Source organism: Anabrus simplex, chromosome 1, assembly GCF_040414725.1.
Source record: "Anabrus simplex isolate iqAnaSimp1 chromosome 1, ASM4041472v1, whole genome shotgun sequence".
Taxonomy (NCBI): Eukaryota; Metazoa; Arthropoda; class Insecta; order Orthoptera; family Tettigoniidae; genus Anabrus; species Anabrus simplex.
Genome location: NC_090265.1, coordinates 35,049,958 through 35,122,046, shown reverse-complemented (window position 1 = coordinate 35,122,046; position 72,089 = coordinate 35,049,958). Strand labels below are relative to the sequence as shown.

The window sequence follows — 72,089 nt, the reverse complement described above, 5'->3', positions numbered from 1 at the left end:
ATTTGTCAATTTGTGTGCTGACCATTTACCTACCTCTGTGCAATATTTTCTCTCTTGTCCAATTTTCGCGGTGAAGTCTCCAAGCATAATTTTAACATGGTTGTCAGGGATATTCGAAATCAGTTGGTCAAGCTCCTCCCAAAACATTTCAGTTTCCTCTTTATTTGTCCTGTTTTTTTTTTTTTTTTTTTTTTTTGTTGGGGCATGGACATTAATCATTGTATATATTTTGTTCTCTACTCTAATCGTTAAGGTTGCAGTTCTTGACGAGTTCGATGAGAAGTCCTCCACTAAATCTAATATGCTAGTGTGAACCAGGAATCCCATTCCAAATTGGGGAACATTTTTTATTACTCTCTTTCCAGGAGGTCCTTTGTAAAGACGATATCCCCCAGATTCAGATGGGTCGTGATCTGTGTTCCGAAGTTCTTGTAGGGCTGTGATTAGAATCCTGTGTTAATCCATGACATCAGTTAAGTGTTTCAACTTCCCAACTTTCATTATTGGATTGATGTTTAATGTTGCAAAGAAAGAGAATTTTCCTGGTTTACTGAATTTAAGTCTGTGTCTGTATCCGTGGTTCGTCTGTTGGGCTTTCAGGCACTCCGACTCGCCATGATCTTCTATGTGACACCCCACCGTATCCAAATGGTGTCTTTGCTTGGGTCTAGAATGTTGGATGTCCAAGTCGGTGGATTCTTTCATTAGAAGACTCTCCATAATAAGTTGATTGTCTGATCATTGATCAGTGTTCTGACCGTGGTCAGGAGTTACAATCCCAGATGTGATCTGGGAAGGTGATTCATCCTAATTGTTCAGGACTGGGAGTAGGCATTTCCTCCATACCCCTCAAACGTTATGGTTTTCCCGCCAATACTCGGGTGGCTGATAGCAGTGGTTTCCCACTGGGCGGTGGGGTCGCCACATCCCTACGCCACCACACACCATTATTATTATTATTATTATTATTATTATTATTATTATTATTATTATTATTATTATTATTATTATCATCAGCATCGTTATTATTCAGAAGCTTTTGTCTCAAGTTCATCACATAAGTTCAAAATGTCTGCAGTATGTAATTTAGATGATTTTTGTATGTCTACCCCTCAGTCATGGAGTCGGGGATTAGTGAAATGAAATTATATAGCATATTTTTATAGCCAGGTGCCCTTGTTGATGCCAACCTCAGTTGAGGAGCTAATGAAGATGAAATTAATGATTATGAATTAAATTGGGTAAGGTGGAGGGAATTAGCTGTGGCCTATGAATAGGAACTGCCCCAGCATTTGCCTGTAAGTGAAAATGGGAAACCACAGAAAACCATTGTCAGGACAGCTGACTGTAGAGCTGGAACTGACTTGTCTCCCGAATGCTGAGCTGGTGCCATAGCCCTAGTGTGTTTTCATTCGTGGCCACTCCGCTCGGTATAGTCAGATGAATTACCATTTGCAGAATGCTTGGATGCATAAATTACTTACAGAATTCAGATATACAAAAAACGTATTTATATTTAAAAGATATATTAAATATACTATACAGAAAATTGGTTCAACTCATTTGCAGTTATCGTCGTTCAGTGTAACATTGCGGCATATTCTTCTGAACAGTGAAATAGTGTAGGCCCATTTAGTGTAACATTGCCCCTGAACAGTGAAATAGTGTAGGCCCTACATCAGGCAAGGTGAACACTTGAACTACGGACACTGGAAAATATTCTTCTTGTTATGAGCTATAATATGACATGAAACGAAATAACTATGAATTAATTAAAGTACCAGTCACATAAGTAATATTGCTCGAATATTAATTCTTGAAAGAATTTGTAATTACAGGTCCACCTTTTTTCAATACACATTAGAATAAACACCCTTTTTTTTTTTTTTTTACATCGCACCGACACAGATATGACGGGAAATGCTTAGGAGTAGGAAGGAATCGGCCGTGGCCTTAATTAAGGTACATCCCCAGCATTTGCCTGGTGTGAAAATGGGAAACCACGGAAAACCATCTTCAGGGCTGTCGACAGTGGGGTTCAAACCTATCTCCCGAATACTGTATACTGGCTGCACTTAAGCGACTGCAGCTATCGAGCTCGGTAGACTAAACACCAAAATTGAGCATTGAATTTAGTCATACAAGAAATTACAGAACATGTTTCAACCCTTATTGGGCCATCTTCAGCTAATCACAAACATTAAAAAGACATCTCAGAAAGTACACAAATATATATAAAATACAATAGAAATGTTGATTGATAAGAAACCATGGATATGTAAAAAAAAAAATTTAAAACACAACTTATTCGTACTGTCTTAAAAGTATAGTCCTTATTCAGCTGATTAAAAGTTTGCAATGTGGTTTTGGAACATTCTCGTCTAATGCTAGTTTGAATGTTTATCAAGCTGGGTTGGGGGAACTCCTCTTGTTCATATGTGATGGATAGATCTTAATAGTGGAACAGAGTGCTTCTGATAATAAAAATGTCAATGCAAAACTCTGAATGTATCAAACATCAATATTAATGGTATTGTAGTGCTTTCTATGTGATGCATAACACCATACAATTGTTGTGCATTCCTTGCACATTATTCAGCCATTTATTTTCCAAATCCTTTCTGCTTCATGACTCTCCTACCTATGTTCTGGGGATGCTTTGGTGTGCCTTTTCTAAATTTCAGAATGTCATCACCATTTCTCTTCCACATATCCATTGCTTTTCCATTATGTATTGCAGTATTAATATTTAACCAAACTATTGCTATTGCATACAACAGCATTCTCCAAATAAATTTTAAGAAAAACTTCTGACCCAAGGGTTGTCCTGTGAAATTCAAAATCTGTGATTGGTCTCTCACTGGCTGTGGCTTTGCAGACAAAAGTACAAAATATTCTCAGAATTAAATTTACTTTTGTCTGCAAGTGAACACTTCTTCCAAGTTGGTTATTCATCAGTTGAACCAACAAACTGTACCTGAAACTTTGCATGTTATATTTTATGGTGTTAATTGACCTTTATTGAATTTTTATAAACATTGTTCTGAACTCTGCCTACTTTGAAACTTTATATTTTTGTAAAAGTGAACTGATGTAAGATTCCAGTATATGTCATTGAATTCCTGAAATTTTTCTAGATTACAACACTGCTGGATTGTTACATAGTTCAAAATTGAAGCTACAGATAATACGTATCTGGAGTTGAGCACATTTGGGTACAAGGCAATGTAGTTTGCATACAAGAGGAAAATGTAGGCAGAGTGATTTGCAGAGACAAGGAACATTATGAAACATAAAACAGCAGTGTATCATAAGGAATTATTGTGATGTAGTGTACCATTCTAGTGCTCCAGAAGGCATAGGGAAAAATAGGGTGGTGGAAAAGTGTGGTTCTTTTCTGAATTCAAAACAGGGATAAGGTTTTGATTACAATAGAGTAAATTAATATATTATTTTAGGTCCACCTTTTCAATACAAAATGTAAATAGTTTAAATTACATAGGGACTAGTTTCGACCTAGTAATAGGTCATCATCAGCCTGAAGTAAATTAAAGCGTAAATATTGAAGAAAAAATAAACAATGTAAACACAAGTACAGTCTTTTTAAAAGTACATACCATGTGGGATATTGAGAAGCAATATATTAAAAATAATAACTCTTCCAATTGACGAAGCACTGAGCGGAAGTTATGTTGTTTATTTATGAATAAAGTAAATAGTAAATAGACTCGGTTTCTAACGATTTAAGGATAAGAGGTATAGAACTAAATGAGGCCACAACACTAGTTGCAAATCGAGGATTGTGGCGACGTTTAGTAAATTCTCAGAGGCTTGCAGACTGAACGCTGAAAGGCATAACAGTCTATAATGATAATGTAATGTAATGTAATGTATGTTCTCAAGATATTTAAAGTACATATTTCTCCAGCATTTTCAAGAAAGAAGATCCCTTACATGCGGATTTTATCTCAAGCTAAACTATTTACATTTTGTATTGAAAAGGTGGACCCAAAATAATATATTAATTTACTCTATTGTAATCACAGTTCAATACGGATCTATCATTATGAAACTTATTTCTTTTAATTTAAGGTTTTGATTCCCATAGGGAACTTGAAATATTTTTCCTGAATGTGTAAATTCATAATTCCAATACAGTTGATTCATTATTAGAAATTATAAATTGTCCTGTTAACTTATTTTTACAACTTATAAATCTCATTTTCGTTCTGTATTGGCATCAACTCAACTAAGGTTAGGTTGAAGGAAGAATCCCACCTTCCAATACTTTTTTTTTTTTTTTCTGCTAGTCTATGTAATTATAAAAGGTATTCAAGCTTAAAATCTAGTTACATTATTTAAACAAGTACATGTTTCGTTCCTGATGTGGAACATCTTCAGCTAAAAAAGGTACAAAAATTGGCACAAATGAAATAAAAACACACAACAAGTCAATGTTCAAGCTTGAGATAAAATCCGCATGTAAGGGATCTTCTTTCTTGAAAATGCTGGAGAAATATGTACTTTAAATATCTTGAGGACATACATTACATTACATTACATTATCATTATAGACTGTTATGCCTTTCAGCGTTCAGTCTGCAAGCCTCTGAGAATTTACTAAACGTCGCCACAATCCTCGATTTGCAACTAGTGTTGTGGCCTCATTTAGTTCTATACCTCTTATCCTTAAATCGTTAGAAACCGAGTCTAACCATCGTCGTCTTGGTCTCCCTCTACTTCTCTTACCCTCCATAAACGAGAGTCCATTATTCTCCTAGGTAACCTATCCTCCTCCATTCGCCTCACATGACCCCACCACCGAAGCCGGTTTATGCGAACAGCTTTATCCATCGAGTTCGTTCCTAAATTAGCCTTATTCTCCTCATTCTGAATACCCTCCTGCCACTGTTCCCACCTGTTTGTACCAACAATCATTCTTGCTACTTTCATGTCTGTTACTTCTAACTTATGAATAAGATATCCTGAGTCCACCCAGCTTTCGCTCCCGTAAAGCAAAGTTAGTCTGAAAACAGACCGATGTAAAGATAGTTTCGTCTGGGAGCTGACTTCCTTCTTACAGAATACTGCTGATCGCAACTGTGAGCTCACTGCATTAGCTCTACTACACCTTGATTCAATCTCACTTACTATATTACCATCCTAGGAGAACACACAACCTAAATACTTGAACTTATCGACCTGTTCTAGCTTTGTATCACCAATCTGACATTCAGTTCTGTTGAATTTCTTACCTACTGACATCAATTTAGTGTTCGAGAGGCTAATTTTCATACCATACTCATTGCACCTATTTTCAAGTTCCAAGATATTAGACTGCAGGCTTTCGGCACAGTCTGCCATTAAGACCAAGTCGTCAGCATAGGCCAACCTGCTTACTACATTTCCACCTAACTGAATCCCTCCCTGCCATTTTATACCTTTCAGCAGATGATTATGTAAACTACGAACAGCAAAGGTGAAAGATTACAGCCTTGTCTAACCCCTGTAAGTACCCTGAACCAAGAACTCATTCTACCATCAATTCTCACTGAATGCTTTTGATTGATTTTAATAATCTACATTTAATTCCATAGTCCCCCAGTATGACAAACATCTTTTCCCTCAGTACCCTGTCATATGCTTTCTCCAGATCTACAAAACATAAACACAACTGCCTATTCCTCTCGTAGCATTTTTCAATTACCTGGTGCATACTGAAAATCTGATCCTGACAGCCTCTCTGTGGTCTGAAACCACACTGGTTTTCATCCAGCTTCCTCTCAACGACTGATCGCACCCTCCCTTCCAAGATGCCAGTGAATACTTTGCCTGGTATACTAATCAATGAGATACCTCGATAGTTGTTGCAATCCTTCCTGTTCCCTTGCTTATAGATAGGTGCAATTACTGCTTTTGTCCAATCTGAAGGTACCTTACCAACACTCCACGCTAATTTTACTCCTCTATGAAGCCATTTCACCCCTGCCTTCCCACTATACTTCACCATTTCAGGTCTAATTTCATATATTCCTGCTGCCTTATGACAATGGAGTTTATTTACTATCTTTTCCACTTACTCAAGCATAATTTCACCAACATCATTTTCCTCCTCCCCATGAGCTTGGCTGTTTGCAACACCACCAGGATGATTTCCTTTTACATTGAGAAGATGTTCAAAATATTCCCTCCACCTCTCCTGTGATTCCCTGGGATTTATTATGAGTTCACCTGAATTACTCAAAACACTGTTCATTTCCTTTTTCCCTCCCTTCCTAAGATTCTTTATTACTGTCCAGAAAGGTTTCCCTGCTGCTTGACCTAGCCTTTCCAGGTTATTACCAAAATCTTCCCAGGACTTCTTTTTGGATTCAACAACTATTTGTTTTGCTCTGTTTTTTTCATCTACGTACAAATCCCTGTCTGCCTCGGCCCTTGTTTGGAGCCATTTCTGATAAGCCTTCTTTTTACATTTACAGGCTGCTCTCACTTCATCATTCCACCAAGATGTTCGCCTTTTCCCATCTTTACACACAGTAGTTCTTAGGCATTCCCTTGCTGTTTCTATTACAGCATCCCTGTATGCCACCCATTCACTTTCTATATCCTGAACCTGCTTACTGTCTACTGTTCGAAACTTCTCACTAATCATATCCATGTACTTCTGGCTAATTTCCTCGTCCTGGAGATTTTCTACCCTTATTCGTTTGCAGACAGATTTCACTTTCTCTACCCTAGGCCTAGAGATACTTAGTTCACTACAGATCAGTTTCCCCGAAAAACTCGTACATTCCTAACTGATCTCCTGAATTCAAAATCTGTTAAGATATAGTCTATTATGGATCTGGTACCCCTAGCCTCCCATGTGTAGCGGTGAATAGCCTTATGCTTGAAGAATGTATTCGTAACAGCTAAACCCATACTAGCACAGAAGTCCAGCAAACGCTTCCCATTCCCTTTAGCTTCCATATCTTCCCCACATTTACCAATCACCCTTTCGTATCCTTCAGTTCTATTCCCAACTCTCGCATTGAAATCGCCCATTAGCACTATTCTATCCTTGCTGTTGACCCTGACCACGATGTCACTCAATGCTTCATAAAACTTGTCAACTTCATCCTCATCTGCACCCTCACATGGTGAATACACGGACACAATTCTTGTCCTAATTCCTCCCACTGACAAATCTACCCACATCATTCGCTCATTTACGTGCCTAACAGAAACACTGTTGCGTGCAGTGGTATTCCTGATAAAGAGCCCTACCCCAGACTCTGCCCTTCCCTTTCTAACACCCGTCAAGTACACTTTATAATCTCCTATCTCTTCCTCATTATCTCCCCTTACCCGAATATCACTTATTCCTAGCACATCCAGGTGCATCCTCTTTGCTGACTCAGCCAGTTCTACCTTCTTTCTTCCATAAGCCCCATTAATATTGATAGCTCCCCATCGAATTCCATTTCGTTCGCGAAGTTGTTTCCAAGGACTCCCTCGCCTGTCAAATGGGAGTGGGACTCCATTACTCCCATAGGTCCGAGGCTTGCTTAAAGTGTTCTGAGCTCGGTAAATTCATGAAGCAGGATGCTGCCCTACTTGCACATAGTCCAAGTGAGGATCTCTCCTCTAACGTGTTATGGAGCACCGGTGAATTGTATAGTCCTAGCCGCCTGAGCACAAGGAGGGCCACGACTCAGAATATGTCCGAGATGCCCACTCCCATTCCATAGCAACTGGTATCCCAACTCTCAGGACCACTTACTAGGCCACTCAGCCGTTGCCCATGGTTCACGAACTAGGACGTGACTACAGTAACCCACAAACATGAACAGAGGACAGACTTAACATTTTTAAAATGTAAAGTTTAAAATACGATGACCAGGGGTAAATTCTCAAGAATAACCGAAGTCACTTGATGACGTAAGGGAAGAAGTAAACATAGCGGGACCGGCCAGGAGACTCCCTTCAACATCTTAAAACTTTATAACAAAAAACTTAAACTCAACTTTGGTTATTTTAAGCTGGAATATGTTTTATAATTACATAGAGTAGCAAAATAACAAAAACAAATAAGTATTAGAAGGTGGGATTCTTCTTTCAACCTAACCTTAGTTAACTTATTATTGACCGGATGAGTTGGCCGTGCGGTTAGAGGTGCGCAGCTGTGAGCTTGCATCCAGGAGATAGTGGGTTCGAACCCTACTGTCGGCAGTCACGTGTTTTCCCATTTTCACACCAGGAAAGTGCTGGGGCTGTACCTTAATGAAGGCCACTACCGCTTCCTTCCCACTCCTAGGCCTTTTCTATCCCATCGTCGCCATAAGACCTATCTGTGTCGGTGCAACGTAAAGCAAATAGCAAAAAGAAAAAACTTGGATGCCAGCATTTTGCCCCAGTGTGCCAGTTTGGGTTCATCAGTTGGTAAGTAGCACACCTACCAAGACACATGGCTAGTGTATGTTAGAGTCGGCTTCTGCACAGGCTACTTGGAGCCTCATCTGATGGTCTAGCAGGCATAAAGTTTTGTAAAAGAGACCAAGTCTATCATAGTGCATTGGCATTGCCTGAGGCTCCAAGTAGCCTGTGCAGTGGCCTCCTCTACATGTACTAGCAATGCATCTTGATAGGTATGCTAGTTACCAGCTGACATGCCCAAATTGGCATACTGAGATGAAATGCTGGTAACCAAGAATGAGTTAGCTGTAAAATTTATAATTTTCAATAATGGACCAGTTATATTGGAATTAGAGATTAGGTTTCTTTATCAGTAATGCCATATTCCCGTTGCCAGAGATAAAGATATAAGATTTACATAAAAATTTGTTCAATTAATAGCTACCCATCCATACCATATAACAAAGCTCAGAAGGAATGAGCATCAGACTTGGATTTTCTTTCACTCCAGGCAGTCGTTTAGAAATATTCTGTACCAGCTGTGCGTACTTGTCATTGACAAGTTAATTTTCTTAACTGACACAAAAAATGCCATCTAACAGAGATGAGTGACAACAGAAGAGACAAAGCACATCTCAGTTAACAGTAGTCAGTCAGTGAAATATTATTATTCATAAGTTTTAGGCGCTTAGGATATTGTAGGTTATCACATTTTGTTTTCTTCCGGCTCAGCAATATCAAGACTTGTAACCTTCCCCCAATTTTGTGATTCCTTTCTCCCTAATTCTTCAAGTGATCAGTCCTCCATGTTCTGGTTTTTTCCTTCTCATTTTGATAAGTTATTTTCATCATCTTCTTAAGGAATAGAGACTAAAGACCAAGCAGTTTTGCAGCTTATGAAAACAATCCTGACAACCATCGCCAGCTAAACATTATTTTTAAGTCGGCATTGCTCACCATTGACAACTTGGTAGTAAAAAATCTAAAATTGTGATAATCTACATCATTTTAGCTTGTACAGTAAAAATGTATCACATATAGTTTATTGGAAATTAGACTTTTTCTGTAGTTATTGTTATGAGTTTTTTTTAAATAGGACTAACATTTATGGAGATATTTGTAAGTTTACTGAGAGTGAGTTGGTCACATGGTTAGGGTTGCATAGCCGTCAACCCACCAACCTAACTAACAAACCCTCGTGGACCGGTCAAAACTGGCTAGAGACTGCCAGGCACTGAATTCGGGCCTCTTAAACTAAAGAATAACTGTAAAAAAGGCATGTACCCAACACAGAATGATTAGGAGGATAAAATAAGGTTTATTGACATAATTTGGTAAATAGAAGAAAATGAGAATACACAAAAAATAGCAATTAGGGGAATACAACGGGAGGAAGGATACTCACATTCATAATCCTTTAGGGTATTGTGAACACAGTCGAGTCATTTGAATCATAAAATCCAATCTTATGAATTTCAGTATACGCGTCACAGGAGCGTAGGGATAAGTGATTACAATAATGTTCAGTTCTTTCCTTTCTTGACAGAAATAACTAAGATTTGATGCCAAGCATTTCTTTCCTCAGAACAAAACGTTAATTATACGTGAAAGAAACGTTTCACATCAAAAGAATACGATCATAGCATTGGAATGGACAAACTAGAAATCAATTCGTACCTTTTGAAAAAGATTGAAGAAAAGTAAACATGGCAGAAAAGGATTAAACAAGGAACACAAAGAGCTGCCATCTGTCAAATAGAGATGAATTACATGCCAAGTTCCAGAATAATAAAGCAGTCAGATTAATCTATGGCATCGATAAAGAACATAATGTCAAGAAGTATAACATAAGGGTAACTTGGTATGAAGGTAAATAAACATGTCTTAAATGAAATAAATAGAACTAAGAGAAAAATCCCAAAAACGGGCAAATAAACAGGCAGATACAGCCGAGAACAAGTGTAAGATTTTATTTATTTATTTAATCGTATCAGAAACATACATTATACTTACAATAATAATAATAATAATAATAATAGGACAATAAAAAATCCGGTTCTATAATCATTAATCACTTCTGATGATGGCAGGTAATGATGTGATTTTAGCTCTCCATATACACAAAATTAATTAAATGTGATGTGACCAGTAAGCGGATAATTTACAAGTAATAGAAATAAAGCAACATCCATAAGACACAAAAAATAACATGGATCCAGCAATCACGACAAAACACACACACACACACACACACATACCAAAATAAGCAAGGTAGAATAAATGAATAGTGTCAAGACACATTACGATAAAACTCATAACAGCATGACAAAAGCGATCATAGGCTTGTGAGCTTGATCCAAATGCATATATCAGAATCCTGGATTGCCAAAATATAGGCAAGGCTCACCCAGTCGTCAGTATAACAAAATCTCAGCACACATGCTATGTAAAACATTCATATCGCCCAAAAAGTTGAACATGAAATGCACAGCATTAGCGTTTTACCATATAGACAGAATATAAGCACCAGCCAGTCATAGAAACTGAAGAGAGTGATAAAAGTTCTCTAACAAAATCACACACAAACACAACATCCACACGGATCACATGGACCAGTGTTGTCTCCCGCCCCTATGTAGGGGTAAATACACAACAATCAGACAAAAAGCAGATGAAAGGCATAAAAGGTCTGCAGCAAGTGAAATAAAATCAATCTACAGAACAAAAATCTCTCAGTATGTAATATCAGGATAACTATGGCAAGCCAAGAAAGGCAAAAGAGATAAATACCTGAAGTCTTGAGAAATAGAATCTGTAGATTCTATTTAATCATAAACATTGATTCAGAATGGAGAATCATATAGGACTAATAAGGAATATTTTTAAAATACCAGTAGAAATCTATTGAAATCATCTCATAGCCCAGCGCCTCCATCTTTTCAATCCAAGTCATTCTTGCCTTCCTCTCAGAGAGTAAAAAAAGCAAAGAATAGTAAGAAAGAAATGCTCCATCAATCTTTCATAACAAGAGCTACCACCTGTCAAATAGAGGTGAATTACATGCCAAGTTTGAGAATACTAAAGCAGTCAGATTAATCTATGGCATCGATAAAGAACACAATGTCAAGAGGTATAACATAAGGGTAACTTGGTGTGGCATAACATCCCCACCTACTGAGCTTGATAGCTGGAGTCGCTTAGGTGCGGCCAGTATTCGGGAGATAGTGTGTTCGAACCCCACTGTCGGCAGCCCTGAAGATGGCTTTCCATGGTTTCCCAGTTTCACACCAGGCAAATGCTGGGGCTGTACCTTAATTAAGGCCACGGCCGCTTCCTTCCCACTCCTAGCCCTTTCCTATCCCATCGTCGCCACAAGACCCATCTGCGTCAGTGCGACGTAAAACAACTTGTAAAACAAAAAAACATTCCCACCACCCCTCGGAAAATGAGTCCTTTCCTTGGTGATCAAGCAAGGAGGGCTCATTTTATATAAGGGTCGAAGCTTAAATCTAAATGCGCGCGAGCGACTATAACTAAGCGTATAGTAAAGAGTAACTTAAACATATGGAAGTCAAAATATACATGTAACATAGCAAATATGCATGGGTCCTGAAGGAATATGTAGGTGTAAGTGTTTGTTCACTAAGGCCAACATAATGCCTCAAAGACTGGTGATATATCCAGATAAACATATAGTCGTAATCCAACAAAACATGAATAAGTCCCAATTGGTCTACTCCGACTTTCATTTTCACCCTTTTTCATCTTCATTTTGCCGATTTGGAATAGAACTATATATACTGTCATAGCCCTTCTTTGAAGAAAGGATTTATACACCTGAAACAGAAAATGTCTGAGCGTATTGTTCTCTACTACAGACCTGTTCTATTTTAATTCAATAAAATCAAAATGATATAATGTTTTGGAAGAAATAGACTAATGAAACGTTACGGATTCCTTGAATGATATGGTTTCAGCATGGACACCTGCGCCTTGGACAAAACATGACTAGTGACGTCTTTTAATTTAACCATGACAGGTCCCAGAAATTCAATAATCTTCTTAGGCTCAGACCATTTTTGGCATAGCTTTCCGCTGACATGGTCCGTAGCAGATAGGGAATCTGCCACCTGTGCGACTGCCCTAAATGCATATCAGGATTGATTGATTGATTGATTGATTGATTGATTGATTGATTGATTGATTGATTGATTGAGCAGAACTGACCGGAAACCTTTTAGTTAGGACCAGGTCTCCGACTTGGAAATGTACAGGTTGTTGTATCTTTGTTTTTGGCTTTGATCAGGTGTTTGGAAGCCATTTTCCATTTTTCTTTGACATCCATGTGACAGGAAGGTCCAGAAAGATATCTCATATTCCATAGAGCGAGTGGATTGTTGAGAACTCTGCCCAAAAACACTTCAGCAGGAGTGAACCGGCTGGACTCGTGGATGGCTGTGTTGAACCCTAGACTAAAAGAAGACAGATAGGAATCCCAACGGGATTGATTATTATGGTGAAAGGCAGACAAACATGTTTTGAGATTACGGTGAAAACTCTCGACCAGGTTCGGTTGGGGATGATGAGGGCTGAGACAGGCGTGTTTTAATTCCCCCAAAAAAAAACATATTTTAGAAATTGACACTAGGAAAAATAGAAGAGTTGTCTGATATTAAAATCTTGGGTGGGCCAAAGATGCCGAACACATGTTTACTTAACATATTTATGGTGACATTGGAATTAATCTTGCAAACAGGAAACAACCAAATGAACTTGGAGAAGCCATCAATGACAGATAATATACCTAAGTTACCATTTTGAGATTTTATTAATGGCCCAAATTAATTGATTATCCAGGAGAATTAGCAACATCAGTGGAGTGAAAGCCAATCTGACCATTTTGAATAGGTTTACATTTTTGACAAACGTCACAGGTTGTAATGTATTCAAGAACATCCTTCTTTAAATTTGACCAATAGTAGACCCGAGCGATCTTATGGAAGGTTTTAAGTTGTCCAAGATGAGCACCCAAGTGAGAATCATGATAATAATTTAAAATCATGGGCCTTAAGGCATGGGAAATGCATATTTTTGAAGCTTTGGTATGAGGACTCTTATGACATAACAGACCTTTCTTCATCTCAAAAGATTCCCAATCTTGTTCGTTCCTAGAGATTCTATCCATTAAACAAATATATTCATCATCCTTCCTTTGGAATACAGACAGATCAGTAAAGCCAAAAGGGTAATTTTGAAAAATACAGACCAGAAGATGAGTGTCTGTACTACATCCGACGTCACAATCAGGTGTTTCTATGCCTTCAAACATACGTGATGAACAATCGGCAACAATATTGTCTTTACCCCTTATAAGCACCACAGTAAAGTTGTAGGATGATAGTCGAAGTATCCAGCAAGCTGTCCTCCCTAATTTTTTACATTAGCACTCACCCAGGATAGTGCTTGATTATTGGTGTGAATCCAAAAATGCCAATGCTCTAGATATGAGGGGAATTTTTCAATGCGTAGGACAACAGCTAAATATTCCTTTTCGTATGTAGAATATTTGACTTCAGAGTCGAGCAAACTCTTGCTGAAGTATGCGATAGGGACCAGACTGTTATTTTTAGCTTCTGATTTAACACGGCAGAGACAGCAATGTCACTGGCATCGCATTGAAGAACAAAGTCACTGTTGATTTCAGGACTGTGCAACACGGGAGCTTGACAGAGAGCATTTTTAAGTCTACAGAAGGCACATTCTTGATTGTCACACCAGAAGAAACGAAAGGTTTTTTTTTTTTTTTTTTCAACAGGTTCAAAGGAGCTGAAATATCGGAAATATTGGCGATGAACCAACTGTAGAATCCTACCATGCCAAGAAATCTGCGGACACCTCGGAGATTTTTTGGCCTGGGAAATTCGCGAATACATTTTACCCTCTCAGGATTTACGGAGATGCCAGAGCTGGAGACAATGTGCCCCAAAAACTTGATCCGCCTAGAGCATAAGGATACTTTCTCTGGGTTGACAGTGAACCCATGTTTCTTCAACCTAGTGAAAAACTCACAAAGATGTGTGATGTGTTACTCAAACGTATCTGAAAAAATTAAGTCGTCCAAATAGGCGAATAAACAGGGGAACTTTAGATCTCCAAAAACCGGATCAAGTATGCGACTCAGCGCCTGACTACCTGCAGAAATGCCCATGGGTACCTTGTTAAATTGATACAAGCCGAAAGGCGTGGCAAAGGCCGTAAATTCGCGGCAACTAGGATCAAGAGGTATCTGAAAATATGCCAAATTGAGAATAGAACTGGGATTTCCCGAAAGACTGTAAAGCAGATTCGATAGTAGGAAGAGAAAAACTATTGAATACAACATGGTGATTTGGAAATCTACAGTCTACCACAAGATGAGGCTGGCCATCTTTCTTGGGGATTAGGAAAGCGGGGCTACTAAAAGAAGACTTTTGATGGACTTATAACACCCTTTTCTGACAGCTCATTGATACATTTTCTCATGGTAGCGAGTTTGGGAGGGGAACAACTGAAGGGAGAATGTCTAAGTGGCGTACGGTCTTTCAATTCGATGCAATAAGAGAACTCTTTAGCACATCCAAGTTTTGAAGTAAGCACATCAGGAAATTTCCGAAGAAGATCGTTCAGCACAAGGTCTTGGTTGTCAGGTAGATCAGATTGATCGATAAGGGGACTGCAGTTCGATAGAAGGCGTAAAGATTTGTTTCCAGAAGGATTTTCAGAAGGGAAATTTTCATTGAATCTGAAACGAATGGCAAAGGATCGACTAATGAAATCGATAGATAATCCGGTGGCTAACATGAAATCAGAACCTAGAATGAGAGGAAGAGTCAACTCTGGGACAATGTTGAAAGTCCAGTCCCAGGAGAAATTATGGATTTTCATATGGATTCTGACATGCTTTATAGGGTGTAGGCAATGACCAGCAGCAGACAAGTAAGTTGTGGAGCAGTTGCAATCTCGAAGATACTTTAAGACCATCCCCTCTACTAAAGACTGATTTACGAAAGAACTACAAGACCCAGTGTTAAGTAGGGCATATACCGAGCCTGAACCAGAAAGAACCTTGGCCCAGGGAGAGGCAGAAGGAAGTCCACAAATTCTATGATTTGAAAAGCTTCTGGGCACCAACGGCGGGCCGTTTCTTTGGTGCGAAGTCAGTTTCCCTGATTTCCATTACACTGTGGACAGACGTTGCAGAATACACCAGTCAAACCACATTGACTGCATTTTATAGACGACTTTAAGTTGCAATGCCTAAAAACATGTCCATCCTTCCCATAGTTCCAACACCTGGCCGAATTCGTCATCTTACGACGAGATACGTTCTGATTTAGAAGGGCACCTGCTACATGATCAGAGGAATGAGGTGATTCGAAGCAATTAACACATGTCATGGGTGGGTGACTTGGCGAACAAGACAGATTTTGACATGACACGGCAAGTGGTGTCAGGAAAAGAGCAATCGGTAGGAGGAGGAGGAGGAGGTTGGTATAGATGGTTCGATTGAAGGACTCGAATTCATGGCCTAGGTTGATTATGTCATTCACACAGTTTACTTTGGACTTTTTATGAAGAATTTGTACTGAGGGGCTAAATTACGATAGAAAATGTCAAAGACTTCCATCTCGTGGACGCTAACATCTAGGCGATTGAATAGTGTTAGAATACCAGTAGCGTATTCGTCGATAGATTCTTCTTGATCTTGCGTTCTCCTAAGTATTTCTTGTTTAAGGATGAAATCCATACCCGATAGGCCAAACCTAACCTTAAGTTCTTTAGCAAAATCAGTCCAGCAATGAATTTTATATCTGTTTAACCGAAACCATTTACTAGCACGTCCTTCTAACATTTCAGGAATGACAGGGACAAATAGATCTAGGGACATAGAGGTACATGCTGCTATATCTTCAACCCTTTCCAAGAATTCTACAACAGAAAGTCCCTTTTCCTCTCCAGAGAATTTTAAATTCCACTTACAAATAATGTCCAAAGCAGGACTAAACTGGGATGACCTACTTGTAACGGAATGGGAAACCTGGTCTACAACATTCATATTCGTATCAGAGATAAGTTCACTACGGCAATCATTAACTACGACATCAGTATTGATGCGATTTGCACTGGAAGGAGGAGAGGAGCAATCTTTCGACATATCCACATTCTTATGGGGATCAACACTGGGAGGACTGTTGAGTATAGTATCACTTTCATTCTCCATAATTTACCAATAAAGTGGGCAGGACAATACAAGGAATATCACAAAACAATAGTGAAAAAAATAAAGGTACGAAGGCTATGTGTAGGCTGCAACAGAATACAGTGAGACTATACAGATTAGAGTTACAATGATGACGATATAAAAACGCCAAGTAAAAAGGGGCGGGGTCTGAGTCACGAACTAATTCAGCTCTGCTTCACTGAAAATCAATTTCTCGATGAAACATTCCGACCGACAACCGCCTTCTGCATACCACATCAACCTACCAACCTAACTAACAAACCCTCGTGGACTGGTCGAAACTGGCTAGAGACTGCCAGGAACTCAATTCGGGCCTCTTAAACTAAAGAATAGCTGTAAAAAAGAAAGGCATGTACCCAACACAGAACGATTAGGAGGATAAAATAAGGTTTATTGACCAAACCAAACCCCATGGCACTACAGCCCTTGAAGGGCCTTGGCCTACCAAGCGACCGCTGCTCAGCCCAAAGGCCTGCAGATTACGAGGTGTCATGTGGTCAGCACGACAAAACCTCTCGGCCATTATTCTTGGCTTTCTAGACCGGGGCAACTATCTCACCATCAGATAGCTCCTCAATTCTAATCACGTAGGCTGAGTGGACCTCGTACCAGCCCTCAGGTCCAGGTAAAAATCCCTGACCTGGCTGGGAATCGAACGCGGGGCCTCCGGGTAAGAGGCAGGCACGCTACCCCTGCACCACGGGGCCGGAAAGGTTTATTGACATAACTTGGTAAATAGAAGAAAATGAGAACACAAAAAAATAAACAATTAGGGGAATACAAAGGGAGGAAGGATACTCACATTCATTATCCTTTAAGGTATTGTGAACACAGTAGAGTAATTTGAATCATAAAATCCAATTTTATGAATTTCAGTATATGCATCACAGGAGCATAGGGAAAAGTGATTACAATAATATTCAGTTCTTTCCTTTCTTGGCATAAATAACTAAGATTTGATGCCAAGCATTTCTTTCACCAGAACAAAACATTAATGATCCGTGAATGAAATGACGTTTCACATCAAAAGAATACTATCATAGTATCGCAATGGACAAGACTAGAAATAAATTCATTCCGTTTGAAAAAGATTGCAACAATCTCCAAGGAGACTGTATCCCCCCCCCCCCCCCCAAAAAAAAGTCAGAGAAGTAAACATGACAGAAAAGGAATAAACAAGGAATGCAAAGAGATTAAGCGAGTTGCCATAGTTACGAAGGTAAATAAACATGTCTTAAATTAAATAAATAGAACTGAGAGAAAAATCCCAAAAACGGGCAAATAAACAGGCAGATACAGCCAAGAACAAGTGTAAGATAAATTAACAAGTAATAGAAATAAAGCAACATCCGTAAGACACGAAAAATAACATGGATCCAGCAATCATACGACATTAACACACACACACGCAGAGACCAAAATAAGCAAGGTAGAATAAATGGTACAGTGTCAAGACACGTTACAATGAGACTCTTAACAGCTTGACAAAAGTGATCATAGGCTCGTGAGCTTGATCCAGTTGCATAGATCAGAATCCTGGGTTGCTGAAATATAGGCAGGGCTCACCCAGTCGTCAACATAACCAAATCTTAGCACACGCTATGTAACACATTCATATCGCCCAAAGAGACGAACATGAAATGCACAGCATTAGCGTTAAACCATATAGACAGAATATAAGCTCCAGCCAGACATAGAAACCGAAGAGAATGATAAAAGGTATGTAACAAAATCACACACAAACACATCATCCACACGGATCACATGGACCAGTGTTATCTCCTGCCCCTGCGTAGGAATAAATACACAACAAGCAGATGAGAAGATGATGAAAGACATAAAAGGTCTGCAGCAAATAAAATAAAATCAATCTACAGAACAAAAATCTCTCAGCATTGAAGATCAGCATAACTATGGCAAGCCAAAAAAGGCAAGAGATAAATACCTGAAGTCTTGAGAAATAGAATCTGTAGATTCGGTTGATGGTGGGTTTTAATCTCACCATCAGCTGCCCTGAAGTTGGTTTTCCAATTTTCACACCAGGCAAATGCTGGGGCTGCACCTTAAGTAAGGTCATGGCTGCTACCTTCCCAATCCTACCACTTTCCCTTACTTGTGTTTCCAAAAACCTTTGATGTGTTAGTGCAACACTCAACAAAGCTAGAAAAGCAATATGGTACTGTGTGTACAGAGAAAGTCAGGTTTTGTGATTTTCCACTGAGTTGGATCATCCATGTTTTTCGATTTTCGTTCATGTCGTTCCTTTAATTAGCCCAAATAACCAATTATCTGTGTAGGGACTTCTAGTCTTTAAAGTAAAGCACCAAGCCAACATCTCACCTCTATGCCCTCTGATGAGCCAATATTCAAGCAGAAAACTTTAGGTGCTTCCTCATCTTCTGTTCATTAGTACCTGAAACTACTGATGTATTGTATATTAAGATGTTAATTACCCTTTGTTGAATTTTTATAAACACTCTGCATGTTATGAAACTTGTTTTGTATATCAGTATACGATTCTAGGTACACAAGTGTATTTTTCAGTTTTGCAGTACACGTTGAGTTCCTGTGATCTCATTCAGGTTATAGCAGTTCTGTATGAAAGAGAGCAAACTGTGCATATTTGATTGACTGGCGCAAAAGGTGCACGTATGCATCCGAGATCAGAAGATACTAGGTAAGATTCCGTGCTGAACAGAATTATTAGAGAAATGATTCAAGAATATGATGGAAATACTCACAAAGGAACCCTCACCTGGGACATAGCTATTGCGATAAAAGAATAATACAAACTAATTTTTGTATGGTAAGCAATGTGTTATATTTATACTGCATTTTATCATCAATGATGTATCAAATCATGAAATTACAGTGCATAGATTTTGCCCTTGCAGATGAAAGAACTCCTCTGGGAAAAAATTTCCTACGCCTAAGTGTCTCCAGAAACCGTAAAAGTATTTATAATAATAATAATAGTCTGTAGACTGGCTTGATACAGCTCTTTATGTGGACCATGGTTTCCAAAATGTTTTTCAAATTCTACTTCAAATCAACCATAGCAAATATGAAATCGAAAATTATAATAATTTCGTGTGGCTATTTCTAGCCGAGTGCAGCCCTTGTAAGGCAGACCCTCCGATGAGGGTGGGCGGCATCTGCCATGTGTAGGTAACTGCGTGTTATTGTGATGGAGGATAGTGTTAGGTGTGGTGTGTGAGTTGCAGGGATGTTGGGGACAGCACAAACACCCAGTCCCCGGGCCATTGGAATGAACCAATGAAGGTTAAAATCCCCGACCCGGCCGGGAATCGAACCCGGGACCCTCTGAACCGAAGGCCAGTACGCTGACCATTCAGCCAACGAGTTGGACATCGAAAATTATGAAGAAGCAACATTGATTAAATTTCTGTACTGTCCCATGGTCCTCCATTTTCAGTCCACACTACCAGCAATAAGGTAAGGTCCTGTAGCTGTGAGCTTGTATTCAGGAGATTATGGATTCGAATCCCTCTGTTGGCAGCCCTGAAGATTGTTTTCTGTGGTTTCCCATTTGCACACCAGGCAAATGCTAGGGCTGTACCGTAATAAAGGCCACAGCCATTGCATTTCTGGTCCTAACCTTTTCCCATCCTTGCATTGTCAAAAACCTTCACTGTGTTAGTATGACATTAAACCTCTAAAAAAAAAAATTTTTTTTAAAGTAAGGGTAATTGAAAATTTGAATAAATATATTTAGTCTGTAATATGTTAAATTTGTATGAAGATATTAACTGAAAATGGGGTGAAGAACTTGCCAGTTGCTGTATTGTTTGCAGTTAACGCATGAGTGGCATACGTTCATTCTTGTAAGTTTTTGTATATCATTAACAAGAGAAAAGCTACAAACGACTATTACCATGGTACAAAAATTAGCTTGTATAATTCTTATTGCAATAGCTGTGGCCCAGATAAAATGGTCCCCTTCTCAGTGAACATCACAAGAAGTGATTGAGATTTATGTTATTCATTTTTGAGTCTGTATAAATACTGTTCTGAACTTTTTCATGAACAAATTTAAATCACAGATATACTGTATATGTATGCACTTTTACTTTTCAACTTCACACCAACTAATTCAGGCAGTCTCTTTCCGATTACAGCTGCACATTATGAAATATAAAAGTACAGAATAATATATTATTGCAGTTTGCAACAAAACCTGATATTATATTAGTGAAGAATTGTTCACCTCTTAGGATGCTTCTCAGAATTTCCACAATGACTGGGAGAGTTGGACTTTAATGACAAACTCAAGCTGTATTCACCGATACTGAAATGTTCAAGTTTGATTTATGATCTGACCACAGTGGTTATTCTCTGACATTGCCTAATAGTTGAACTATTCTTTAGATTTTTATTACGATACATCATTTTTCTCTGTAACACAGATCTGAAAGAGCATGGTGATGAGGTGCACCACAGTTCCTTTTTGATGGTTCTTAATGGCGAGCTGAATAAATTTTTGTTTTCAACATAACATTTATTTGTGTTTGGATGTTTGTTGTATACAACATTTTTTCTATGGCAATATTGATATGTACTATAGTTTTAAATTTACATATAAATGTTGTGAATATTGATGATATCATTTGTATGTATTATACACGTTATGTGGAATATAACTGTTAATTGTACTTCTGTTACTTCCTGCCCTCACTTTTCCATTTCCTTTCGAATTTATGGAGCCAGGCTGAGTAGCTCAGATGGTAGAGTGCTGGCCTTCTGAGCTCAAGTTGGCAGGTTCGATTCTAGCTTAGTCCAGTGGTATTCGAAGGTGCTCAAATACACCAAGCCTCATGTTTGTAGATTTACCTAGCACATAAAAGAACTCCTGTCGGACAAAATTCTGGTACCTCAGCATCTCCACACACCATAAAAGTAGTAATTATTATGAATTTATAAAGGGAATAAATGAAAGCAAAATACTGGGCGAGTTGGCCGTGTGGTTAGGGGCATGCAGCTGTGAGCTAGCATCTGGTAGATAGTGGGTTTGAACCCTGCTGTCAGCAGCCGTGAAGATGGCTTTCCGTGGTTTCCCATTTTCACACCAGGCAAATGCTGGGGCTGTACCTCCATTAAGGTCACAGCTGCTTCCTTCCCATTCCTAAGCCTTTCCTGTCCCATTGTTGCCATAAGACCTATCTGTGTCGGTGCGACGTAAAGCAAATAGCAACAAATAAATAAAATGAAAACAAATTAACTTACTTAAAGTTATATATAGAGCTCTATTACATCACTGATATTGGTCTAGCTCAAGGTTGGTAGTATACAGTATATAAGAGGTTGCCCTCAACAGGCGTTTCTGCATTAAGAAGGCTCAGTTTATGCGCGAAGATGTCCGCCTCGTTGAGGTATCCCACCCACCGCCAGTCTTGCTAATAGTCTGTACAGTACTATGCGAGTTTTTTTAAATTATATACAAGTGAGTTGTAGTTTGGCTTTTATAGTTTCATGGTGCTTTCTATAAGTTAACAATTAGTCCTGTGGTGAATAGCTGCTTTCTTATTCCAGTGTTATTCTTATTTCCACTTCACTTCAGTTTTGGGTAGTATATAAATATGCCTGGTATGAGATGTACAGTTGCTGTGTTCAAATAATAGCTGGGTGAAAACCAGGAAAATCCCTACAGAAATCACGTCAAATACTTCAGTTTCCCAAAAAATGAGCTAAGAAAGCAATGGAACCAAAGTTGTAACCATAATGGAAAGTGGAACGTGCGTTTGTGCTAGGTGTGTTCCGAACATTTTTCTGATATTGATTTTGAATGGGATCTAAGGGGTCAACTGTTAGGGCTTTTAAAAGGAATGTATGCTGAACAAAGCTGCTGGTCCCTCTATAAATTTGGGTCTTTTGCATAATATACAGCAAGGTTTGAATTACATTGCAGATAGGATGGCTAAAAAACACAAAAACACTTCTATGTCTCCAACCAAAGGAACAGATCACACAGTACGTATTGATCGGGGTTCTGGATTCGAAGTTTGTCATACAGTGGTTGTACACCCCTGACCCCTCATTGATCACAAACTACAATACAATATATGGAAAAACGTTTCTATGATACAGAACCCGATTTCCTTAATACTGTGTGTGCAAGTGACCCTAAATTAAGTAGTGATCTGGTAGCCATGTGTATGAAAATGAAAACATATGCTTGTATAAAAATTTTAAATAAATGTGAAGAAATCAGAAAAAGTGGAAGCAAATGGGTCTACATTATGAAGAATAAAGTGAAGAAGATGAAGGCAAGATTCATTTTATCATAATAGCACTGTTTGTTTGTTTGTTTGTTTGTTCTTTCATTCACTTACTCGGAATGCCTTATTGAGTTTCAGTAGCACAGTGGTGTCCACTAAAATTCTACTAGCAATAACAACGGTCTTGTGACACGATTAGTTGTATTATGCACTACAGTATGTTCATTAGCGATAATGTACAAAATGTATTCTGCACCCCTATTGATGTATGTGGCTGAGACCTGGACTATGCCAAGTAGGAAGGAGAGTAGAATTCAGGCCAGTGAAATGAAATACCTAAAAAGTATGATATGAAAAACAAGGAAAGGCATTGAGAAACGAAGATGTAAAAAAAGAAGTTAGAATGGTAGGAAAAACAAGGAAAGACATTGAGAAACAAAGATGTGAGAAAAGAAGTTGGAATGGAAAACCTCAATGAGAGAATTGATAGGAGTAACCTAAGATGATTTGGACATGTAAAGAGGATGAAGGAGAAAAGAATAGCAAAACAGATGATGGAGTTGAGGGGAAAAAGAGCGATAGGTGGATAGATTCAATAAAGAAGAGTGCAAGAAAAAACCTGGACTGGGATAAAATGGTGGAAGAAAAGAGGAAGGTGGAGAAATGCCATAAATGCCCTGACCTGGCAGGAGCTGGATAAAGGGAAAGGAGGATGATGATGACCACTATTTCCAAAGCCAGTTTGAGCAGGTGGGAATTTCTCATGTGATGAGAAGCAGACAATATTTAGGAAGCAGGTATCTCTTTGACATCACGCTTGAACAGCCAATGACCACAAGTTAGCTGTTGTGGGTAACCTAAATGTAAGAATATAGCCAACAAACTAGGGCATGACTGAGAGGGTAGGTTTCTCAGTCAGCTCCCCACAGAGGCAAATATCATTAGTCACCATTATATGAATGTGTAACATGATAACCGAGTAATCTTGTATCAGGTCTTTAGTATATAATGAATGAAATAAGTGGGCTATTATTTTAAAAAAACTTTGTGGAGAGTCTGTTATAAAACTTACCAGGCGAGTTGGCCATGCACTTAGGAGCGCGCAGTGCTGAGCTTGCATCCTGGAAATAGTGGGTTCGAACCCCACTGTCGGGAGCTCTGAAGATGGTTTTCCGTAGTTTCCCATTTTCACACCAGGCAAATGCTGGGGCTATACCTCAATTAAGGCCACGGCCGCTTCCTCCCACTCTCAGGCCTTTCCTATCCCATCGTCAACATAAAACAAACATCAATAATGTTACAAACAGAACCCGGAATTATTGATAAACTAAAAAAATATTGCCGAAGAAATTGCTCCTATGAAAAGGAGAAAGAAACATGCCTGGTGGAATGAGGAATGTGATATGGCAATACAGAAAAGATACAAAGCATGGCTAAATGACCAACAAAAGAAAACGCCACAATCTTGAGATAAACTAACTGTTGCTAGAAGGCAAACGGCCAAAGGACTTAGAAGAATCAAATGAGACCATCAAAAAGAAAACCTAGCTAACATAGATGAATCATTCAAACAACATAAGACACGAGACTATTACAGGACATTTAAACAATATCAATCAGGTTATACTACACCTACACTCATGATGAGAAATAAACAAGGACAACTAGCACACAATAATCAGGAGAATGCCAAAATTCTAGCTAATCACTTCAAAGAATTACTAAATGCTGAACACACAAAAGAATACCTAGAATTTTCACCTGATCCAAAAAATAAAACACGCTTAGGCAAGGTTATTCCACCAGATTTCCATGAGGTATTTCAAGCGATTAATTGGCTCAAGAATTATAAAGCTGCAGGAGAAAATCAAGTGGTTGCAGAGCTGTGGAAGAATGCAAATAACCAAACACTTCAAAACCTACACAAACACATCATAGACATATGGAACTCTGAAAAGCTGCCCGCAGAATGGAATACAGCTATAATTCATCCAATACACAAAAAGAGGGATAGACTGGATCCAAATAATTACTGAGGGATCTCTCTACTTGATATCACATATAAGATCCTGTCTAGAATTATCCTCACGAGAATTCAAGAACAGCTCGACCAAGAACTTGGAGAGTATCAGGGGGGATTACGACCTGGAAGAAGTTGTCCTGACCAAATCATTGAACCATCAAAGAACGAGAAACAAAAATCTAGTTATCACTTTTGTTGACTTCAAGAAAGCATATGATATTATTCATCGTGAGTCATTACTTAAAATCCTTAAAGAATTTGGGTTACACCAGAAACTCATTAATCTTGTTGGTGTTACCCTCAAGAACTCTAGAGCAAAAGTTAAATTCCGAGGAGAGTTGTCTGAATCATTTGAAATCCGGACTGGACTTCGACAGGGGGATGGTCTCTCACCAATACTGTTTAACTGTGCATTGGAGAAAGTCATGCGAGAATGGTCTAAAAAATGACAGCCAAACATCAAGATTGGCAAAAATATCAAACTCAATTGCCTTTTGATTTTGAAGTAAAGGAACTTGGTGCCTTCAATACTTTATTGCATTTGATATGTCTTAATGATGCGATATCACAACTTGATGACGGACATGACTGTTGCATGCGTAACCATTTTCAACAATACAAAATCATCTGACCAATCGGTAATACGCTTGGAAAGTGCCAACTTCAATTAATGAAATACATTTGCAAAAATTAAAAGTCTCTTCATAACAAATGGGATTGCATGGGATAGAGTGGAATCGATAGGGTGTGTGCGGGAGTGTTTGGCCGTGTGGGATTGAGTATGGGAAAAAGTGGGATTGTGTGGTGGGACAACGTGTAATTGATAGGACGAGTGTGTGAGAGTATCTACAAGAGATTACAAGTGTGGGGAAGTGGAACTGAGTGGAATTGTCGGAGTGAGTGCGAGAGTGTGCCGGTTAGTGATTTTACACATGTAATAATGTAACTCTGGGTGCTGAGAATGCAAGTAGCCACGAGGTGCCACAAGTAGTGTACTGTTTATTTATCCTGTGTGGCTGAGTGGTCAGTGTGGGTGTGTGACAGATCGTATAAGTGGACAGCTAACATGGACAGAGTGAGCGGTGGTAGGACGAGTACTAATTCCGGCTCGAGAGTGGCCGGTGCGGAGGCGTCTCGCAACCTGTCTGGCATGCTCAGCCACCTGGATTCTACCCTGCTCGCCTCCCGAGTCTGAACGCCGATGCTGCTGTGTTCTTGTTGTTGCAGGTGCGGAGCTGTTCATCAGCACACGGCTACACGTCCTGCTGCCGTACACCACGGGGAAGTGGCCATGTCCGTCCTGCACTGTGCTGCAGAAATCCTTCAAATGCTATGAAGATCTCATTAAGCATGTGAAGAAGTTTCATGTGGTTCAAGGAGGGACCTTGGACGTGGTATTCGAGTGCTGCGACCTGATGTTCCAAACATCTAAGAACAGATATGCAAAGGAACTGGTCAACAAGCACTGGGAGGTGAAGCATCCAGAGGAGCCCATTACATCAGATGCTCCAGCAAGGTGCCGTCTCACCATGCATGGCGCCACCATGCTGTGCCGGGTACCCCTCCCCAGAGAACTGTCCCACTCCGGCAAGGATTCTTAAACCCCCACGTCCTACCCCGATAATCCCTACCACGTCTGAACCACCACTCCCAGGCTCTCTATCGACAGATGAAGTTACGGCCAACCTCCCAGAGCAATCAGCTTCCAGCGACCACCTACAGGAAACGCCAGCAACCAACGCCGATGCAACCCGTGAGCAAGAAAGATGCCACCCCACCATCTCCAGCGACATTGAGAACCAGACCATGATGCCTGGACCCCCTTCCCCGGGGGAGCCATGGGAGTCCCTTGTGACGGAGACCCCTACCAACACCTTGGGGTGCCCACTGGACTACACATCGACCAGACATCGAATGACGCCATTCTGCAGATTGAGAAGGAAGTCGACGCGCTTCTTGAAAGCCTGTTGGCGCCTTGGCAAAAGCTTGAGGCCTTGCGAACATTCACCACCCACAGCTCGAGTTCACACTAAGGACGTCAAGAGTGAAGAAAACCCTGTTCTACCAGCTGGACAGAAAAATCAGGGATGGAGCCAAGACCATATTCAACCTCCCGCAGCGTGCAAGCCCAGAGGTGGTGTACCTCCCGACACGCCAAGGTGGCGCAGGTCTACCTCCACTGTCAGACATCGCTGACTTAGCAGCCATCAACCATGTCTTCTGGCTGCTAAGCTCCCCAGATGATAACATAGCCAGACTGGCGTTGGAGGGACTCCAAATCGCCGTGAAGAAGAGGATCGGAAGGGATCCTACGCCGAGGGATATGGCAACCTACCTCTCCGGGTCCATGGAGGAACCTTTCAACAGGGACTCAGGAGATGTGGGGACACTATGGTCCCACACTAGATCTACGACACGCCAACTCCAAGCACGGATTCCAGGACTTCAGTGGGGATGGGCGGAAACCTTGAAGAGATGGGAGCTCTATCTTCCCCATCCCGACAAGAACCCAACATAGCCAATCAGCAATTGCGTCATGATATGACGGCAATCCTGCGCAACTGTCTAACGGAGCACTACCGCATCAAGCTAGCTCGAAAACCTGACCAGGGCAAAGTCATCCGAACCTCGTCCCTAAGCATGCCATCAAACCATTTCATGCAGAATGGGAAATACATGAGTTTTCCTGATTGGAACTTTATACATCGTGCCCGGCTGGGAGTGCTCCCACTCAACAGATGTCGTACGTTCGACAACGGTAAGAACGATCGCCGATGCCGGAAGTGTGGCAATCCTGCTGAGACCACGGCACTTGTTCTTAACCACTGCCACCCTCATCTCGTGGCATTCCAGAGAAGACATGACACGATCCTGGAAAGATTTGCCAAGGCCGTTCCCCCTAGAACTGGAACATGCAGGAAGAACCAACAAGTCCCTTTCCAGGAGCTGATTGGTCAGTTCCAGGTGATATCCCACAAGACATCCAGACATTGAGGCCTGACCTAGTTGTCCTCTACAAAAACACCAAGACACCAAAACACCAACGTCGACGTGACTATACCATTCGAAGATGGTTACCAGTCACTACAGAAGGCTCGTGATCTTAAAATCACAAAATACAAGCCAACTGTCAGACTGCTACGTGACGCTGGCTACAGCGTCAAACTGGAAGCTTGCGTTGTGGGCTCACTCGGCACCTGGGACGGGGCCAACACCAGGGCCATACACTGTTTGGGCATCTCGAGAAACTACGCCAAGATGATGGCCAACATCTGCGTCTCCGACACTATTAGATGTTACAAGTCATTAATCTCATATTTGGTCCGTATTGACGACAGTGATTACATATAATTTTAAATTTCTACTTGCTGATGAATACAGTTTAATATGGACCTTCACCAAATGTTAAAGAAAATGGATCCATTTCAATTTCAGACGAATGCCGTTTGACAATCTTCCTACCAACATTAACATATATATTTTTTAGACTAGATTATGAGATTGACTTACAATTGTTTTAACTTGTTGTTTATAAGATTTACTTATATTACAAGATATTAGAATCATTCCGTATTGACGGTTTTCACTTTACAATGGCGAAAAATGAAAGTATCCTCCTATTCAATACATCATATATTCCGTCATTAGACGGAGTAAACAAGTTCAGACATGTTTCGGCTCGTTTGAGCCATCTTCAGTGAAAAAATTAGGGGGGTTGGAATAATTATTTACATAATATGAGTTGAAAAAATGCTAAAAAACATAATGAAAGCGTAAATGAAAAAACAAACAAAAGAGAGCCTAGACGGAAACAAAATAGCACAAATATACAATATTTACATCAATATGCAGAGCAAAACAACTTATTGCGACAAAATTCAGTGAAACAGGTGTTAATTTGAAATAATAATTGATACTAAAAACTGCGTTAACCTAAGAAACAAGGGAATGAGAAAACAAATGATGCAGATGGAAATGAATAATAGTAGCACATGGTGGGGTTGTGGACCTCATAGTTTACAAATTATTAGTTTATAAAAACGACAAAACAGTTTGAAATCGCTGTCAAAATCCTAGTGGAAACCCATCACATCAAAATGGTCAGGAGGAGAGCGGGAGCAAACATTTTGAGAGAAACCAAGCCTGAATTAACCTGCAGGCGAAAAGCCTGTGATAAGGAGAAAAAACACCTTAAATTTAAGGCTTCAGAAATAGCAGCATTCTTAATATCTTCTCAATCTAGCGGTCCCTTTCTTCATTATTGTTTCATAATGTTGGCTGGTGTTTTGCCTTATTATAGAGGGGTCGGAAGGGCCGCATATAAAAATATGAGAAGCTGTGTTAGGTAGAAGACAGATGCATAGTAAATTGCAGTAATCTAGTGGAAACCGTCAATGAAGTTCTAATGGTGTGCAGTAGGTGGTTGTCCTCTCTAGTGGCCTGGCTTTCTCAAAGTAACGGTCTCGTTCGCGTGATCGAACCAACAATAGATGATGATTTTGTTGGTGATTTTGGTTGGAGACCTTTTATTATTCTCTTCGGCTTTGACGTCTGGCTTGAGCTTATGTTCTGTTAAAATGGTGTAAAGCTATGCTGTGCATTTCATGTTCGTCTTTTTTGGGCGATATGAATATGTTTTGTAGCATGTGTGTTGTGGTTTGGTTATGATGTTGCCTCACCTATATTGCGGCAACCCAAATTTCTGATCTGTGTTTTCGGATCAAACTCACGGGCCTTTGATTTACCTTATCATGCTATTAAATCCTACACTGTTTTCCTAGGACTTCATTCACGTCACCTTTTGCTCTTCGGCCGGAGAAACAAATGCCTACAAGACCTGCCTAGCAACGACTTTACATAAGCGAATATTTGACCTGCTTATGAACTTCAGCTATATTTGTTTTCGGCGCAAGATAGTGATGTTCTGTTTACTCTCTTGACTGTGATTATTGTGTTTTGAACATTTACTGAATTGCTACGTTATGATACAATGTTAATTTTTTGCCTGTATTCAATGTGCTAGTTGTTTTAAGATCTTCGCAAATTGGCTGATGATGACACTTAAAATGTGTTGAAACCGGTCCCATTAAACAGGTTGTAACTACTTTTTACCATCTTATTACGGAGTATTGAAAGGTGGATCCTAACCTATAATATTGTACATCTTATTTCTCTATTCAATACGGAACAATAATGAAGTTTTTAACTTTAAATTATCTTAATGTATCGTGATACTACATTATTTATTCTACCTTGCATATTTGGTCTCGGCGTGCATTTGTTGGTGTTGCGTGATTGCTGGATCTGTGTTATTTTTCAGTATCTTACTAAATTTACTCATTTTATCTTACTTACTGTTATTCTCGGCTGTATCTGCCTATTTGCCTATTTTCGGGATTTTACTCTCAATTCTATTTTATTTCATTTGAGAAATGTTTATTTACTTTTGTAACTATGGCAAGTCCTTTAATCTCATTGTGTTCCTTTTATTTATTTATGTTTATTTATTCAGGATCAGCAACAGCATAACGCCGAATTACAAAGATCCGAGCTATGTACAATAGATATGAATCAAAATGAAAGATATATAAATATTTACAAAGGACACAAATATACACAATAAAAACTGTACAATCATATATAATACATATTTATATAAAAAACGATATTAACAAAGAAAAATACATTTACAGTAAAAGCAGGAGCAGAACGGGAAAGAACAAGAAGGAAAGTTAAGTTATATTAGAAACTAGCTGATGTACCCGTGCTTCGCAACGTAATTCTAAATTTTATACAGAATTCTAGGTTAGGTAGTGTAAACGTTGTGAGCAAGGTTGTATTAAGTTGCATAGCTCTTACAGTTGCCCTAGAAGCATGACTGGCAAGTCACCGACGTCTTTTCTCATATGAAGACTGGGTTAAGGAATTTTCATTGTAATGGTAGGCCAGCTTGCCTTCCGTCAGTCACAATCAGGTTGGGGAGTTTTCATTATAATGGCAGACACTCACTCTCTGCCTGACTTTATAGATTCTCAGAACGACTCTCTTAGTGGTTTTCCCAACTGAAATGAACATGGGTCATTACAATGACGTCAGTAGGAATGGCGCTCACTCTCCGCCTGACTTTATAGATTCTCAGAACGACTCTCTTAGTGGTTTTCCCAACTGAAATGAACATGGGTCATTACAATGACGTCAGTAGGAATGGCGCGATTAAAAGCAATGCCTTCATATGAAATAATCAAATGAAAAACTTTTTCTCACTTTTAACGAACAGTACTATGCTGCCGAACTAACAGTCCAAAGCTACAGAGCTGGAATGACCAAGACGCAGACATCCGTGAACAATCTTCGTCCTTTTTTCGGCGGGGGAGGGGGTTTCAAATAATGAATAGTCCCAGGGCAAAACTATGGCCGTTTACTTACCTGTTTCCTGGGAGTACCCGATGAGTCGGAAAATCTCAATTCACTACACTGGCGGGGGAAAGAACTATCTGACGTGGAGGCAATTTTTCCTCCAAGCCAGAGAAGAAACCACATCTTCGCTGCTAATTTGGAATTAAATTAATGTAGATTTAATGAAAGTGAAGAGGAAGAAGCTTTTCCTAAGAAACGGCTCTTTTCAGGGTTGAATTTTGAGTTATTTATTGAATTGTGGTACTATAATTTGGAACAGGGCTAAATTGTAATTCCAGACCAGTTCATACTACTACTCGTACTACTAACTGAGCCTCTGACTTAAGTGCGCACACTGCTCATTCAAAACAGCGCGTCAGAGTAGGTATCGAATAGCTGGCATACTATGATGAACCAGTGTGTTACCTACCAGCAGTATCAGAAAATGTATGAACCAGAGGAATAGCATGCTAAAGAAGAAAGATATCTAACACCTCAGCTATTTCCCGCCAATATTCAGTTAGGCTGTTATACTCGGTACGCAGCAGTAATCCCATCCATCGGAGTTGAATGTCAGCATAAGAGACAAAGAACATTACAACAAACAATGGTCAGTGTAATGTTATTGTTGATCTATGTTACGCGCTTTCGATATTGTAGGCCTTCACATTATTAATTGTCTTCCGGTTCTGACATACCACTCTTATCATAGTCGGTATGGTAAAACTAAATAAAACATAAATTATCGGAAATTATATTCTCTATAACTTTTGTTATGTAGTACTTTTCCATCGGACCAAGAACATAGGTATTTAAAAGTTAAATTTTAGGTGCCTTCCCCTAAACTACCATTTCACCCAGGGTGAATAACATTGTTTATAGCTTAAACTGTAGTTACTTATTCCCCGACTCTATATACCGATTTTCATTAAATTCTGTTCACCCATTTTGTCGGTGCTCGGCGTTGATATGGACTTAGGAACAAAAATCCAAATTCATGAATATCTGTGTTATCATAGCCGGTACGGTAAAAATGCATAAGACGTAAATGATCGGAAATGTAATTCTGTATAACTTTAGTTATGTAGTATTTATCAAAAGGACTACTAATAATATAAATATTTGAGAATTGAATTTTAGGCCTTCCCCTAAACTACCATTTCACTCAGCGTGAATGAAATAATTTATAGCCTAGATTATAGAGGCTCACACCCCGACTCTACATACCGATTTTTAATAAATTCTCTTCAGCCGTTTTCTCGTGATGCGTGTACATACATACATACAGACAGACAGACAGACATTACGGAAAAGTAAAAACTGCATTTTCTTGTTACTGTGGACATGATCGATGCAGAAATACCATTCTTTTCAAATTCTGAGCAATGTACAGACAAAACTCTTATTTTATATATATAGATATCATGACAGAAGGAAGGAAACATTAAGATGTCTAGGTTCTTGTTGATAGATAATGTATTAAACATTGCTGGACTACGTATAGAAAGGGACCTTTGGGTGAGAGAAAGCCGGGAGTAAGGAATATGGAATAGGGTCTTCATTCTGGTACTACGGGATGGGACGTGGAGGGAGAATAAGGAAGCTAAATCTGGAGACCTAAATAGACCATTAGCTGCTTTGTATAGCAGCTTTAGATCGGCTACTTTCCTCCGAGCAGAAAGAGTCTTGAGGTTCAGTTTCCCAAGCACTTGGATAGTGTTTAGGTTCTGACATGCAGGGACCCTGGCTCTGACGATAGCACAGAAAAAAGATTGTACACGGTCAAGGTGGCAGAGGTTTGAAGAAGCAGAAATGGACCAGACTGGAGAGGCGTATTCAACAATAGGTAAGATACAGGAAATGTAGAATGCTCGGAGGGCATTCACATCTGTGATGTCAGAAAACCTGTAGAGTAAACCGAGGAGTGACATAGCACGTGAAGTAACCCTGTTTATGTGCGAGACAAACAATTTACTGTCAAAATGCACTCCTAAGTCTTTTTGATTGTCAACAAGAGCAATCGGTTGGTTCAGTAGGTGATATTCTTGTAGAACAGGGGATTTACGAAGTGTGAACGAAATGGTGGAACACTTGGAGGAATGAGGTTTAAGACGCCATGTAGTACACCAACCTGACAGTGAAACAAGAGTATTTTGCAATTGGATTGTATCTGTAGGAGAATCGATCTGCTTGAAGATTTTACAATCATGTGCAAAGAGAAGGATTTCACATGAATGTTGGGAAACAGTATCGATAAGGTCATCAATAAACAGGGCAAAAAGAAGTGGACCTAGGAAACTACCCTGCGCGACACCAGAAAGGGTGGTGGTGGGAGAAGACCTACATCCATCAAGGACCACGTGCTGTAGTCTTTCGCTCAGAAAGTTATTAATTAGAGCTAGGAGTCTCCCATGCATGTTAAACCGTTCAGAAAGTTTGTGTGCAAGAAGCGTGTGATCCACGGTATCAAAGGCCTTCGCGATGTCGATATAGCATACATCAAGTCGAGAGCCCGCGTGGATGGCAGACGTGGCATGATGGAGGTGGATAGCCAAGTTAGTTACGCAGGAGCTTCCAGGAGGGAAACCATGCTGTTGAGGGGATATACAGTAGAGTCTCGTTAATCCGAACTAATTGGGACCGGAGTCTGTTCGGATTATGAAATTTTCGGATTAACTGGAAAATATTTTCTAATAATAATGTTATTGTTTTTATATCCCGCTAACTACTTTTACAGTTTCCAGAGACGGTGAGGTTCCAGGATTTTCTCCCGCAGGAGTTCTTTTACGTGCCAATAAATCTACTTACACGAGGCTGATGTATTTGAGCACCTTCAAATACCACCAGACTGAGCCAGGATCGAACCTGCCAAGTTGGGGTCAGAAGGCCAGCGCCTCAACCATGTGAGGAAAATAGTTTCTACAATACAGTACAGTACATACTGTAATTTGAAATGTCCATAGAACTTGCCGTACGCTACGTCGAACAACACTCCGCTGCTACGCCCACTGATGTGATGTTTATGAGACGCTGGTTTAACACTGCATCTTCGAGTAGGTTCCAATCACAACGGCAAAAGAAACTAACAGGATTTGTAAAGACAAACGACCAGTGATTGATGGTTTATGATGTGTAATTGTTTACATTATGTTATTCTAGTAAAATGTCTGTCTGTGTCTGTTAGGTCATCAGCCCAGAGGCTGGTTGGATTCTCAAATAGCATCGCGAAAGGCTATGCAGTTATAGGGAAACCACAAAAACCAAAGGCAGAGCCCAAATGAGGCGTACTAGGCAAGATGAGGAGTGAGGTAGTTTGCCATTGCTTTCCTCACTGGGCCAGACAGTGCTATTGTAGCACAACTAACCCTATGATCAACACCTTCCAGGACACTCAGACACACTGGTTGTGCTCTGAATGTCATTAATCAGCACCACCCATACCCCAGCAGCTTCCATATTGTCACAGCCATGGATGAGACTGGGACTTCATTGGAAGCTACACTTTGCTCTGGCCTGTGCCAAGAGATGGATGCAAAAGTACTGTATCCATCAAGAAATGAAAGCAGGCAGTCTAGTAAAATATGACTAATAAAATGCCAGTAAATCTTAATTCTATACGTTCTTTCATTTCAATAAGGAGATTTTTTTTTAAATTAAATATTTCAGTTCGGATTAACGGGACTCTAGTGTATATGGAATTGTAAACGCAAACAAATGCTGATGGATGATCCTTTCACGATTGATAAAGCAGGTAATATAGAGACCGGGCGATAATTTGCGATATCCGACCTCTGTCCACCTTTAAGAACGGGTGTGATATACGCAAGTTTCCAGGAGCTCGGAAAGTAGCCGACTGAGAAGCTCCGATTGAATATCACACTAATAAGGTATGAAAGACTTACTGCTGTATTCCTAAGGAAGATAGGACTGAGACCTTGAGGACCAGTGGGTTTATCTTCTGACAAAGACGAAAGTAGGGAGTACACTACAGATTCAGTGGTAGAAATATTACTGAGGCTATGGCAAGTAACAGGTTTGATTTTAGGAAAATCAGCATACTACACAGGTTTAACAAAATTAGAGGTAAAATATTCATTGAATAATTCAGGTCTATCTGCTCCACTGGCTACAGAATGGTCCCAGGTTTAATTCTCTGGCGTTTCATTTCTGGGGGATACAGTCTCCTTGGAGATTGTTGGGATCAGTGTTTTTTTTTTAAACTGAATTTATTTTAAGTCTTGTCTTATCTAATGCGAAGATTGTATTCTTTTTGTGTGAAGGCTGCTTGTTTCACCCGTTACTAATGTCTTGACCTTGGGAAAGAAATGCTTGGCATCGAATCTTAATTATCTCCGTTAAAAAAAAGGAAAGGAATTGAATACAATTGGATCACTTTTCACTTTGCTTCTGTTGCATCTGTATACAATTCCACCAGATTGAATTTTAAGACTCAAAAGACTGGATTGCGATTACAATACCCTCAACGACTATGTGAGTACCCGTTCCCCTTTGTTGTCTTCCTATTTTGCTTTATTGTCCACATTTTCATCTATTTGCCTAGTTTAGGTTAATAAACGTTATTTTATAGACATGATACTGTATAGGCTTTTGGGCTTATGCTGTGTCAAGAAAATAAGGTGAAATTATTTACATTTCGCAGAGAACTGTGCTGTGCGTCATCAGAAGAAAATCTCGACTGTTCGCAAGAAAGTCTTCTTAAACAATGACTTTTTGAAATTTAGACATTATAATTGAAGTGGAAATGGTACCTTCACTTGTCACCAGGTGGCTCCCCGGACGTGGCACAGCGCTAGCGTTCGAAGCGGATGCTGACCGAACCATCTGAATCCGTCTAAGAGGGTCACATAACGTGTACGTAACATACGTCATTGACACAAGCCTCGAATTAAACATCTGGCGATAACATACCTGCCAACTTTACAAAACCAAAAATCAGGAGATTTAGATTCGAAAATCAGGAAAAATCGGGGGGAATCAGGAGATACAACTGGTCAAAAATGATTATTCTACATGTCTTGCGCAATACAAGAGTACTGTGGTAGACTCTATTATAACACTTATTGTCTCAAAACACGACTGTATCTATACGAGGTTATAAGGCTTAAAAATTACACTTCTCTATTCCCTCACAGAAAGTACATAAGTGAGATAATCGGTGTCTGATAAGTCGTCTGAAAATAGTATGAACTCATGCTCCACACGTGTGAATCAGACATGCACACAGATGCCATTACTTAGAAAATTCATACATTAATATATTGCATCACGCGCCCGCACGATTATGCGAACGCAATGTTATTTTTATCAAGTAATAAATTAAAATTCGCCAGAATTGTCTCCAAATGGCTCCTAAAATCTCTAGAATCGACTAGACTGATGTGAATGAACACAAACATAGCACACGAGAACGAGAGATGACAATCGATATACGCGTCGCGATATACAGGTTTCAATAAACATCGCACATTCGCGCGCATTTCTCGAATTTATAAACATCGATATTTTATTTCAATCAATCAATCAATCAATCAATCAATACTGATCTGCATTTAGAGCAGTCGCCCAGGTGGCAGATTCCCTATCTGTTGCTTTCCTAGCCTTTTCCGAAATGATTTCAAAGAAATTGGAAATTTATTGAACATCTCCCTTGGTAAGTTATTCCAATCCCTAACTCCCCTTCCTATAAATGAATATTTGCCCCAGTTTGTCCTCTTGAATTCCAACTTTATCTTCATATCGTGACCTTTCCTACTTTTATAAACGCCATTCAAACCTATTCGTCTACTAATGTCATTCCACGCCATCTCTCCGCTGACAGCTCGGAACATACCACTTAGTCGAGCAGCTCTTCTTCTTTCTCTCAATTCTTCCCAACCCAAACATTGCAACATTTTTGTAACGCTACTCTTTTGTCGGAAATCACCCAGAACAAATCGAGCTGCTTTTCTTTGGATTTTTTCCAGTTCTCTAATCAGGTAATCCTGGTGAGGGTCCCATACACTGGAACCATACTAGTGTTGGGGTCTTACCAGAGACTTATATGCACTCTCCTTTACATCCTTACTACAACCCCTAAACACCCTCATAACCATGTGTAGAGATCGGTACCCTTTATTTACAATCCCATTTATGTGATTACCCCAGTGAAGATCTTTCCTTATATTAACACCTAGATACTTACAATGATCCCCAAAAGGAACTTTCACCCCATCAATGCAGTAATTAAAACTGAGAGGACTTTTTCTATTTGTGAAACTCACAACCTGACTTTTAACCCCATTTATCAACATACCATTGCCTGCTGTCCATCTCACAACATTTTCGAGGTCATGTTGCAGTTGCTCACAATCTTGTAACTTATTTATCACTCTATAGAGAATAACATCATCCGCAAACAGCCTTACCTCCGATTCCACTCCTTTACTCATATCATTTATATATATAAGAAAACATAAAGGTCCGATAACACTGCCCTGAGGAACTCCCCTCTCAACTATTACAGGGTCAGACAAAGCTTCACCTACTCTAACTCTCTGAGATCTATTTTCTAGAAATATAGCAACCCATTCAGTCACTCTTTTGTCTAGTCCAATTGCACTCATTTTTGCCAGTAGTCTCCCATGATCCACCCTATCAAATGCTTTAGACATGTCAATCGCGATACAGTCCATATGACCTCCAGAATCCAAGATATCTGCTATATCTTGCTGGAATCCTACAAGTTGAGCTTCAGTGGAATAACCTTTCCTAAAACCGAATTGCCTTCTATCGAACCAGTTATTAATTTCACAAACATGTCTAATATAATCAGAAAGAATGCCTTCCCAAAGCTTACATACAATGCATGTCAAACTTACTGGCCTGTAATTTTCAGCTTTATGTCTATCACCCTTTCCTTTATACACAGGGGCTACTATAGCAACTCTCCATTCATCTGGTATAGCTCCTTCGACCAAACAATAATCAAATAAGTACTTCAGATATGGTACTACATTCCAACCCATTGTCTTTAGTATATCCCCAGAAATCTGATCAATTCCAGCCGCTTTTCTAGTTTTCAACTTTTGTATCTTATTGTAAATGTCATTGTTATCATATGTAAATTTTATTACTTCTTTGGCCTTAGTCTCTTCCTCTATCTCGACATTATCCTTGTAACCGACTGAATACTTCTGCCTCTTGAAGATCCTCACATACACACTCCCCTTGTTCATTAATTATTCCTGGAATGTCCTTCTTGGAACCTGTTTCTGCCTTAAAATACCTATACATACCCTTCCATTTTTCACTAAAATTTGTATGACTGCCAATTATGCTTGCCATCATGTTATCCTTAGCTGCCTTCTTTGCTAGATTCAATTTTCTAGTAAGTTCCTTCAATTTCTCCTTACTTCCACAGCCATTTCTAACTCTATTTCTTTCCAGTCTGCACCTCCTTCTTAGTCTCTTTATTTCTCTATTATAATAAGGTGGGTCTTTACCATTCCTTACCACCCTTAAAGGTACAAACCTGTTTTTGCATTCCTCAACAATTTCTTTAAACCCATCCCAGAGTCTGTTTACATTTTTATTTACCGTTTTCCACCGATCATAGTTACTTTTTAGAAACTGCCTCATACCTGCTTTATCAGCCATATGGTACTGCCTAACAGTCCTACTTTTAAGACCTTCCTTTCTATCGCATTTATTTTTAACTACCACAAAAACAGCTTCATGATCACTAATACCATCTATTACTTCAGTTTCCCTATAGAGCTCATCTGGTTTTATCAGCACCACATCCAGGATATTTTTCCCTCTGGTTGGTTCCATCACTTTCTGAATCAGCTGTCCTTCCCATATTAACTTATTTGCCATTTGTTGGTCATGCTTCCTGTCGTTCGCATTTCCTTCCCAATTTACATCTGGCAAATTCAGATCTCCCGCTACAATCACATTTCTTTCCATGTCGTTTCCCACATAGCTGACTATCCTATCAAATAATTCCAAATCCGCAGCAGTGCTACCCTTTCCCGATCTGTACACTCCAAATATATCAAGTTGCCTATTATCTTTAGAAATGAGCCTTACACCTAGAATTTCATGTGTCTCATCTTTAACTTTTTCGTAGCTTACAAATTCTTCTTTCACCAGAATGAAAACTCCCCCTCCCACCTTTCCTATCCTATCTCTACGATACACACTCCAGTGACGTGAGAAAATTTCTGCATCCATTATATCATTTCTCAGCCATGATTCAACTCCTATTACAATATCTGGTAAACATATATCTATTAAATTACTTAATTCTATTCCTTTCTTTACAATACTTCTACAGTTCAGCACTAACAATTTTATGTCATCCCTACTTGATTTCCAGTTCCCTGTTCCCTTATCACCGCTCCCTAGGCCATCTCGTTTCCCTGAATGTACCTCCCTATTACCCTTCCAAACAAATTTGAAAGCGGCCAATGAACCGAAGACTTCCGGTCACTTGCGTAAAAAGCTGAAATGGCGGGATTTGAAAACAAATGTTTAAATTTCACAATAAAAAGCTAAAATCGGGAGAAATAATCGAATAATCAGGAGGCGGGAAAAACTGTCGAAAATCGGGAGTCTCCCGTCTAAATCGGGAAAGTTGGCAGGTATGCGATAAGGAACGTACGAATTTGGAAAACACCCAAGACAAAATAACAATGGTGAAGGGCAAGGAAGGGAACTACCTACGTAAATCCTTAATGGCTGGCAACCAGGTATTACTTAATTGATAGCCAGTGCCCCTGTTGAAATTGTTATGATTTCTACGTATTTCCACAGCTTCCCGTATAATCCTGGACCTGTAGTGTCTAGTGTGGGTAAGAGCTCAAGCATCTTGGAGCCGGCTATATTGTCAGAGCCTGTTTACAGACTGAGCTCATATGACCCCACCACTCTTGTGCAACGCCACCATGAAGCTCTTAAGGCAATCTTCACTTCCAAAAGAGGAGGCTAAACATCTATCCCCGGGGGATGCAGTGCCACCTAGATTGTATGGACTGCCTAAGATCCATAAAAATGACATTCCCCTCAGACCTATTGTTAGTGTGATAGGTTCTCTTACGTATGCTCTGGCTAAATACCTAAGCAAATTGCTTCAGCCAATCATAGGACGTACTGAATCATACGTCAGGGACTGCCAGTATTTCATCAACAAGCTGTCAACCATAACCCTTCAACCTAATGCACTTTTGGTGAGTCGACCTGGAGTCCTTGATCACTAAAGTGCCAATTAACTCGGTCATTTCTCTCATTGAACACTTGTTCCTTGAGGACATTACTATTTTACCACTGCATGACTTCCAGCTATTTCTTGAGGGGTGGGAATTTTTATGAAAAGACGGACGACGTGGCTATGGGAAGTCCACTTTCACGCGTAGTGGCTAATTTTTTTATGGGGCATTTTGAGGAGGCTATTGCTTCGGTGCCCATCAAACCTATAATATGGTGGAGGTATGTTGATGATGCATTTGTGGTCTGGACAGAACGTCCTGAAAAACTTCATCTATTTCTAAACCACCCAAATCAGCAACATCCTTAAATTAAATTCACTATGGAGATTGAGTCGGACGAATGTCTTCCTTTCTTGGATGTTCTAGAAAGAAAGAAACCGGACGGCTCCTTAGGAAATACCGTCTATCGTAAGCCTACCCACACAAATCGCTATCTTCGTGCAGATTCTCACCACCATCCAGCACAAAAACAAGGCATTCTCACGACACTCACCGAGAGGACGAGACGCATTTGTGAGCCATCAAATATCCAGGTGGAGATGGACACGCTCACAGTCACGTTCAAGGGTAATGATTACAGCAGATTCCTAGAACCCTGCATCCCAGAGAAACGACCAAGCAAAGCTCACAGTAGGAAGAAGTGAAAGAAACTGCCTACTTGTCTTACATTCACAACACCACAGATCGAATTGCCAAGGTCCTCCGCAAACACAATATAAAAACCATGTTTGGCACCGCCACCAAAACTGCTCACAGTCTGAGTAAAACCAAGGACAAATTGTCCCCAATTTTACATCCTGGGGTATACGAAATTCCCCGTACTTGTGGTAAGGTATACATTGGCCAAACATGCCGGTCCATTGGTACCCATATCAAAGAACATGAACGTAATATTCGTCTCAACCAGCCAGACAAATTGGCAATAGCTGAGCACGCTCTATCATCGGGTCGTGATGTCATGTTCCACGATGCTCGAGCTCTTACCCACACTAGACACTACAGGTCCGGGATTATATAGGAAGCTGTGGAAATACGTAGAAATCCTAACAATTTCAACAGGGACACTGGCTATCAATTAAGTAATACCTGGTTGCCAGCCATTAAGGATTTAAGTAGGTAGTTCCCTTCCCTATTATTTCGTTTCGGTGTTTTCCAAATTCGTACATTCCTCATCGCCAGATGTTTCATTCCAGGCTTCTGTCAATGTCATATGTTACATACACATGTTATGTGACCCTCTTAGACTGATTCTGATGGTTTGGTCAGCTTCTGCTTCGAACGCTAGCGCTGTGTCATGTCCGGGGAGCCATCTGGTGACGAATGAACGTACCATTTCCACTTGAACTATAACGTCTAAATTTCAAAAAGTCATTGTTTAAGAAGCCTTTCTCATGAACAGTCGAGATTTTCCTCTGATGATGCAGAGCACAGTTCTCTGTGAAATGTAAAGAATTTCACCTTATTTTCTTGACACAGCACAAGCCCAAAAGCCTATACAGTATTATGTCTGTAAGTACGGGCCGTGAAAGCATCAGTGGCAACAGAACTATTTTATCTTTCTAATCAATCTGCTTTGGGTACATGCCTTTTTTACTCCATTTCTCTAGTTTCAGGCCCAAATTCAATTCCTGGCAGTTTCTAGCCAGTTTCGACCAGTCCACGAAAGTTAGGTAGCTGGGTGGGTAGGTAGCAGTTGTGGTAGAAAACAAAGCATACCCAACTTCAACAAATGTCTTTTATATATTTCTTTACATTATCTACAGACTCCATACAGCAAACACAATGAGAAATAGTCAATACTGATTCCACCGTATTTACAAATAAAATATATTACTTTTCATAGAAATTTAGAGAACTGTTCATGTGCCAATGGATTAGAACACACTCCAATTCATGTCTACCTTACAATCAAATGCAACTGTATATCTCATACCATGAAACCAATACTACTGAAACCAGAACATTCTTTTTACATCAAATTAGAAAAGGTATTAAAACAAGTTCTTGTGACTAAGTTCTGGGGGGCAAAGAAGACTAAAATGGAATGTATCATTTATCTACACCATTCCAACACCACAAAAATATTGAAATTCTCTTAACAACCAAGAAACAGATCAATGAAGTCGCACCCTTCTGGTATTATTTCAAATCTTCAGGATTGAACATTCCCTGAAAAAGAAAAGGCATGAGATAAGAAACTACAGATATGTAGAGTGCATCAGAAATATAACCATTATTCCTTTATGCCCCACAGATATAAAATCTAAACATTTTGGTGACATACATACAGTAGCTATACTAATTACCGACTCAAGAACCATCTTGCAATTGAAATAACAGCATACCTTAGCGCGACGCAGGATGGAATCTTTGCTGGCATCATATGGATGATCTTTTGAAGGAATTTCAAGAACTGCGGGGATGGGTTGCGTATGACTATCGATGCAGTGCCGAATCATCTCTGCTACCTGGAGATACACACAGAAAAGAGCTTTCTAGCATAAACAAAGAAGTCAGAAAAGAAGTGACCAAAGCAAAAAATTACAGCTAATAGAAAACATGAGAATATAAATGATATAGGAGGCACTCAATCCAAATAAGCTTAGAAAGCAATTAAAAGTCTAAAGAATGAACAATGAAGGAACACCTATATTACAGTTCTTATAACACAAAAATGTGGATTTTGTACCATCAACCTTTTCAGCTCGACAGTCCCTATTCAGTCCTAGCACTCGCATGTCGAGCTTCGGTCAACATGCAGTTCTGTATGCCGTAACTCCTTTGTTGACTATACATCGACTTAGATTTCTTATTCAACTATCATAAACAGTAGTATTACTGACGAAGGGACGGCTTCTAAAGCACAATCCTGAACTGAGGACGCTTGTGGTCAAAAGGGGTCCAAAATCCAGGGCAACAGCCCCTCATAATGGTACTTATCGCTAGTAAAGCAGAACAATGGTATTTGTTATGTTGCGGTATTAACCAAAAGTAGTGTAAACTCACGGTGTTCCACACTTCATGGTACTACTCACAAGTATTGCACGTTGCACAGGTAACACAGACCTATTGTGTTTCTTACATAATGGTGCCACTCATAAACAACGGAAACCCATGATGTTCCTCACATAGTGGGTACTAATCACAGGCAACGCCCAGACCCGTGGTGTTTCTCGCAATGGTACTAATCACGGGTACTGTAAAACCCATACTGATTCACCCTCTGTTACTACTAATCACAAACCTATTGTGTACCTAACATAGTGGTACTACTCGCAAATAAAGGCGACCCATGGTGTTCCCCGCATGATGGTACTAATCACAAATAGTTTCATGGTTCTAATACAATCATCCCTTGGTAGCCCCTTTTAGTTGCCTCTCACGACAGGCAGGGGATATGATTCAGTTGATAGGAGCATGTTGTTTAACATCCTTAGAGAAATGGGTACAGATAATAAGACGTTACAGCTAATAAGGAGACTTTAACAAACACGTACTCAAAGGTTAAAATTATGGGAGAGATATCTGAACCCTTTAAAATCAAGACAGGCGTAAGGCAAGGAGATTGCCTATCCCCACTGCTGTTCAATTGTGTCCTGGATAAGGTCATCAAAGAATGGGAAAAAGAACTCACAGAAAAGGGCATTAAAGACCAAATAAGGATAGGATACAAGAAAGAGAACATCACAATCAACTGCTTAGCATTTGCTGACGATCTTGTACTGTTATTGGAAAATATTGAATCAGCGATAATACAAGTTAACACTTTAAAAGAGGTAGCAATGAAAACCGGCCTGCAGATATCATTCTTCAAGTTTTTATAGTAGTGGTGATGAGTATAAACTTCAAGAGGTCCATTACATCCTTTTTTTTCTTTGCCATGGAGATCGGTCTGGATGTGCTATAAAGATCATCTTGTGGAACATTAGCTAGGCTTTCTAAAGGACGTCCGTTTCCATTTTTCTTCTGGATATTAATATTTCCAAAAGACATATCTGTGAAGAAAGTAGTTTTAAATTTGATAGTGAATGGTTCACCCTTCTAAATCCTGATCCATCTCATTGTCAGCCAGTTAACTGGTTCACCTTCGACACTTTGTTTCCTGTTGGAGATACACTTTTCTAAGTTTTCCGTTGAATACATGTTTTCATGGTTCATTTCTGTAAAGATATATTTGTTTGTTTTCCTGCAGCCAAGAATGATATACCAATCCCTTGGAGAATAGATGTGGCTACAAGTTTTTGCTCTTTTTTTCAAAAAAAGAAAAGGCTGTGGAGTTAATCACTTTGGCCACTGAAACCTCTGGTAAAATGTTCCGTTGCCAGAGCAGATAGCGCATTCTGATGGCGAAACATTTAACCGTAGAGTTAGTTGTTTTGGCCACTGACAAATATTCAGTGATGCTACCCAACCATGTTATTACTTGCACTTTTCAAAATTTTGGAGTTAGTCGGCTTGGCTTCTGAAAGCCTCACATATCAATCACGCAGTAACAAAGAAATATACAAAACATGCAGTAGGATTTCAGATGCCATTCGAAAGCGAAGAATTAAATATTTTGGACATATTTCAAGAATGCCTGGTGACAAGACTTGCTCAGAAAATCTTTAACCACTTAAATAAGCCCAATAGGAAAGGCAGCTCTTATGAAAAATGGTTTGTTAACATGAAGAAGGATTTGCAAGAAATGAACATCACACATCAAGACATCCACAACAGAACCACCTTCAGAAAAAAGTTACACACATTTAAGGGTTTCCTACAGCCAGAAACAGCGACCAAAAATAAACAACAATGGACGGTTGAAAGGAAAGAATCAGCAAGCAGGAGGCGCCAAAGAAGAGGCTATACAATGTGTAATGCTGAACTGCTTTCTACAGAATGGGTGAGAAGTCCCCCTACCCCTGTAACTGCTTAGTAATCAAATGTTAGGTTATGTTACTTCTGTATTAAGTGTCCAATATATCTGTATGTTCCCCATCATGCTGTAAGCACAATTTTATACGCTTCCATATTCTTCTTGACATATTTCTGAGCATGTCCGGTGTTATTGTGCGAAATGCATCCTCAACAGCATTGCGCAGGTCGTCGTTTGTAGCATAATGACATGCAGATACATGCGCCTTAATGTCTCCCCATAACGAGTTGTCAGGTGTGCTGAGGTCAGGATTTCTTGGTGACCATTTCAAGGGAGCTGCTGTTGCTAGTGAACCACAACCTATCCACCATCCTGGGAAATTTTCGTTTAGGAACTTGCGTGTGAAAGTGCATAGTGAGCAATCATATGCATTCTGTGAGGCCCCTTTCCTCAAGCTGGGGTATTAACCATGTTTGTAACATGTGTAAATAATATGCGCCATTCACAATCCCTTCAAAAAAAGTACAGTCCAAGCAGATGTTGCGATGTCATCGCTGTCCATATCATTACGTGAGGCAGGTTCCTTTCCAACTCAACTCTATAATGAGGATTCTCTTTGGCCCACAAAACAACATTTCTAGCACGTGAGCTGCAATAAATAGCACATTCATCTGAAAACATAACCTTGGCACGGCATGCTAAAACGCACTCATTCTGATCTCTATCCGATATCATATCAACTTCATGGTTTTGATCCGTATTGAATTGTGACCACAATAATAATTATTAATGTAATAATAATAATAATAATAATAATAATAATAATATTATTTGCTTTACGTCCCACTAACTACTTTTTCGGTCTTCGGAGATGCCGAGGTGCCGGAATTTAGTCCTGCGGGAGTTCTTTTACGTGCCAGTAAATCTGCCGACACGAGGCTGACGTATATGAGCACCTTCAAATACCAACGGACAGAGCCAGGATCGAACCTGCCACGTTGGGGTCAGAAGGCCAGCGCCTTAACCGTCTGAGCCACTCAGCCCAGCTTAAATTAATGTTGTATGGTCCACCTTTTTCTATACTATATTATGCAATATTATTGAATTACATTACTATTGTGCGAAATGCATCCTTAACAGCATTGCACAGTTCTTCATTTGTAGCATAATGACATGCAGATACATACAAAGTTTAGCAATGAAATTCAATAATATTGTATAATATTGTATTGGAAAAGATGGACCATTCAACATTACTCTATCCGATAACTTGTTTATGAACGTTGGTCAAAAAGGTCTGAATTTAAGGTCTTTTTTAATGTAATCTTGCATTGTTGTCCTCAGCATATCGAGCTCTGAAGTACATTTACGCGTCAACCTCATAGGAGATTGTTCAATCGAAGCACAGACTCCAGCACATGTTTCTTCTTGTATCTTCTTCCTTCCACTCCGTGGCCTGTCTTTATGACTGCCCGAGGCAAAAGCACGTCTGTCCCAATCAATAAGTGTTGCTTTTTCACGGTGAAGCCTTATTAAATCTTTCCTGGAAAGCTCCCATAATCTGTCTCATTGTCTGCCCTGTGCGTTTTCCTTTGTGCACCCACACACTTGCCACTAACCGCTCCTCAATACAGTAGTGTACGGAGTAACTCTTATCGCTCACATCTACCACGGCTTCATAGTAAGACTTGCCTGCAACTATATGTATTCGAACACTTGATTCCAAAAATTAATGAGAAGTAACATAGCTACCAACCTGCATAATTAACATAGCATAAATAACATTTTGATACTGAACATTTACATTTACCCTGTACATTTACATGATGTAAAGGTATTTACTTTTCTTAAAGGTTGTCAGAATTCAGTGTAAGCAGTACACCAATGGATTTATAACTGTTTGGTTCTTCAGTCTGCTGAAACTAATTTTGAATAAATATATAAACTACCTGAAAAAGAAAACATATGGTAACAGAATTAAACTGGAAAAGAAACAATTAAAATAAAATGACATGTTTCATTTCTGAAAGAACATCAGATTCTATCAAATCATACTCAAATATATTTAGAAATGTATAAACCATTTATGTTTATTTCTATATAAATCCTTAAAAACTTGAATTTTGGAACTTATCTTGATGAAGTCCTCACTTCTCTCCACTCTAGCAAAGAATGCAAGAATGCAAGTTATTCTTTATAGGTATAATTCTGGTACCATGTTCATAGTTTATAAATTTATTCAAAATTATTTTTGGCAGACTGAAGAACCTAACTGTTATAAATTAACAGAGTTGAAATTGAAAAGAGATAGCTTCAGATATCACAAAAAGAAGAAAAGGAAAAGAAAAAAGTAGCAAAGCAATGGTGCAAATCCTGCCTAACTTAAAACAGTTTTGGTTGCACAATCCAAGCTTCATAAATAATTCTACAAGTTCAAATACACACATGATTTGCCGACTACCTTAACGGAATACCTAAATAGTATGGACAGTACAAAATGAAAGACACTGTACCTAAAGGGTACAGATCTCTGCACATGGTTAGGTGGGTATTTAGGGGCTGTAGTAAGGATGTAAAAGAGAGGGCATCTAAGTCTCTGGTAAGACTCCAACTAGAGTATGGTTCCAGTGTGTGGGACCCTCACCAGGATTACTTGATTCAAGAACTGGAAAAAATCCATAGAAAAGCAGCTCGATTTGTTCTGGGTGATTTCTGACAAAAAAGTAGCGTTACAAAAATGTTGCAAAGTTTGGGCTGGGAAGGCTTGGGAGAAAGGAGACGAACTGCTCAACTAGTGGTATGTGATGTAGATGTTGATTCCCATAGGAAACCTGGAATATTTGTCCTGAATGAGAAAATTTACAATACCAATGTAGTTAGTCCATTACTGGACATTATAAATTTTCCAGCTAACTCTTTCTTGGTGCCAGCATTTTGCCCCAGTGTGGTAAGTTGAGCTCATCAGTTTGTAAATAGCATACTTATCAAGATGCATGGCTAGTGCATACCATGGAGGCCAATGACCAGGCCACTCAGAGCCACCAGCAGTGACAATGCACTATGAGAGACTTTCTCTCATTTTGATTAGCTGGAAAATTTATAGTGTCCAATAACAGATTAACTACATTGGTATTGTAAATTTACTCATTCAGGACAAATATTCCAGGTTCCCTATTGGAATCAACATCTACATCATCTGATGGCCAGGCAGGTATCAACTTTCGAAAATGAGACGAAGTCTCTCACAGTGTATTGGCACTGCTGGTGGCTCCAAGTGGCCTGTGCAGTGGCCTCTACGGTATGCACTAGCCATGCGTTTTGATAGGTGTGCTATTTACTAACTGATGAGCCCAACTTAGCACACTGGGACGAAATGCTGGCACCAAGAATGAGTCAGCTGGAAAATTTATAATGTCAAATATTGGACTAACTACATTGGGATCGTAAGGGTATGTTCCAAGCTGTCAGTGGAGAGACAGCGTGGAATGATATCGACAGACGAATAAGTTTGAGTTGTGCCTTTAAAAGTAGGAAAGATCATAATATGAAGATAAAGCTGGAATTTAAGAAGACAAATTGGGGCAAATATTTGTATTCAGGAAGGTGAGTTAGGGATTGGAATAACTTACCAAGGGAGATGTTCAATAAATTTCCAATTTCTTGCAATCATTTAAGAAAAGGCTAGGAAAACAACAGATAGGGAATCTGCCACCTGGATGACTGCCCTAAATGCTGATCAGTAGTGACTGATTGATTGATACTTCAACATAAATACATCTTTGACTGGGAACGTAACCTTCTGCTGATGTCATTCTATATCAACACACACTTCTTGCAGAAAACAAGGTATCTTATATGAACAAAACTTTGACGCATGATCACGCAAAAATATACTCACGTTCTGATTGATAAGGATGATATCAATATCATCCCTCTTCACAAAACGTTTGAAGCAATCTTCTATTTCACTCACGCTAGTATCTGAAACAATAAATGCATGAATCAGATGAACTGAACACTTATAATCATATTGCTCCAGTCATAAATATCAATCGAAAGATATTGCATTTGGCAACAACAACAACAACAAAATTTACCAGCTTCCTCCATTCTATATATTTTTTGATCTACCTAATTGACTCCTTTTTAAGGACATACAGTACTAGGATAGAATACAGTAAAAACAGTCACTAACAAAATATTAACTGCTAGCTGTCTGGACCAAATTCTTTTTTTTTAAATACTCAGTGAACCAGAAGACTTATCTGCACTAACCCTTAGAATTCATACAGCGGGGCTACCCCAACATTGGAATTTTCTCATATAGATCCTATGTCAGAGCACACCCGACATGAATCTTTCCAACTAACTCCATTATTTGGTTACACCTACCTGAATTGGCACTACAGTATACTCCTGCGATCTGTTGACTCTTTGGAATGCTTCAAAGGTTAAATTCTGTTCGATAACAGGCCCTGTGGAGAGTTATCTCTGGTCATGCAAAAGTGTGAATCTTGAATGTGTCCAAAATGTTTAACATTGTTGTTGAATAATATATTACAGTGTACTATATTGTTTTAGTTCATTTTGTTGGTAAATTGTAAGCAACTTCACTGTAGATTGTTTACGAGCTATAATATCCCCCTAAGTGAAGGTACATAAATGGACCTAGAGTGGAAGGCATGTTGCCATAAACATGGAGGCTAAAGGTTAATATATGGTTGCTTACTCAACTCCTCAGGAAAAATATAGCTAATGCCATACAGTTCGAACATGATAGTGCACCAACTCATTATGCCAGAAGTGTGCAATTGTGCCTTAATCACCTTTTCCCAACCAGGTGGCTTTGTCATGAAACACACGACATTCCTTGATCTTTGACATGACCTTCACGAAGCCCAGTTCTCATCATGCCAGACAATTCTCTTTGGGATATCAGAATTCTGGAAAAAGACACTGAAAAGACACTGCAGTTTCAAACAAAGTTAGAGTAGATTCTCAGTAGTGGCACCAGAATTTAATTTTTTTTTATTTTTACAATCTGCTTTATGTTGCACCGACACTGATACGTCATACTGTGGCGATGGGATAGGAAAGGGCTGGGTGTGGGAAGGAAGCGACCGTGGCCTTTAAGGTACAGCCCATGCATTAGCCTGGTGTGAAAATGGAAAACCACCTTCAGGGCTGCCGACAGTGGGGTTTGAACCCACTATTTCCCAAATGCAAGCTGATAATTACGTGACCCAAACCGCACAGCAACTTGCTCGGTGATTCCAGAAATGCAACAGATAATGAGTCACGGACTCTTTAGACTTACCCATCTGTACATAGACTATAGAGGAGTTCCTACAGATATTTGGGATCCATAACAAAGAGAAACTAACAATAATGTGATTTGGTTTACGTCCCACTAACTACTTCTACGGTTTTTGGAGACACCGAGGTGCCAGAATTTAGTCTCACAGGAGTTCTTTTACGTGCCAGTAAATCTACTGATACGAAGCTGACGTATTTGAGCACTTTCACATACCACCGGACTGAGCCAGGATTGAACCTGCCAAGTTGGGGTCAGAAGGCCAGCGCCTCAACTGCCTGAACCACTCATTCGGCACCAAAGAGTAGGATCCCAGCAACTGAAATGAGGTTTGAGAGCTACAAAAAAAAAAAAAAAGATTGACTATGCAGTGAAGTGACAAGACTGAGTTGCTGTTGGGAGATTGCAGGACAGAACTGATTCAGAAAAGCTAAAGTGATTTATGTACATAATGGAAATGTCACAAAAAAGAATGTCAAAGTGGGCACATAAGGAAATAAAGTCATATAAGTGGGTAACGGCTGGCCCAAAACTAGATGGCAGGTTACAGTGAGGGAGTGCATTAACCTGAATCCGCCCAGCGTGCCATATATGGCACGGCAAACTACACAGTCTTCTCGGACTCTTATTATTGAAACCACATGCACTGTATTGTCGTGTTCAGAGAAGTCCCGCCTAACATCTTATGTGGTTTGTTTTAGTATATCGCGCTCATTTGTGTGGAATAGCTACATAAAAAGAAGTCTTGTTTTCACAAGTGCCAGTAATGGCTGCATGTTTGAAGTAATTCCTGTTTTACTTCTATAGTTATTTATATGGACCCTGTTGTGCTTTATTTTTCTCTAAGGTGCTTATGTGTATGGGGATTAGCTAAGGTATATCTTGGTGATGATTGGTGTCCTTTCGTTTGAAGTAGAAGTTTGGTGGTACTTATCTGGCACACTGGGCGGAAGTGCTGTGTTTCTGCCCGGCACAACCCAGCCTAATAAGTATTATAGTTCTGATGTTCCTTTCCGTTCATTTCATTCTTCTTTATCAACCTAACAACGCATCACGGTGTAGGCTATAAGTTATATGTTTTAATTTAACAAGTTTTAAATACGCATAAAATTGACACTGCATTGCAGTTTTCTTGTTGAAATGTTTTATGCAGTTATTCATCCTGGCTTTTCACGTGCTTCACATTTATGGGTTCATACATTTTTCTAGATTGAGAACAGTTATGGAATATAATGGTAAAAATTGGATACCCTAAACATCTTATTCAAGTTATCCAAAGTCTGTACAAAAGGACGAGAATTGTGTTAGATTTAGGATACAAACTAACAGAAGAAATATTAATTAATCAAGGTGTACGTCAGGGATGCAGCCTCTCTCCAACACTATTCAATATATATATAGATGAAGTAATCAGAAATTGGAAACGAATTGTGCACTCTGGAATAAAATTTAACACAAACACATAAATACTATGCTCTTTGCAGATGATCAATTTATCCTGCAGGATGATGAAGATAAACTCCAGAAATCAATACATCAGTTAAACACCATTTGTAAAAGTTATAATCTTCGGCTATCCAGAACAAAAACCAAAGTTATGGCATGGCAAGGGAAATATCCTATCAGAGCGAAGATAGTAATCGACAATCAACCAGTAGAACAAGTCACAAATTTTAAGTACCTTGGTTGTGAAATATCTTTTAATGATGATGACGAGGTGAAGAAGAAGCTTCATCGATTTCAATATATGTGTGGGACAATTCGCCGAACACTGAAAGGAAAAGTAAGAGAAGATACTCAGCTTAAATTCTATAAGACTATGGCTGTACCAACTTTGCTATATGGAAGTGAGACATGGGTAGATAAAATAAGCTATAGGAATAAAATACAATCATCTGAAATGAGATTCCTAAGATCAGTGATAGGATACTCCCTAAAAGATAAAATACGAAATGAAGAGATAAGACAAAAATTAAATATATTCTCAATGAATGAAAGAATATTCCAAAACAGGATAAATTGGAAAAACCACGTTCTGAGGATGGATAACGACAGAATCCCAAAACTTGCCCTGGAATACCATCCTACAGGAAGAAGAGATATTGGTCGTCCTATGAAGAGATGGAATGAAATCTGAGGTCGGAACAGGCTATTAGCCTAATCCATGAAGAGGAAGTAAGTAAGTACATTTTTCTAGGAGAATTTCATTAAGAGAAATACTCGACTTGTTGGAAAATGATCAACTTTCCAACGTAGAAAACGTATTCATCGAGCCTCCACGCGCTGCAGTTTTGTCAGACGAAGATAATTTACCTGGTAGCCAGCTTCGAGCGAACACAGAATTAGTGACCCGTGAAACTCCAACTGACTATCAAGACTTTGAAGATGTGCCTGTTGAAGTAGATCAAGCTGAGTTGGTACAAGTAAGACCCAGAGAGGTACCTCAAATTCCTGCAAAATGGGAAAAGCAAAACCTTATCACACGTTCAGGAATATTTCCCAAAAGTGACTTCACCGAACTTCGAGAAAAATCGTGTGTTGAACTGTTTGAGTCAATTTTTACAGATGGCATTTTCGATCACTTAGTTTCTGAATCTAACAAATATGCCAGGTTTTTGAACTGTCCTTCCCCGAATATTACTCAGCAAGAAATGCAAGTTTTCCTTGCAATTTTAATTTTATCTGGATACAATACTGTTCCTTCGAAGAGATCATATTGGGAGGATGCGTGTGATGTGCACCATTCTGTGGTGGCAAGTGCTATGCGGTGAAACAGGTTTCTTGAAATTTGCTGTGCTGATAACACTAACCCAAATTTCAACGACCAAATGTGAAAGTTGAAACCTTTGATTGACCTTCTACTGCTCATTTCATAGAAAACTTTCGAGCTGAAGAGCACTTGTCGTATGATGAGTGTATGGTGCCATATTTCGGGAGGCATTTCTGCAAACAATTTAAAAGAGGAAAACCTATTCGTTTTGATTTCTAGGCATGGTGTCTAAACACGCATCATGGATATCTTGTAGATTTTGAAGTATACCAAGGAAAAAATCCTAACGCGAATGCCCAGTATGAAGCAGAATTTGGGAAGTGAGCAACCCCCCTTGTAACAATGCTGGATAATCTTTGACCGGATCTGAAAAATTTGCCTTTCAAATTATACTTCGACAATCTCTTCACTGGAATGGGATTGCTAACACATCTTGGTGCACGGGGATATGGTGCTACAGGCACACTTCGAGAAAATCGCATTCCTAAGGATTGTAATCTGAAATCTTCCGCTACCCTGAAGAAAGAAAAACGGGGTACATATGATTACCTAAAGAGCTTGGAGGAAGGTGTTCAAGGTGTTGGGTGGATAATTCAGTAGTAAGTGTAACATCTACATGCTACAGAATGCACCCTGAAAAACAGGTATCTCGTTATGTACAGAAAAAGGACAGGCTAGAGGTGGAAAAGTCTGAGTGTCTCAGTCAGTACAATATGGGTCGTAACTTAACAGATGTGCGAATCGGAAAAAAGTGGTGGTGGGCAATATTTGCCTGGCTCGTCGATGTAGGAATGCATAATGCATGGCAGCTGAAACACGTCTGGAGAAGGCATTTCTCACCTTGATTTTCAACGAGCAATTGTCCAGACTTATCTCACATGCTACAAGGCTGCTCCCTCGTTCAGCAGATCTCATTGTTTTGGACATAATGCAGTACGATGGAATGCATCACTGGCCTTCTACAATTCCAGGAGTGAAGAGAAGATGTATGTCATAAAATTGCCTTGCTAGGCCTAGAATCCAGTGTACCAAGTGCAATGTAGGTTTATGTGTAGACTATTTTACTGATTATCATATGCGCAAAGGGAATCACCATTAGCGAAGTACTCAAATGAAGAGGTGACTTACCTTTGTACATACCACAGCTATAATTCCTCATACAGACCGATTACCTCATGACGTAATAAGTGATTTGGGTAGCTTGTGAGATTTTAGCATTATTATTCATGTTTGTGGGTTACTGTAGTCACGTCCTAGTTCGTGAACCATGGGCAACGGCTGAGTGGCCTAGTAAGTGGTCCTGAGAGTCGGGATAGCAGTTGCTATGGAATGGGAGTGGGCATCTCGGACATATTCTGAGTCGTGGCCCTCCTTGTGCTCAGGCGGCTAGGACTACACAATTCACCGGTGGTCCATAACCCGTTAGAGGAGAGATCCTCACTTGGACTATGTGCAAGTAGGGCAGCATCCTGCTTCATGAATTTACCGAGCTCAGAACACTTTAAGCAAGCCTCGGACCTATGGGAGTAATGGAGTCCCACTCCCATTTGACAGGCGAGGGACTCCTTGGAAACAACTTGGCGAACAAAATGGAATTCGATGGGGAGCTATCAATATTAATGGGGCTTATGGAAGAAAGAAGGTAGAACTTGCTGAGTCAGCAAAGAGGATGCATCTGGATCTGCTAGGAGTAAGTGATATTCGGGTAAGGGGAGATAAGGAGGAAGAGATAGGAGATTATAAAGTGTACTTGACGGGTGTTAGAAAGGGAAGGGCAGAGTCTGGGGTAGGGCTCTTTATCAGGAATACCATTGCACGCAACATAGTTTCTGTTAGGCACGTAAGTGAGCGAATGATGTGGGTAGATTTGTCAGTTGGAGGAATTAGGACAAGAATTGTGTCCGTGTATTCACCATGTGAGGGTGCAGATGAGGATGAAGTTGACAAGTTTTATGAAGCATTGAGTGACATCGTGGTCAGGGTCAACAGCAAGGATAGAATAGTGCTAATGGGCGATTTCAATGCGAGAGTTGGGAATAGAACTGAAGGATACGAAAGGGTGATTGGTAAATGTGGGGAAGATATGGAAGCTAATGGGAATGGGAAGCGTTTGCTGGACTTCTGTGCTAGTATGGGTTTAGCTGTTACGAATACATTCTTCAAGCATAAGGCTATTCACCGCTACACATGAGAGGCTAGGGGTACCAGATCCATAATAGACTATATCTTAACAGACTTTGAATTCAGGAAATCTTTTAGGAATGTACGAGTTTTTCGGGGATTTTTCGATGATACAGACCATTATCTGATCTGTAGTGAACTAAGTATCTCTAGGCCTAGGGTAGAGAAAGTGAAATCTGTCTGCAAACGAATAAGGGTAGAAAATCTCCAGGACGAGGAAATTAGACAGAAGTACATGGATATGATTAGTGAGAAGTTTCGAACAGTAGACAGTAAGAAGGTTCAGGATATAGAAAGTGAATGGGTGGCATATAGGGATGCTGTAGTAGAAACAGCAAGGGAATGCCTAGGAACAACTGTGTGTAAAGATGGGAGAAGGCGAACATCTTGGTGGAATGATGAAGTGAGAGAAGCCTGTAAACGTAAAAAGAAGGCTTATCAGAAATGGCTCCAAACAAGGGCCGAGGCAGACAGGGATTTGTACGTAGATGAAAGAAACAGAGCGAAACAAATAGTTGTTGAATCCAAAAAGAAGTCATGGGAAGATTTTGGTAATAACCTGGAAAGGCTAGGTCAAGCAGCAGGGAAACCTTTCTGGACAGTAATAAAGAATCTTAGGAAGGGAGGAAAAAAAGAAATGAACAGTGTTTTGAGTAATTCAGGTGAACTCATAACAGATCCCAGGGAATCACTGGAGAGGTGGAGGGAAGATTTTGAACATCTTCTCAATGTAAAAGGAAATCATCATGGTGGTGTTGCAAACAGTCAAGCTCATGGGCAGGAGGAAAATGATGTTGGTGAAATTATGCTTGAGGAAGTGGAAAGGATAGTAAATAAACTCCATTGTCATAAGGCAGCAGGAATAGATGAAATTAGACCTGAAATGGTGAAGTATAGTAGTGGGAAGGCAGGGATGAAATGGCTTCATAGAGTAGTCAAATTAGCGTGGAGTGTTGGTAAGGTACCTTCAGATTGGACAAAAGCAGTAATTGCACCTATCTATAAGCAAGGGAACAGGAAGGATTGCAACAACTATTGAGGTATCTCATTGATTAGTATACCAGGCAAAGTATTCACTGGCATCTTGGAAGGGAGGGTGCGATCAGTCGTTGAGAGGAAGTTGGATGAAAACCAGTGTGGTTTCAGACCACAGAGAGGCTGTCAGGATCAGATTTTCAGTATGCGCCAGGTAATTGAAAAATGCTACGAGAAGAATAGGCAGTTGTGTTTATGTTTCGTAGATCTAGAGAAAGCATATGACAGGGTACCGAGGGAAAAGATGTTCGCTATACTGGGGGACTATGGAATTAAAGGTAGATTATTAAAATCAATCAAAGGCATTTATGTTGACAATTGGGCTTCAGTGAGAATTGATGGTAGAATGAGTTCTTGGTTCAGGGTACTTACAGGAGTTAGACAAGGCTGTAATCTTTCACCTTTGCTGTTTGTAGTTTACATGGATCATATGCTGAAAGGTATAAAATGGCAGGGAGGGATTCAGTTAGGTGGAAATGTAGTAAGCAGCCTGGCCTATGCTGACGACTTGGTCTTAATGGCAGACCGTGCCGAAAGCCTGCAGTCTAACATCTTGGAACTTGAAAATAGGTGCAATGAGTATGGTATGAAAATTAGCCTCTCGAAGACTAAATTGATGTCAGTAGGTAAGAAATCCAACAGAATTGAATGTCAGATTGGTGATACATAGCTAGAACAGGTGGATAATTTCAAGTATTTAGGTTGTGTGTTTTCCCAGGATGGTAATATAGTAAGTGAGATTGAATCAAGGTGTAGTAAAGCTAATGCAGTGAGCTCGCAGTTGCGATCAGCAGTATTCTGTAAGAAGGAAGTCAGCTCCCAGACGAAACTATCTTTACATCGGTCTGTTTTCAGACCAACTTTGCTTTATGGGAGCGAAAGCTGGGTGGACTCAGGATATCTTATTCATAAGTTAGAAGTAACAGACATGAAAGTAGCAAGAATGATTGCTGGTACAAACAGGTGGGAACAATGGCAGGAGGGAACTCGGAATGAGGAGATAAAGGCTAATTTAGGAATGAACTCGATGGATGAAGCTGTACGCATAAACCGGCTTCGGTGGTGGGGTCATGTGAGGCGAATGGAGGAGGATAGGTTACCTAGGAGAATAATGGACTCTGTTATGGAGGGTAAGAGAAGTAGAGGGAGACCAAGACGACGATGGTTAGACTCTGTTTCTAACGATTTAAAGATAAGAGGTATAGAACTAAATGAGGCCACAGCACTAGTTGCAAATCGAGGATTGTGGCGACGTTTAATAAATTCTCAGAGGCTTGCAGACTGAACGCTGAAAGGCATAACAGTCTATAATGATAATGTATGTATGTATGTATTTAAAATATAAATTAATTTCCTCATATAACTAACAACTCAGGTCATTTACAACCCCTATAAAATCATCCCTAGCACCAAAAAAACAAACATCTAGGAAATTTTAGTAGTTCTGGAACAACATTATTTTTGTAATATATGCAAATATTGAAGAAAACTTGTATACTGATGATTTACAAAAGAAAGTATAGGATGAAAACATATCAATAAGCCAAATGCGGAATAACTTGCAAATTCCTATACATGAAACAAAAAGCACCACTACCGCCCAGCGTGCCATATATGGCACGGGCCTTTTCTCGGAAGTTACATGCCGAATAAATAAAATTAAAGCTTTTCCGTGATCTTCATATGCATATTATCCAACGCTAAAAGTTACAAGCTGATTCTCAAAAAATAAAATCTTGGGCAGATCCAGGTAAGGACAGAGGAAGCAATGCTGACGAGAGTGATTGAAAAGAAATGGAAGGGCAGGGTGCTAAAGCACTCTGCCCTACCCAGAGAGAATTAGGGAACTGTGCCACTCTTACAACCAGGACCAGTAGCCAGAATGTCGAAGTGGACTTGATGGAACCAGTTAATGTCTGCATTGCCTGATTTGTATAGGGCTGCAGTATTCTGCCATAGAGTACACGATACCAACAGCTAATGAACACAAGGTGGATGCTGTGGAACCCATTATTTTACCACGTACCCTTTATAGGTTATTTCTTGATATGAGCCTAGCTGGAGTCTTCTGATGACGATTATTGTTTAAACGGGCCTAACACCCAGGTCATTGGCCCCTAATGATACGAGGTGGACGAAATTAAAACTTCAAAATGTACCTATTGACTAGAATCTAAAATGAATGACAATTAAAAAATGATTGTGAAACAAAAACAATCAGGGAATCCAATTCACAATGCCATAATTACTGGGATGATACTTATTTGAAGGGGTCCAAATTCAAGGTCACCAGCCTCTCATAATGGCACTAATCACTTGTAAAGCAGAACCATGGTATTCCTCCTATAGTGGTACTAATCACAGGTAACGTAGACTCATGGTGTTTCTCGCATGGTATTAATCACAGGTATTGTAGACTCATGGTATATCACACACAATGGCACCACTCACAAGCAACACAGACCCATGGTGCTCCTCACATAGTGGGAGTAATCACTGGCTCCAGTATTCCCGTGGTGTTCCTCACTTGGTGGAAAAAATCACAGGCCACGTATACTCATGGTGTTGCTCACATACTGCTACTAATCATAGGCAATGTAGACCCACAGTCTATCACACATTACGGCAATGCCCATAGGCAACACAAACCCATGGTGTTCCTCACATAATGGTACTACTCTCAGGCAATGCAGACCCGTGGCTTTCCTCACAATGATACTAATCGTGGGTGCCAGCCAAACCCGTGGTGTTTCTCACATAGTGGGACTAATCATAGGCAAAGTAGACCCATGGTGTTTCTAAAGTGGTACCGCTCATAGGTAATGCAGACAAATTCTGAACACAACGGAACCAACCGGTGGAATACACACAATGACACTTATCACAAACAATCCCCAGACCCGTAGTGTTTCTCGCATAATGGTACAGCTTCTATGAAACGTAGACCCATAGTTTTCCTCGCAAGGTGGTACTAGTCACAAGTCGACCCATGGTGTTCCGCACGTAATGGTACTAATCACAAGTAGGGTTTTTTTTTTTTTTTTTTTTTTTGCTCTTTGCTTTTATGTCGCACTGACACAGATAGTCTTATGGCGACGATGGGATAGGAAAGGCCTAGGAGTGGAAAGTGGCTGTGGCCTTAATTAAGGTACAGCCCCAGCATTTGCCTGGTGTGAACATGGAAAACCACGGAAAACCAGGGCTGCCAACAGCGAGATTCGAACCCACTATCTCCTGGATGCCAGCCCCACAGCTGCACGGCCAACTCTCCCGGTCACAAGTAGTCTCGTGGTTCTAATGTTATCATCCCTTCATCAGGGCAGGGGATACTGTGGGTGTATTCTTCGTCGTGTCCCCCACCCACATGGGATCTGGAGTCTTCTACAAGTGCTATTGAAAAGACATATGTTAAGGGTAACCCCAAAGCACCTTTTATGTTTTTTGTACCCTAGGCGATTCCCTTCAAAATGAGCTCCCTTTGGGATCAGCGGTAGAGTGTCGGCCTCCAGATCCCAAGATAGCGGGTCCAAACCCAGCAGAGGTAGTCAGGTTTTTTAAGGGCGGAAAAAAGTCCATTCGAGACTTCCACGTCATATGATGTTGGCATGTAAATGATCTCTGGTAACAGAATTTGGTGTTCACCCAACAAACTTCATTAAAACTCAGCCATAGACGCCCCAGAGATTTTCGGTTTACTCTGCCATCTACCAGGCCTAGAGTAAAACTGAATGTCGAAACTGACAAGCAAGCAGCCAGATGGCAACGAATTAAAATGCTTATACATGGTAGCTGAGGCCATACAATTATTCATGGTGTGGGTTACTGAAGTCACATCCTAGTTCGTGAACCATGGGCAACGGTTGAGTGGCCTAGTAAGTGGTCCTGAGTGTCGGGATACCAGTTGCTATGGAATGGGAGTGGACATCTCTGACATATTCTGAGTCATGACCCTCCTTGTGCTCAGGCGGCTAGGACTATACAATTTACCAGTGGTCCATAACCCGTTAGAGGAGAGATCGTCACTTGGACAATGTGCAAGTAGGGTGGCATCCTGCTCAATGAAGTTACCAAGCTCAGAACATTTAGAGCAAGCCTCGGACCTATGGGAGTAACGGAGACCCGCTCCCATTTGACAGGCGAGGGACTCTTTGGAAACAACTTGGCGAACAAAATGGAATTTGATGGGGCTTATGGAAGAAAGTAGAACTGGCTGAGTCAGCAAAGAGGATGCATCTGGATGTGCTAGGAGTAACTGATATTCGGGTAAGGCGAGATAACGAGGAAGAGATAGGAGATTATAAAGTGTACTTGACGGGTGTTAGAAAGGAAAGGGCAGAGTCTGGGGTAGGGCTGTTTATCAGGAATACCATAGCACGCAACATAGTTTCTGTTAGGCACGTAAATGAGCGAATGATGTGGGTAGATTTGGCAGTGGGAGGAATTAGGACGAGAATTGTCTCCGTGTATTCACCATCTGAGGGTGCAGATGAGGATGAAGTTGACAAGTTTTATGAAGCATTGAGTGACATCGTGGTCAGGGTCAACAGCAACGATAGAATAGTGCTAATGGGTGATTTCAATGCGAGAGTTGGGAATAGAACTGAAGGATACGAAAGGGTGATTGGTAAATGTGGGGATGATATGGAAGCTAATGGAAATGGGAAGCGTTTGCTGGACTTCTGTGCTAGTATGGGTTTAGCAGTTATGAATACATTCTTCAAGCATAAGGCTATTCACCGCTACACATGGGAGGCTAGGGGTACCAGATCCATTATAGACTATATCTTAACCGACTTTGAATTCAGGAAATCTGTTAGGAACGTACAAGTTTTCCGGGGATTTTTCGATGATACAGACCACTATCTGATCTGTAGTGAACTAAGTATCTCTAGGCCTAGGGTAGAGAAAATGAAATCTGTCTGCAAACGAATAAGGGTAGAAAATCTCCAGGACGAGGAAATTAGACAGAAGTAAATGGATATGATTAGTGAGAAGTTTTGAACAGTAGACAGTAAGCAGGTTCAGGATATGAAAGTGAATGGGTGGCATACAGCGATGCTGTAGTAGAAACAGCAAGGGAATGCCTAAGAACAACTGTGTGTAAAGACGGGAAAAGGCGAACATCTTGATGGAATGATGAAGTGAAAGCAGCCTGTAAACGTAAAAAGAAGGCTTATCAGAAATGGCTCCAAACAAGGGCCGAGGCAGACAGGGAATTGTATGTAGATGAAAGAAACAGAGCAAAACAAATAGTTGTTGAATCCAAAAAGAAGTCCTGGGAAGATTTTGGTAATAACCTGGAAAGGCTAGGTCAAGCAACAAGGAAACCTTTCTGGACAGTAATAAAGAATCTTAGGACGGGAGGGAAAAAGGAAATGAACAGTGTTTTGACTAATTCAGGTGAACTCATAATAGATCCCAGGGAATCACTGGAGAGGTGGAGGGAAGATTTTGAACATCTTCTCAATGTAAAAGGAAATCATCCTGATGGTGTTGCGAACAGCCAAGCTCATGGCGAGGAGGGAAATGATGTTGGTGAAATTACGCTTAAGTGGAAAGGATGGTAAATAAACTCCATTATCATAAGGCAGCAGGAATAGATGAAATTAGACCTGAAATGGTGAAGTATAGTAGTGGGAAGGCAGGGATGAAATGGCTTCATAGAGTAGTCAAATTAGCGTGGAGTGTTGGTAAGGTACCTTCAGATTGGACAAAAGCAGTAATTGTACCTATCTATAAGCAAGGGAACAGGAAGGATTGCAACAACTATTGAGGTATCTCATTGATTAGTATACCAGGCAAAGTATTCACTGGCATCTTGGAAGGGAGGGTGCGATCAGTCGTTGAGAGGAAGTTGGATGAAAACCAGTGTGGTTTCAGACCACAGAGAGGCTGTCAGGATCAGATTTTCAGTATACGCCAGGTCAATGAAAAATGCTACGAGAGGGATAGGCAGTTGTGTTTATGTTTCATAGATCTAGAGAAAGCATATGACAGGGTACCGAGGGAAAAGATGTTCGCTATACTGGGGGACTATGGAATTAAAGGTAGATTATTAAAATCAATCAAAGGCATTTATGTTGACAATTGGGCTTCAGTGAGAATTGATGGTAGAATTAGTTCTTGGTTCAGGATACTTACAGAGGTTAGACAAGGCTGTAAGCTTTCACCTTTGCTGTTCATAGTTCATGTAGTAAGCAGTCTGGCCTATGCTGACAACTTGGTCTTAATGGCAGATTGTGCCGAAAGCCTGCAGTCTAATATCTTGGAACTTGAAAATAGGTGTAATGAGTATGGTATGAAAATTAGTCTCTCAAAGACTAAATTGATGTCAGTAGGTAAGAAATTCAACAGAACTGAATGTCGATAATTTCAAGTATTTAGGTTGTTTGTTCTCCCAGGATGGTAATATAGTGAGATTGAATCAAGGTGTCTTAAAGCTAATGCAGTAAGCTCGCAGTTGCGATCAACAGTATTCTGTAAGAAGGAAGTCAGCTCCCAGACGAAACTATCTTTACATCGGTCTGTTTTCAGACCAACTTTGCTGTACGGGAGCGAAAGCTGGGTGGACTCAGGATATCTTATTCATAAGTTAGAAGTAACAGACATGAAAGTAGCAAGAATGATTGCTGGTACAAAAAGGTGGGAATAATGGCAGGAGTGTACTCGGAATGAGGAGATAAAGGCTAATTTAGGAATGAACTCTATTAATGAAGCTGTATGCATAAACCGGCTTCGGTGGTGGGGTCATGTGATGCGAATGGAGGAGGATAGGTTACCTAGGAGAATAATGGACTCTGTTATGGAGGGTAAGAGTAGTAGAGGTAGACCAAGACAATGGTTGGTTTCTAACGATTTAAAGATAAGAGGTATAGAACTAAATGAGGCCACAACACTAGTTGCAAATTGAGGATTGTGGCGACGTTTAGTAAATTGACAGGCGCTTGCAGACTGAACGCTGAAAGGCATAACAGTCTATAATGTTAATGTATGTATGTATGTTATTATTCCTTCAAAACAAATCTCCAATTCACGGTTGGCTAACATACTAGTCAGATCGAGACAGGTAGCTTCAGTTTTATTAGGGTTCTGTTGTAATCTCCACTTATGATAAAACTATTCCATTATGGTTAGATCCTGTGTTAATATTTTTCAGTGATGTCGAAGCATTTGTGTTGTGTTGTGTTGCTATTGCTCAGTTGTCAGCATGTTTTAACTTTCTGGATTGTGTTTCTGGCATATCCACTACGTAGGCCTACAGGCTAAACAGTAGAGGAGACACACTCTTATTAAGTATCTTCTGTTTACTTGTGGCACTGCTTATGATTACCTGGAATGGCCTGACAATCAACATGTTGTAAAGAATTTGTGCGAATCTTCTACATGGTATTACACGTAGCAGCTGACAGATTACACCCTGTTCCAGACAGTATAATACGTTGCAGAGAGATCAATGAATACAACAAAAGTCCTACGTCATTTCTGAAAACCAGCTTATGATTACTGCAAAAAGTCTTAAGTCATTTCCAAAAGCCAGCTTCTATGCATTCCGTTGATGAGTAATTGATCAGTAAGCTCAGGTTTGAATGAAATCCTGCCTGTTCTACAGGTACCTTGCCAAGTATCTCCACACTTATTCTGTTAAATAATTTGTACACCATGCTCAGAAGAGCAATAGGACAGTCGCTCTGAGGTCTGTTGCTGGGTCTACCTGGTTTTAAGATTGTAATTATCTTAAATATTTCACAAATCATATGTTTCATAAGGGGTTGTTGTAGTTTTACATCCATAGGTTTAACCTTGATTTACCCCATACACGACCCCTGGATGGTGCTAGGAAAGGAACAATATTGGCTGCTAGATAATCTCTGTGATCTAACACACTACATAATACTGGCTACTACAGCTGTAAACAGTTCTTGGAAAAACCAAAGATCTAGAAATCTTGGACCACGTACTCAAATTTTACAGATAAGACCTGAAATGAAAAGGCAGGGGGGAAATTGCTTAATACAGCATGGAAAGCGAGTAAGGTCAAAAGCAGTAAATGAACTTATTGATATGAAAAGGAACAGAAAGGATTGCAACAACTATCATAGCATTTCACTGATCAGTATACCAGGCAAGGTGTTCACAGGCATTTTGGAGAGGAGGGTGTAATGAACAGTAAGGAGTAAATTGAACAGGAACTAGTGTGGTTTTAGACAACAGAGGGGCTGTCAGGACTCAGCTTTTGAGTATGTGTCAAGTAATTAAAAAGTGCTACAAGGGGAATAGACAGTTACATTTATGTTTCATAAATCTAGAGGAAGTGATGGGATATGAAGGGAAAGGATGTTAACTGAACTGGTGATTATGGAATGGGGTAGATTATTACCGGCAAAAGGCATGTTTACAATCAAGCCGCAGTGAAAGATTTATGGTAGGAAGAGTTCTTGGATTTGGATTAGTTAAAGGGGTTAGACAATGCTGTAATCTTTCACCTTTGTTGTTCATAGTTTACATGGATCATTTAGGAAGTCAAGTGGAAATGTTAAATAATGTTATTGGCTTTACGTTCCACTAACTACTTTTTCGGTTTTCAGAGACGCAGAGATGCCAGAATTTTGTCCCGCAGGAGTTCTTTTACATGCCAGTAAATCTACCGACATGAGGCTGACATATTTGAGCACCTTCAAATACCACCGGACTGAGCCAGGATCGAACCTGCCATGTTTGAGTCAGAAGGCCAGTGCCTCAACCGTCAGAGCCACCCAGCCCGGCAAGTGGAAATATAGCAAGCAGTTTAGTCTATCTTGACAACAAGGTCTTCACTCCGTACTGCGCTGAAAGACTGCAATCTAATATCTTGGACCATGAAAATAGATGCATAGATGCAGCAAGTATCTTTGAATGAAGTGTGAACTTAGCGAGTATGAACTTGGAAAATTAGCATTTCCAAAACTAAAATGATGTTTTGCAAAGAAGAAAATTAAATGGATTGAATATCAGGACAGGTATTACAAACTGCAAGAGGCAGATCATTCCAGATACTCAAGATATGTATTCTTGCATGATGGTAGTATACTTAGAGAATCCAGGTACAGCAAAGTTAAAGCAGTGAGTTTGCAAACCAGATCAACGGTATTCTGTAAGCAAGTAGAGAGTTCTCGAACAAATCTATCTTGACACTGGCCTGGATTCAGGCCTACTGTACTGTACAGGGGTTAAACCAGAGTGGACTAAGAATACCTTAGCCACAAGTTAGAAGTACTTTGGAGTAGCAAGAATGATTGCAGATTAAAACGTGCAGGAACAATATCAGGATGGTACTGTACTTGATGTGAGGCGATAAAGGCTAAGTTTAGGAATAAACTTGATGGTAGAAGCAGTATATATAAATAGGCTTAAATGGTAGCGTCATAAGAGCCAAATGGAGGATGATGATAATGCACTCGGCCATAGAATATCAGAGGTACATGGAGATCAAAACGGCAATAGTTAGGACACTATTTTCAATTATTTAATGATGACAGGCATGGAACTAAATGAGGCCACGAAGCAAGTTGCAAATAGACGAGTGTAGAGGCTGTTAATAAACTCAGAGCAGAAAGGCATAACAATCTATAATGAAGATGTATGGATGTAGTAGTTTTAATGATGTAGAAAAATTCTTATGATTTTCATACATGATTTTCAAGATTACTAACAAGGGAGGTTACATTTCTCTTTCCAATTTCATTCTGTGTTGGGCTCGTGTACATTTCTCTACCATGCAAATCAGTAAGATCCATAGGCCTGCAGCAGTGACAAAGCAATAAAAACTTATCTGGAATGACTCAAAAGTAAGGTAGCAACATGACGTTGGATAATATTGAAAAGACATCCCCAGTTTTAGATCCATAGGGACGTAATATTTCACTGCAATAATATCACACTACATTAGTCGGTATTCGAACCCAGTATGTCGTACACAAAAGCCAATTCGAATTAACAGGTATAAAAAAAAAACATAAAATGTGTACAGAGCTAACTACCCCAACAATTATATTCAAATATTCTACTTACTTTTATCCACCACCATGAAATTGGGCTGCCTGTGCTTGTTTATTTCTCCGATTCCCCCAAGTAGAAAGCCAACACATGTATCCTAGGGCACCAAAATAATTCAAATAACACTTTATGAAAAAAATAAGAAATATTCCATTCGAGCCGTATGTAAGATAGACTATACCTCATCCCCAATCACAGACACCAATTTTCCTTTTGCAGAATGAAGGGCCATAATAAATGGTAAATTAAAGTAGTTCACAGATTTCAAACAACAGGCACGCCCACAATGGCCCAGAAGCAGTCAGCTGATTTCTCGACACACCAGCACGGAGTAAATAGCTGTGTGGTTTTTGCGTTGCCTACGCTATAATACAAGGCCTTGAAATGCACTCATGAAAACGGGTGACAACCTAGTTCACCATTCAGCCGCTAGGATCGCGTCATTGCCCCCTTGTATTCGCATGCTCGTATATGTCAATAAGTAAATTATATCCTAAATAAAAAGAACTGAATGTTTTTGCAAGTATTAAAAGTACTATATTTATAGAGCGGTGCTGCGTTGGCTTGGATATGTCACTGAAGTTTAAAAACTTTCCTTTTGAGGGGCTTCTTATCAAGTTTCAAAACTTCCTCTCTTCTACTTGAGTGGCTCGAAGCAATGTTGTCACATGGAGGTCTCACAAATTTTCAGAGTAGAAAAAGAGGTGGTTTATCGCCTTCACACTTTCTACACTTAATTTCACTGTTGAACATGTCTTTCGAAAAGAAAAACCGTACACCTTTTAGTAACTCTCTTCGGGGCAAGTACTGCGTAGCGGACGTGACAAATTCCGTCGTTCACTGCAGAAGTGCCACAGACGATGATTTTTGGTATCTGACGGCTCCTCTATCTTGAAAATGAATAAGACACAACGTTGGACTTTGAGTAGCTGGAGAAGAGATATATTCTAAACAGCCTTTATAGTCTGTTCTTTTGCCTGCCGGGCTGAGTGGCTCAGACGGTTGAGGCGCTGGCCTTCTGACCCCAACTTGGCAGGTTCGGTCCTGGCTCAGTCCGGTGGTATTTGAAGGTGCTCAAATACGTCAGCCTCGTGTCGGTTTACTGGCACGTAAAAGAACTCCTGCGGGACAAAATTCCGGTACCTCAGCGTCTCCGAAAACCGTAAAAGAGTAGTTAGTGGGACGTAAAACAAATAACATTATTATTGTTCTTTTGTCACACGAACCATAATGTCATTGTATTCCGCCTGGCATCTTAGGTAGCTGAAGAAGAGCTCGATGTCATCGCTTGTCAGGTTCCTCGTCAATGCATAATGCAAATGTATACTTATGAGGTATTTTACGCAGGCCACAGTGGATTGGGCAGTCAAGATCTATGCCTGATACATTTCCCTCATGATTTTTTTTTTTTTTTTTTTTACTTTCTCTGAATGCATTTGAATTTTTCTTTATATATGACAGGAATTCATTAATTAACAAACTGAGGCGTTCATCTTCAGTACTAAAAGATGCTCGTTTGTTCTCTTTCCTGGAATATGTCCCATGTGAGGTGTTGCAGACGTCATGCGCATCGAACAATTTCATAAAATGCTTCATAAAACAAATGGTTTATTTTAAACTGTATTTAATGTTCTCGGGACAAACCACCTCCACACTTTTCAAACCGGAGATTGTTTCAGGAGAAAATACAATATTTTTAGTTCTTACTACATTCATTTACTCCAAATTTGTTGGCCAAATTATTTTTCTGGTTGGTATCCTAATTTAAGATTTCTGATTCTTTTTGCTAGTGACTTTACATCGCACCGACACAGATAGGTATTATGGCGACGATGGGATAGGAAAGGCCTAGGAATTGGAAGGAAGCGGCCGTGGCCTTAATTAAGGTACAGCCCCAGCATTTGCCTGGTGTCAAAATGGGAAACCACAGAAAACCATCTTCAGGGCTGCCGACAGTGGGATTCGAACCCACTATCTCGCGGATGCAAACTCATAGCCGCGCGCCCCTAACCGTACGACCAACTCGCCCGGTTAAAAGATGCTCGTTTGTTCTCGTTCCTGAATATGTCCCATCTGAGGTGTTGCAGGCGTTATGCGCATTAAACAATTTAATAAAATGCTCTATAAAACAAATGGCTTATTTAAAACTGTATTTTATGCTCTCGGGACAAAACCACCTCCATACTTTACAAACCAGAGATTGTTTCAGGGGAAAATACAATATTTTTAGCTCTTGCTACATTCATTTTCGTGAAATTTGTTGGGCAAATTATTTTCCTCGTTGGTTTCCTAATTTAAGATTTCTGAGTTTGAAGATGCCTCTCAAATGATTGCCGGTCACGGTAGCATAGTTTAAAAAAAGTCCAGTGACAAATTTTGGGATCACCCGATTCTTATGACGTAACTGGGATTAAAACTTAGGAACTTTCACTGGAAACTTGTGAAACGAAATTCCACTACCTTTAATTTCTCGTGAATAAACCATGACTGGAACTGCGAATGCTTAACATCAGACAAATACATAATACATTCACAACGAACTCAGTTAATTAACACGTTTAAAGGCGCGAGCCTGGTCGAAAGGGGGCAAGATAGCGATCCTAGCGGCCCGGCATTGAACTTCAGTGTAACCACTTCCATAGCGTTTTACGGGCTCTATTTCCAGGCCTTGTATTATAACGTAGGCAACGGGTTTTTGACACCATTTTTTAATAGTTTCCGTCCGTGGGATCTTGAAAGTGACCATGGCACTGCCTGCTCGATCTGCATCCGATGGCTGCTTAAACTGCCTGCTCATTCCATATTCAAACGTGTAACACGACTTACGAACAATCTGCTGCTACATCGCAGCACCAGACGTACCCAGTTATCGCGTGAATACAGCTAGATAAGCATACAAGCAAAATTTAAAACATGAAAGTAATAGAAAAATTAAAGAATTGTACGTATAAAGTGGTGCTCTAGAGACTGACTGCTTCAGGACTTTTCGAGAAAGAGTTTTCGACGAACAAGAAAACCTGGAAACTTTGTCTGTTTGGTACTTCCCTACATTACTAAGTAGAGGTTTCACGAATTTGGCCGCCACAGTTTCTGACACAAGTTCCTGGTGCTTATTGTTACTAAAGCACTTTAAAAACCTTCCAGTGGCTCAAAGAGGGTAGAACATAGTTTGGAACAGACTTGCAGATTTCTTGCAGTACGGTAGAGCCGCCTCAACAAATTTCTGTAGCCCCATAATTAGGCCAATAAATCGTTGCTGGGGATAGCGCAGGCCTCCTCTATCGACTGTCTGATTAAGTTCATCAATGGGGATGCATTAACTGAGGAGGAAACGTTACACAAGCACGTGCTGCATTGTTTTTTCTTCGATTACACGCACTAGATAACCACACACTAAAGCATTGGAAGCGGTTTCCAAAGTGACACACACTGACTCAGGGGGCTCACGAACATCTTCCAGTAAATCAAGTACATACTCAGCGGGCATCACTGGTTCTGTTTCGTCAAGTACGGGAAATGATACTGAGGCGGAATATTTTGAATTTTGCTTGTGGATAACGTTAGCACCATCGGTGGACATTAAAATACAGGATTTCAAAATTCCCTTTAAGGAATTCTGAGTGCCCGGGAGTCAGTCATGTCATTGCACCCTCCTCCCATTCTTATAGAACTAAACATGGCTTCAACTGGATCTCCTGAAAAAGCCCGTGTCATGGAATGAAATACCACGGCATTCTGGTTTCCCTTTCTTTGATTTGCAGAAAGGCACGCAGCTGTACACCATTTTCACTGTAAATAAATACAGTACTAGCCTATTTCCCGCTACTTCATGCCGATAGTTCAGGAGCCGGATGGAGCTGCCACCTGCTGTGGGTATTTGTAAACGGAGTGTTTCATTTAGTGCCATATCAAGATGTTGTAATGAGCAGGCAGTATAAGCAGCCATCGGATGCAGATCGAGCAGGCAGTGGTCCATGGCGAACAACTTGCAACGACCTACAGTAAATTATTATACCAAACCAACTTCAATATCTCAGATATTCATGAGACTATCAACTGGCGAGAAAATAATGGAATTTGTGGTGGTCGTCATAATTAAAGTATAGTTTGCAAAAGGTTATCTTTACAACGTGTATAGAGGATACAAAATGCTATTTCAACCGCCAGTGGAAGTATAAACCGTTTAAAGAGTAGGCCTACCGTAATTCATATTCTGAAGAGTTACATTGAGTATCCGTAGGCGGATGTAAGGGACAAGTGGTTCGCACATGATTATTTTTAACCTATATTTTCGAGACTGATGGATACGAGCAATTGTGATTCCAGTATCCAAGAGATCTGATCGTAAACTACTTTCTGATTATCGCCATATCTCTAATTTTCCTGCAATTTCTAAAGCTTTGGAATGACTAGTGTACAATCAAGTATTACAATATTCAAATTGCGACCCTCTCTTTCAACCCTTGCAATCATGCTTTAAGAAAGGGATACAGTATATCAATACTCTCCTTGAAGTGACAGCAGATAACAGACTCGCTATGGAACAGCGTCAAGTGACTGTTCTGACGTTGTTGGATTTCAGTTGGATTAATTAGGAAATTGGAATTTACTGGCTCAGCGCGTTTAACCTCGAGTTCTGTGCATCTTATTTCTACGATCGTTGGCAGCGTGTAACAACTCATAACAGCATTTCAGAATGGCGACATAGGAAAGTAGACACCTCGCAGTGTAGTGTTTTAGGACCACTGCTTTTTCACTGTACATCAGTGATATCTCGTCTACACTAAAATTATGTAGTTACCACACACATGCAGATGACCTTCATATATATATAGCCTCTGCAGAATAAGTGAATCATGTGTTGCAGTGCAAAACATAAAAGCTGACCTGAAATAACTAAGGCGAACACGAACGATAAAACAGGCTTCACATATACCCATCAAACACAAGCACTCATTGTTGGTTCTCGGAAGCTACTACACGTGATCAAATACAGTAGAGATAATACGCGACACTGAGCGAGATATCGAGGGACAGCTACTGGAGCTCACTCTAGCGGATAGACCTGAACAGTACTGATTCTCTCATAAGAGCACGTGTATTTTTGTGTGAAGTTTTTGGTGTTATTTATGCGTTTTCAGTGAGTTGACATAAATAAATAGCAGTGTGTGTCATTCCTTGATATCTCCTCTCAGTATGAGGGGAAAGGTATGTGCTGTGTTTGGCTGCAGTAATTACGAAGTAGAGAAAAATGCGCGGTCGTTCTTCAGGTTCCCTCGTGAGAAGAAAATGTAAGTAAT

The 72,089-nt window shown here is 39.9% G+C and overlaps 1 protein-coding gene across 1 annotated transcript; it reads right to left on the bottom strand.

The window, feature by feature from the left end:
• Positions 1-42,320: 42,320 nt before the first annotated feature.
• On the bottom strand, positions 42,321-67,126 carry Vha14-1 (V-type proton ATPase subunit Vha14-1). The gene is made up of 5 exons (XM_067138760.2): positions 66,971-67,126; positions 66,805-66,886; positions 49,356-49,438; positions 42,945-43,067; positions 42,321-42,768 (listed from the first exon to the last, which is right to left on the bottom strand). Exons 1-5 carry the CDS (start codon positions 67,019-67,021, stop codon positions 42,739-42,741), a joined length of 369 nt encoding a protein of 122 aa, XP_066994861.1. The 5' UTR covers positions 67,022-67,126; the 3' UTR covers positions 42,321-42,738.
• Between the last annotated feature and the right edge of the window lie 4,963 nt (positions 67,127-72,089).

Coding starts and splice junctions, on each gene's coding strand:
- Vha14-1 (XM_067138760.2), bottom strand. CDS start 67,021: ATGGCCCTTCATTCTGCAAAAGGAAAATTGGTGTCTGTGATTGGGGAT. Junction 43,068..49,355: donor TCATCCTTATCAATCAGAAC/GTGAGTATATTT, acceptor GTGTATCTCCAG/GTAGCAGAGATGATTCGGCA. Junction 42,769..42,944: donor CCATCCTGCGTCGCGCTAAG/GTATGCTGTTAT, acceptor TTTCTTTTTCAG/GGAATGTTCAATCCTGAAGA.